This window comes from Aethalodelphis obliquidens, unplaced genomic scaffold, assembly GCF_003676395.1.
Source record: "Aethalodelphis obliquidens isolate GAN/ISIS:26980383/991018 unplaced genomic scaffold, ASM367639v1 scaffold43, whole genome shotgun sequence".
Classification (NCBI taxonomy): domain Eukaryota; kingdom Metazoa; phylum Chordata; class Mammalia; order Artiodactyla; family Delphinidae; genus Aethalodelphis; species Aethalodelphis obliquidens.
Genome location: NW_020837987.1, coordinates 16,775,535 through 16,847,000, shown reverse-complemented (window position 1 = coordinate 16,847,000; position 71,466 = coordinate 16,775,535). Strand labels below are relative to the sequence as shown.

The window sequence follows — 71,466 nt, the reverse complement described above, 5'->3', positions numbered from 1 at the left end:
TTACTTTTTGGCCTCGGCTTGGGGATCTTAGTCCCCCGACCAAGAATTGAACCTGTGCCTCCTGCAGTGGAAGCGTGGAGTCCTAACCACTGGACTGCCAGGGAAATCCCCTGGTAATTCTTAGTCTAATTCTTAGATACAAGGGCAGGCCTTGTATCTCGGTGTGATCAAAAAAAGTCCAGAAAATCTCCCTTCCTGCCAAGATCAGAGCTAAGGGCCATGGAGTGTTTGCTTGGGGATTTGCCTTCAGTTAGTTCCCTGTGCTGTACGGTAGGTCCTTGTTGATTATTTTATATATATTAGTGTGTATATGTTAATCCCAACCTTCTCGTTTATCCCTCCCCCAACCCCAAAATTGGGATTTTTCATATCCCCATTTAAGAGATCAGCAAAATGAGGTTTGGCATAGGGGGAAATCGTCTATGTAAAGTTATTAACATCATGTCTTACTTGTGATAAGATGTCATTAATTGGGAAACTACTATTATATCATTGTAGTGATAAGTAATACTATTGAAGTTTATTATTGTTTTTATAGTAATGTGTTACCATTATTATCACTATTTTTTGTTAGTACCTATAAGAATTACCACTATTATAAATATTGCTATTATAGTAATAAGCATTACTATTATAGTAATTAGTATTACTATAAATATTACTATAAGTATTACTATTATCACTATTAGTAGTGTTTAAAATGACTGTTTATTGGGCTTCCCTGGTGGCGCAGTGGTTGAAAGTCCGCCTGCCGGTGCAGGCGACACGGGTTCGTGCCCCGGTCCGGGAAGATCCCACATGCCGCGGAGCGGCTGGGCCCTTGCGCCATGGCCGCTGAGCCTGCACGTCCGGAGCCTGTGCTCTGCAACGTAAGAGACCACAACAGTGGGAGGTTCACGTACCCCCCCCCAAAAAAAAAAGGAGAAGATGAAGACTGACATTAAAGGCATGCTGTAGCAGGACAAGTGGTGGTGCTAGGTTTTGAACCCAGGACGCTGGAACTTAAGCGGACCCATCTGTCACGTAATACAGCCTTTAGAATTCTGGTTTCCTTTATCTTGTCCACGTACCAGGCCAGAAAAGGAAATGTTTGCAGGGACAGCGTGTCAGCTTTGGAGGAAATGGCTTTGCTCGGAGCGCCCCCTGGTGGCAGGGGCGGGAAAGCGCGCCTCTGATGACTGCCATTTATTGTGTTTGCGAGGTACACGCAGCATGTCGGAGAAAAGTCAATTTGGATTTAGGTCAAATTTGGCTTGTTGACCTGCATCCATAATCTTTTGTATACACTCCCACTCCTAGTAGACCACTCCAACTCCCCTACCACTCCAAGTCTATTTAAACTCACATTCCTGCTAAAACATCCACCCTGCAAACAAGTCCCTTCCCCCCACTGGCTCCCCCTGGGTGGTTACGTCTCACCCGGATGAGGAATCGGCGTCCTATGCGCTTGCCCTGCATCCACTCTGGCCTCTCTGGCATATGTTCTGAAGCTAGACCAGAATGTTCTTTTCGAAACGCAAATAATTATCCTGACATAAACCCAGGTCAAAAGAACTTAATGGACCCCAGTGTCCTTGTAAAGCCAAATTCTTACCAGCGCTTACAGGGACCTAAATGACCTTGTCTCTCTTAGTTCTGCATGGTAATTACTCTCTCTCCGCCTCATTAGATTTCAGCCACGCTGATTATCCCTTATTTCTTTTCTGACAGAGGGCTGTCAGCCTGATTCTCTCTGCCTGGAATGCTTTTTGCTAGCTAATCACCAGCCTGATTATCCCTTTTAAACGTAAATGCCATTTCCTCAGAAAATATGTTCCTGACAAGACCAAATTTCCCTCTTTTTTTGCAAAACAGACCACATTTTTTGGAGTCATACTCAGAAGCTTCTATTATAGCTATGCTTTTTTTTCTTTTAAAGAGAGGAAATTTAAAAACATAGGAAATCAAATGTTACAAAATGAACAAGAAGCATACTGGGTATGCCGGTCTGAACCAGTACCTGATCCTGCTGTCAACTGGCAGGAAATAAAGACATAGGATCATTGCACCAGGAAGGTGCAACCGAAAAAATCCAGACTGTGGGACATCCTTACAGGTCAAATGGCTCAGGTTCTACAACATAGATTATAACAAAGGGAATATAATATTCCGGAGAAGGGTCTGGGTGATCGGGAAGCATCAGAAGAGAAGGGAAAATTATTTCTGTGACTTTATTATGGTGTTTCATCAGTCTCTTATTTAATGATGTATTTCTGTATCTTACTGGGAACGTAAGATCCTTGAGGACAGAAGTTATTCTCGAATTCACCCATCCAAACAGCAGTACAGTGTTTGGCATGGAGCACTGCCCCCAAATATTTTTCTCAATTAGTTCACTAAAAAAATGAATGATGGGGGTTTCCCTGGTGGCTCAGTGGTTGAGAGTCCGCCTGCCGATGCAGGGGACACGGGTTCGTGCCCCGGTCTGGGAAGATCCCACATGCCATGGAGCGACTAGGCCCGTGAGCCATGGCCGCTGAGCCTGCGCGTCCAGATCCTGTGCTCCGCAACGGGAGAGGCCACAACAGTGAGAGGCCCGCGTACCGAAAAAAAAAAAAAAGAATGATGAGACTTCCATGGTGGCACAGTGGTTAAGAATCCGCCTGCCAATGCAGAGGACACAGGTTCGAGCCCTGGTCCGGGAAGATCCCACATGCTACAGAGCAGCTAAGCCTGCAAGCTACAACTACTGAAGCCCTCACACCTAGAGCCCGTGCTCCGCAACAAGAGAAGCCACCGCAATGAGAAGCCTGTGCACCGCAACGAAGAGTAGCCCCCGCTTGCCACAACTAGAGAAAAAACCTGTGTGCGGCAACGAAGACCCAACGCAGCCAAAAATAAATAAATAAATTTATATTAAAAAAAAAAAGGAGAATTTTAACACATGCTACAGCATGGATGAACCTTGTGGACATCCTACTAAGGGGAATGTTGCCAAAGTCTGGCTCCCTGTGCACCGTTGCCAAATAAAAATATGGAGACAGAGAATTGGAAGATAGGAGATAGAGAGGCTTTCTACTTTCTTTGCTAGGCAAAGGGAAGGCACAGTAGGCTAGTGCCTCAAGAACTGTGCTCCCCCCCTTCCTGGGGAATTGCAGGGATTCTTATAGGGAAGTTCGCAGTCCGAAGCGAGTGATAAGGATCAAAATGATGAAGGTCTTGCATTCTTCTTCTTCTTGCATTATTTCAAAACAGTCATCGCTGGAGTCAGGCAACCCGGTAATTGGGTCCGTTAGTCTCTGGGTTATCAGTCTGCAGACCTCCTTTCTGAAATGCAAACAGCTACAAGGGCTGATTTGCTACAAGAGTTTAGTAAAGAATAAATACCAGATGCAGGATGTTAATTACCTAAATTACACAGGATTAAGGGGGACAGGTTAGCTTTGTGAAGGAGAAATCTAACTACAGACACTACAGATTAGTAACAGTTAAAACTAGGAAAAACAAAACAAAACAAAACTAGGATTAACTCAGGCCAGTTTATGTTTCTTCTCTAGCCTGTTCACTGCTCCCTTTATTTTCCTGTTTGTCAGGAGAGGAAAAAAAACCTCATTTCTATTTTTGTTGCAACAGAAGTAAGCCTGACAGGAAAGGACAAATATTATATGATTCCACTTAAATGAAGTACCTAGAGTCATCAGATTCATAGAGACAGAAAGTAGAATGATGATGGCCAGGAACTGAGGGGAGAAAGGGGGAACTGTTGAATGGGTACAGAGTTTCAATTTTGCAAGATGAAAAAAGTTCTGGAGTTGCATTGCACAAAATGTGAATGTACTTAACGTGACTGAACTGCACCCTTAAAGATGGTTAAAATGGTACATTTTATGATATGTGTACTTTACCACAGTAAAGAGCATCTCAGAACCATCCCCTGAGGGTAACCACAGAAGAGTCCAGGGCTGATAGCAACACTGCAGGTACTCCCCACCCACCCAAACCTGTCCTGTTTTACTGAAAGCCTGCTTTCGGTTTTAAGGTTTGTTGGATTTGCTGGCAAAATAACCACTCGTCTCACACACACAAACAGCTTTAATCAATTCTTTAACGAGAGGTGATTTCACTTAATTTTAATATACAATCATTAGAAGGAAAAGAATAAGAATACTAGAAAAAACTTAACAGGGTACACATCACCGAATTGGGCCGACACCTACATCCAGATACAAACAGCAGCTGGGAACTTCTGAGTAACAGCAATCTGGAGCCCCAGGTGGGAAGGGTCCCAGGTTTGTGCGTCCATCCTACTGGTTAGATTTCCGATTGGCGTTCTCAGGGCTTCTGTTGTTTATAATTCCAGGCCTCAAACTGATATTATCAGTTTGCCGGCAAAAATGCAGCTCTGGTTCAATTATAACAATGCTGCTAATTTCACCATGCAAGTCACAAGATTTTCCAGACCCCGGGGCACTGGCCAGGTCTCCAGGGCTCAAGAAATTCTAAGACCCATTCCCTTTCTTATCATCCGTGCTGCTTGACTGGTAACAGTCGTTAGGTGTGCAGGCAAGCAGGCAGTCCAGGAAGGGTCACAGGTCGGTCAGAGGCCTGCTTCTGCCTCTGAAGCCTGGATAAGATTATTTTACTAGTTTTCCCAACACATCTTCACCCCCAGCAACCCAGGGGTTAAGGGTTGTCTTTTGTGCACAGGGACTCCCTGCTTTGTGTTTGTTTTTTGTTTTTTTTTTTTGGCGGTACGCGGGCCTCTCACTGTTTTGGCCTCTCCCATTGCGGAGCACAGGCTCCGGACGCGCAGGCTCAGCGGCCATGGCTCACGAGCCCAGCCGCTCCGGGGCTTGTGGGATCTTCCCGGACCGGGGCACGAACCTGTTCCCTGCATGGGCAGGCAGACTCTCAACCACTGCGCCACCAGGGAAGCCACCTGTTTTTTTTTTTGTTTGTTTGTTTGTTTTGCGGTACGCGGGCCTCTCACTGCTGTGGCCTCTCCCGCTGCGGAGCACAGGCTCCGGACGCGCAGGCTCAGCGGCCATGGCTCACGGGCCCAGCCGCTCCGCAGCATATGGGATCTTCCCAGACCAGGGCACGAACCCGCGTCCCCTGCATCGGCAGGCGGACTCTCAACCACTGAGCCACCAGGGAAGCCCTGGTTTTTAGAGATGTATCAGCTCCAGCCCTACGCAGCTTAAACTCAACGTCACTGACTTTGATCCAGGGCTCCAGGCTCTACTCCAACGATCCAGTAAGTCTTGGGTAACCCCCTCTTCTGTAGGAAACCGGGCATTGAGTTCAGATCTTCCTAAAGAGACCTCAGCAATCCAAGTGTGCAGTTGGGTCAGCCTGGCTTCTGACCGATTTTCTGCATGAAGACAGGAGCTGGGAGCTGTGGGTGTGTGTGAAAAGAGGTGTGTGTGAAAAGAGGTGTGTGTGCGCGCGTGTGTGTGTGTGTGTGTGTGTGATTGGATCAGTGTCCTGATGATCTACGACTATTTTTTGGCTCGTGTCCAACAATATTAATAATTACCCTTATACAGTGAACGTGACACGTGGACCACTGATTTCAGTCTTCTGTCTGCCCTCTGTGTCTGTGGGTTCCTCATCTAAAGATACAGGGGTGACTAAGGGACTTGAGCGTCCGTGGAGTTTGGAGTTTGGTATTCATGAGGGGTGACTGTACAGTGATTTACATTAAAACACTTTTGGGTTTGCTCCGCCCAGCAACTCTGAGAAGCTGGCTCTGTTATTTCTCATTGGTAGCAATTTAAAAAATGGTGGTAAAATACACATAACATAAAATTTACCATTTTAACCATGTTTACGTGTACAGTTCAGTAATGTTAGGTATATCTACATTACTGTGCAACCAACCTCCAGAGCTCTTTTCATCTTATAAAACTGAAACCGTGTCCTCACTTACCAAGAACTCCCCATTTCTCCCTCACCCCAGCCCCTGGCAAGCCACCATTCTCCTTTACGTTGCTATGAATTTGACTACTCTCAGTACTTCCTAGAAGTGGAATCATAACAATATTTGTCTTTCTGTGACTGGGTTATGTCACTTAGCATATCGTCCTCAAGTTGCGTCCGTGTTGTAGCATGCGTCAGAATTTCCTGTCTTTTCGTGGCTGAATAATATTCTGCTGTATGTATAGACCACATTGTGTTTATCCATTTCTTCGTGGATGGCCATTTGGGTTGCTTTCATCTTTCAGCTGTCGTGAACAATGCTGCTGTGAACATGGGTGTATCAATATCTCCTTGAGACCTTATTTTCAGTTCTTTTGGATGTACACCCAGAAGTGGAATTGCTGGTGAAACTGTGCACCTTATATTGGGACTTGAACCCGGCCAAAACCCTGACAGGGACTTGAACCCACGGTCTTTTAATTAGAATCACTGGTCTAATTAGAATCACAAATTAGAATCACTGGTCTCTGGACTCACTGAGGCTCAGATTCTTTGTGTCTCAGTGCACAAGGAATTCCACGAGAGGCAAAGGAGAGTGTCTGACCTTACGAGGTCTGACTAGGACTGTCATAGCACTTATTCAACTCAGTAGAAGGGTGGTAACATTTTCCTTCCACCTAATGACCTGGGGCATATCTTGTGCTTTTATTTATGGCTTCATAGTTAAACAAGGCTGCTTCACTCCACAGTGTTCTGATAGCTTTCTTGAGCTGATGATCTCAATTTAAAAATCAGCATTCGTATCCACTCAACTCATACCAATTGAGCAGCTAGTGTGTGCCCGGCACTTTGCTGGAAGCTTTTGCTTCTGTAGGGGTGGAAAACTTGGCTTTCCGTGTTCTTTGGCTGGTCTAATAATTAAATTGACATAAGGCAGATTAACAAGTTTAATTTGGTATGTATGGGAGCCCGTATAAACTCTGAAGCTCAAAGACATTCAGGCAGCTGAGGCTTAAATGCTCCCCTGACCTAAGGGGAACTGGGTAGGGATCTGGGGCTTCAAAGGGAAGGAAGACATCCCACAGGAAGATGGGAAGGGCGAAGGCTTGGTAAACAAATGTTTGCCACTCCTTGCAGGTGAGTCTTTTTTTTTTTTTGACATCTTTATTGGAATATACAGGTGAGTCTTTCTGAGATAAAAAGTCCTCTCTGGTAATAGGTCTCTTCTTGCCATAGGCCTCCTAATGTAAATTATTTTGAGCAATTAAGTGAGAGGCAAAGAGCTTTCCCTGAGTCTGCAGGGTCTTGATGGCTTTCAGCTCAACACAACCCACGTGACAGAGTGGCAAATTGGGGGGAGACAGATTCTGCTCCCCCTCACTTCTCTTCAAGCAATCCTTCCAGTGACTTGGAAACATATTAGAAGTCTGGTTTATGTTTAAGAAACCGAAGCTGGGAGATGGAGAACTTGCCCAATGTGTCCTTTTACCAACTGCTCCCCATAACTCTTTTGCTCCATGGAATTGGACTCCCAGGGCCAAGAGTGGATGGACATTAAAAAAAAAAAAAAATTAATTAACTAGGCTGTCCCAGGTCTTAGTTGCGGCATGTAGGATGTTCGTTGCTGCTTGCGGGATCTTCGTTGCAGCATTATGGGATCTAGTTCCCTGACCAGGGATCGAACACAGGGCCCCTGCATTGGGAGCATGGAGTCTTAACCACTGATCTGCCAGATAAGTCCCTCTCAGCAGCTCTTTTTAGCCTTCCCAACTGCGTCTAAGATGCTGTGTCAGAACGTCTGCCCATCTGTTCCAAAGCTGGTCTGCAGATGACTGCTGGAGCCCAGGGAGTGTTCTGAGAGTTCCACGGCTCCCTGTCTGAACACCCTCGACCTGGTGGCCTTGGGTGTGAGCAATACCTTGGGAGCTGGCGTGCACATCATGGTTGGTGAAGTGGCCAAGTACGTAGCTGGACCTGCAATGGTCATCTGCTTCTTGGTGGCCACCCTGTCTGTGTTGTCTGGGCTGTGTTGTCTGGGCTCTGCTATGCTGAGTTTTGGACCTGGGTACCAGGTCCGTGTATTGCTACAGCTATGTCACAATGGGACAACGGTATGCTTTCATCATTGGCTGGAACCTCATACTCTCTAATGTCATTGGTGAGATGGTAGGGGTGGGGGCAACAAAGGACTTATTATGGGAAACTAGGAGGGGGGTCTTCAGTCATTCCTGAGAATTTGTTATCCACCTTGTGTGATGTAATATGCAACAGTGGCAGGAAAACCACACAACTTCATTCTACTGAGCTCTATCCTGCTTTCCTTAAATGGTGGACCGAGAACCTAGAGGGAAAGGGAGCTGTAGGGAAGGGGTAAGAGGGAGGTATGTCCCACAGGCTCATCCCCTCACCATTTTGAAGTTCTGGCTCAGCTGTTGCCTTCTTGGAATTTTCCCTTACACCTCAGTTTAAAATTTCAACACTTGGGCTTCCCTGGTGGCGCAGTGGTTGAGATGCAGGGGATGCGGGTTCGTGCCCCGGTCCGGGAAGATCCCACATGCCGCGGAGCGGCTGGGCCCGTGAGCCATGGCCGCTGAGCCTGCGCGTCCGGAGCCTGTGCTCCACAGTGGGAGAGGCCACAACAGTGAGAGGCCCACGTACTGCCAAAAAAAAAAAATTTCAACCCTCATCTCCCAGACCGCCCACTCCCACTTAACCTGTTTCCTTTTCTTGAATAACATTGATCTCCTAACATATTAAATAAAATGGACCCATTTTTTTGGACCGCCTGGGTCTACTCTCACCACTCAATGAAAAGGAACTCTTTGGGATTAGGTATTTTGTCTGTTTTTGTTTTTTTGGTTTCTTTGGCCGTGCCGTGCGGCTTGTGAGATATAGGATCTTAGTTCCTCGACCAGAGGTCAGGCCCGTGCCCCCTGCAGTGGAAGGGTGGAATCCTAACCACTGGACCACCAGGGAAAGTCCCATGCAGCGACTTACTTTTAATATTAAAATGTATTCACTCAATTAAATTCATTCTCAGCTTTGCCAGACCTGGTCATGAACAGAACTCTTTTCCCAGAGTTCCTTTTTCAGAAACTTTCTATAACTTCCTTCTCTACATTCAGATTTTATCCTGTGCTTCTCCCACCCTCCTCACTTTAACCTAGCTTTGGGACAAAATTAATTTCCTTTAACAAAATGCATGTCCATTCCTTATAACTTTTTAGAAACTTCCTTGCACACAAAGATGTTTTCCTTCTTAATTACATATATTAACCAGAATCTTAACCCTTAGAAAAGTTAATTTCTAGTAGAAACTAAGAAATGAGCAATTGTGAACTATTTGTTATGCTAGCATTTTTTAAGTGGAAGTATAGTTTATTTACAATATTACATCAGTTTCAGATGTACGGCCTAGTGATGCAGTATTTTTACAGATTATATTCGATTAAAAGTTATTACAAGATAATGGTTATAATTCCTTGTGCTCTAAGAGATCTCCTTGTTGCTTATCTAGTTTATATATAGTGCTTAGTGTCTGTTAATCCCAAACCCTTAACTTGCCACTCACCCTTCCCTCTCTCCACTGGCAGCCACCTGTTTGTTTTCTGAATCTGTGAGTCTGTTTTCGTTTTGCTATATACATTCATTTGTGATTTTTTTTTTTAGATTCCACATATAAGTGATATCACCTAGTATATGTAAAAATACTGAGTCACTATGCTGTACACCTGAAACGAATGTAATATTGTAAACCAGCCAACTATATTTATAACTAAATAAATAAACAAACACATCCATTCAGGAAGAAAAGCACCTTTGTGGGTGTTGTGGGATCTCGCACCATATGCCCAAAGAACCTGGAGAAGTCCCGTCTATCTGTGGATCTGGGAAACACCAGAAAGATGTCTATGTGGGCTACGGAACCTGCAGAGCCAGGGAACCTGCGCGGACCCCTCCTCTGGTGGTGAGAAGGCGGGGGGAACCTGGAGAGTACTGACTTGGGCAGATTCCCCAGCAGGAGAGAGAATGCCAAAGTCCAGTCTTCTCCAGTGGAGATTCCAACTGCCAAAAAAACCAGTGCGGTCAAAGGAAACGCGGCAGTAAGATGAACTTTCCCCTCCCCCCTCCAGGGAGACATCTCGTGGGGCTGATCTATCCAGAGGGCACCTCTCCCACCACAGAGAAGGAAAGTGGTGAGTGAGCGCTCAGCTACCCTAGTTACCCAGGACACCGCTGGAGACCCAGAGTACTGAGGCTGGACATCCCTGACAAGGGAGAGGAAGCGTATTGGGAAAGAGGCAGATAAGCATTTCAAAGGGTACTAAAGCCATTGCTTTCAACAGGGGGTCCTCTTACGAGCCTCTGGGAGTACTACATCTGGGAATCTCCCTACTGGGTCCACCAGCACCCTCAAAAGCCCTGATTGCTAAACCCACACCTCCCGCCACTCTTCGGGGGCTCCTTGTTTGAGCTTCCACCTGCAGCACCCAAGGGAGCTCTGGTAGACAGGGCGCATGTTCAGAAAACTGGCCACCTGCCATGGGCAAGGGTGCCCACAAATTTGAGCTATAGCGCCACCTTCTGGAAAACCAAAAAGAGGCTTCCAGGAGGCTGTCTGCCGAGTTGTAAGACCAGAGAAGACGTAGAAGCTTAAGAATTCTCCACAAGAGGGAGCAAGAAGAATGGAACAGGTGTACTGATACAAAGAGAAAGCCGCAGATAACGCAGGACACCACCGTGGAACACAATACGCCAGCTGTGAAAGCACTGATGCAAAACTCCAAGGAAAGTGGAAAATAAAAATGTCATTACAAAAATAAAATAATTCTTTTCCAACAGTTGAGCTCAAAGCCACGACATTTTGTGATTTAGCAGTTAAAGAATTCAAAACTGCTGTTTTGAAGAAACTCAGTGAGCTACAAGAAAACTCAGAAAATTAAATGAAATCTAAAAAAACCCAAAAAACAAAACACACTATCAAAGTGGGATTTTTACCGATGAGATAGAAACCATAAAAAAGAACCAAACAATTTCTGGAGGTGAAGAACTCAGTGGATGAAATGAAAAATGCAGCAGAAAACATCTGTAGGAGAGTAGAGAAAGCGGAAAATAGAATAAGTGAGTTAGAGGATAGGAATTTTGAATAGAGGTTAACGAAGAAGAAAGAATGAAAAAGAGCAAAGAAAGCCTATGTGATCTATGGAGTTCCATCAAAAGTACTAATAGTAGAATAATTGGGAACCAGAAGGAGAAGGGAGGGAGAAGGGAGCAAATATTTATTTAAAGAAATATTAGCTTGGTGTGATGAATTGGGAGATTGGGATTGACATATATACACTAATATGTGTAAAATGGATAACTAATAAGAAGCTGCTGTAGAAAAAAATAAATATTAGCTGAGAACTTCTCAAACCTGAAGAGAGAATTGGATACGCAAATACATGAAGCTCATAGGTCACCCTATTATCTCAATGTAAAAGACCTTCTCAGAGAAACAGTACAATGAAACTGTCAGAAATCAAGGACAAAGAAAGAATTCTCAAGGCAGCTAGGGAAAGGAAAATTGTAACCTACAAAGAAACCCCCATTAGGATATCAGTGGATTTCTCAGAAGAAGCCCAGGAGACTGGAATGACATATTCAAAGTGTTGAAAGGAAAAGATTCCTGGCCAAGAATATTCCATCTGGCAATGTAACCCTTCAGATATGAAGGAGAGAGGCTGGGAAATTAGGGTGTCATGAGGGGTGATGGTCATGACACTCTCACCTTGAAACACAGGGTAATGGTTGAATGAAAAAGGAAAAAAGAAAAACAATGTAAGCATATCTCTTACATTTACCAAAGTCACTGTGAGATGAACTAAATATAATTGGGGCTTCCCTGGTGGTGCAGTGGTTGACGCCTGCCAAGGCAGGGGACATGGGTTCATGCCCCGGTCTGGGAAGATCCCACATGCCGCGGAGCAGCTGGGCCCGTGAGCCGTGGCCGCTGAGCCTGTGCGTCCGGAGCCTGTGCTCCGCAACGGGAGAGGCCACAGCAGTGAGAGGCCTGCGTACCGCAGAAAAAAAAAAAAAAGGTAAATTATATTGGACGTATGAGAGGGTGAGGAGAAGGAAGCAGAGGTGGAAGTGAGTTACATTCTCATGGATCATAGCAGGAAGATAATGCCTGACAATTGGGGTCTTTTAAATTCTATATAATGTGATATTGGAGATAAACATCCTCAAGGATTAAATCTCTGTCCTTATATTATTTTAAACTCTTTGCATGGTTTCTCCTATTATGTTATGGTTGTTTTGAAAAGTTAGACTCCTTTAAGTATATGAAGTTTATTTCAGTATAAGGTGTGTGGAATGGATTCCATATAAAGTGTCTCCAAATGTCCCGCTGTTGTTAAAGAGGGGGGTGCCCTTTAATTCTAAGTCCCTGATGTCTATTTTAGTGCCTGGCACACAGTGGGCCCTTTGGCAGTGTTAGATGAATGAACTCTATACTCTACTTCTTTTACTTGGCCACACATTTTTTTTTTTAATAAATTTTATTTATTTATTTACAGCTGTGTTGGGTCTTCATTGCTGCGTGTGGGCTTTCTCTAGTTGTGGTGAGTGGGGGCTACTCTTTGTTGTGGAGCACAGGCTCTAGGCACGTGGGCTTCAGTGGTTGTGGCACATGGGCTCCGTAGTTGCGGCTCACAGACTCTAGAGCGCAGGCTCAGTAGTTGTGGTGCATGGGCTTAGTTGCTCTGCGGCATGTGAGATCTTCCCAGTTCAGGGATCGAACCCATGTCCCCTGCATTGGCAGGCGGATTCTTAACCACTGAGCCACCAGGGAAGCCCTTGGCCACACATCTTATTCAGTAGCAGTGTCACACTGTTGAAGCATTTAAACTTTGCCGCTGTTGGAGCAGAAAAACTTTCCCCCTCTATCCTCTTAGAGTCTTTGACTGGAGCTTACAAAAAAGACAGACCAAAGGCAAATTACCAGGAGAAAGGATTATATACAGGACCTAACAAAAGTATAACTTGCTAAATGATTAAAGTTACAGGCTTATATACTCAACTTAGTAGGGGGAGGGGGTAGGGAGAAAAGGCTTCTATGCGAAGAACAAATGGCTTTCTTTGGGAAAGAAAAATAAATTAAGAGAAGAAACTGGAGATGAGAAAGTTTGCAATAATGTTTGTGCAGATGTGAGTGGTCTTTCCGCCTTCTTCAGGCTATAACACTGCGGGACAAGAGAATTACAGTAATAGGTTTACTCACCTTTGCCTCTTTGGGAGTAGCCTCTCCCCAAGTGGGAGTTTCCGGCAGCCTTACTTACCAGAATTTTCTGCTGTGAGTCAGACAAGGGAAGCTCTGAGAAGTCGTTCTGCATCTGTTGCATCTCAATGTCTTCCCTTTGAAATCCTCTTTCTACCAACTCTTGGGTTTTGAGCGGGTCCCCAACACAACCAACTAAAACGCTCCACAACAGCTTAAGCCAGTTCATTCCATCTTGTGTGGTTGGCCTTTCAAAAGTTAATGTAGGGGCTTCCCTGGTGGCGCAGTGGTTAAGAATCCGCCTGCCAATGCAGGGGACACGGGTTCGAGCCCTGGTCCGGAAAGTTCCCACATGCCACGAAGCAATGAAGTCCATGTGCCACAACTATTGAGCCTGCGCTCTAGAGCCCGAGAGCCACAGCTACTGAGCCCACGTGCCTACAGCCCATGCTCCGCAACCAGAGAAGCCGCTGCAATGAGAAGCCCGTGCACCTCAATGAAGGGTAGCCCCCGCTCGCCTCAACTAGAGAAAGCCTGCGTGGAGCAGTGAAGACCCAACGCAGCCAAAAATTAAAAAAAAAAAAAAGTTAATGTAACAGTCAACCATGACAGTTAAATCCCAGGTTGGTGCCCAGTGTTTTAGCATGTGTGTTATTTGATGCATGTCATAATCCTGTCAGGCCTCCACCAGCAGCCACCCAGCTGCAACACTCCCCTCTCACTCCCAGGTTTTTCCTTCCTTACCTCTTACATCCTATTTCCCTTCGCTGCCTGGGTTCTCAGCTCTCCCAGCAGAAGGGGCCCTTGAAGAAGAGGACTAAGTCGCACTCCCCTTTATCTTCTTCCATCCCTTTGTGCAACGCTGGATGCGAGCACCATGCTTACTAAATGTTTTTGCTGCTTGAGTTAACATCAGAGATTTTAAGCTCCCCTCCTCCTGGTTGGGGCCCAGGTGGGCTTGGGGGTTCCCCACATTTGAGTGTCTCAGGCCATGGGCGGAGTGTGCAAAGTCGAGTAGTGTAAGAAGACTGGAGAGAGCAGGGTTGGAAAAAACAGTCGAATATTTTTAATAGAGGGTTATTTGTTTCAACCCAGTACATTCTCAGTAAATGTCTAATGTGTGAGGCCACTCTTTCTTGTTTGGAATCTATTCTGCAGTAGGCTGATAATACCACTTCATTGGTTTTCCTTTTTTCCAGTTTACTGAAGTACGATTCACAAAACTGCATATATTTGGACTGTACAAAGTGAAGATCTCTTTAAGATGTCCAAAATGATGATTTAATACACATAGACACTGTGAATGATTACCACAATCAAGTTAACTGTCATCTCCCATAGCTTCTACTTGTGTGTGTCTGTGTGTTGAGAACACAAGCAGTTCTCTCATACTAGACAGCAAAAATACAATACAGCAGTGTTAACGATAGTCAACATGACATATATTAGGTACCTAGAACTTGTTTGTCTTTTAACTGAAAGTTTGTACCCTTTACTGATATCTCCCCACTTTCTCCACCACCTACTCCTTACAACTACAGTTCTAATTTATGGTGTTATGAGCTTGATTTACTTAGATTCCACATATAAGTGAAATCATACATTGTTTTTCATTGTCTGATGTATTTCAATAAGCATAATGTCCTCAGGTCCATTCACGTTTTCACAGACAGCAAGGTTTCCTTCTTTTAATGGCTGACTAATATTCCATTGTCTATATATACACACTACATTTCTTTTTTTGTTGTTTTGATTATAATGTAAATTTTATTTAACAGTTATTGGAAAATAGAAAATGTTATTTAAAAAAATTCCATTCACAATTCCATTCAAATTTACATGGTACCCAAGGAAAAAAATTTAGAAAATAGTATGTAATACTTTTATAGAAGAAAATGATAAAATCAAACAAAATAAAAACATTTTGTTAATGCATATACAAGCTCAATATCAGGGACATGTACTATAAATTATTACCAAAATTGACCTACAAAGTTAATATAATTCCAATAGAAAAAATCTCAATAGATTTTATCATGAAATTTGGTGAACTTATTTTAAAATTCCTGTGTATGAGAAGATGTTCAGGAATAGGCAGGGCAGCTATGAGAAGAACTAAGAGAATTTGCTCTTCTAGATATCAAGAATTATTTTAAAGCTATAGTAATTAAAACAGTATGGAATTTTGTAGGGTTAAAAATAGATTTAATCAGACAAACTCGAGAGCTTAGAAATAGACTCTGGCTTATATATGTATATTTGGTTTATGAGAAAAATGGCCTCAACAATGGAAACTTATTGGAATAATTGGCTATCTGTATGGCAAGAAAGAGAATTAGGTCATTGCCTCTATATAAAAAAAAATAAATTCCAGGTAGATTAAAGGCTTAAATTTGTTAAAAAATAGTTTTAAAATACAAGAGGACAATTTTATGATCCTGTGAAGAAAAATATGTTTAGATACATGGAAAAAAAGCACAAATTGTAAAGAAAATTGATTCATTTACATTAAAATTTAAAATGCCTGCATGACAAAAGGTAACAAAGCCAAACGACAAAGATTTTTTGCAACATACATAACAGACAAAGAATCTCTCCAAAATATATAGAGAACACTTTACCACCAGTAGGATAATGAGAGTAGCTAACATTTACTAAGCAGTTACTATATGCCAGGATCTCTTCTAAGTGGTTAGTATGTATTAACTCCCTTAACCATCAGAGTAATCCTATGAGATACTATTTTTATCTTTATCTTACAGATTAAGAAACTGAGCCACAGAGAGGTAACATCCAAGTACAAACAACGGTTAATGACACATTTGGAATCGAAACTAATGCAGTTCAGCGTGTCTGCTGCTAACCACTATGTAGAATTGTGCCTTTCCCCCTGCAAAAGAAAAGTAATTCAGCTGACCACCAAACAAAGATGTGAACAGGTTATTCATAGAAGAGTTGCTGGAATTGCCAGTAAAGATGAAAATATGCCCAACTTCATTAATCAGAGAAATGCAGTTTATTTATTTTATTCTTATAAGTTTATTTCTTTATGTATTTATTTATGGCTGTGTTGGGTCTTCCTTGCTGCACGTGGGCTTTCTCTGTGGTGAGCGGGGGCTACTCCTCGTTGTCGTGCGTGGGCTTCTCATTGCAGTGGCTTCTCTTGTTGCGGAGCACGGGCTCTAGGCACACGGGCTTCAGTAGTTATGGCACACGGGCTCAGTAGTTGTGGCTCGCGGGCTCTAGAGCACAGGCTCAGTAGTTGTGGCACACAGGCTTAGTTGCTCCGCGGCATGTGGGATCTTCCTGGACCAGGGCTCAAACCCGTGTCCCCTGCATTGGCAGGCGGATTCTTAACCACTGTGCCACCAGCGAAGCCCAGAGATGCAATTTAAAATTTTAATAATGTTTCTCACCCATCAGGTTGGCAAAATTTGTAAAAGTCTGAGAATACTAAATGGTGACCAGATTTGACAAGATAGGAATTCATATATCCTGCAGAATAGAGTGTAAACTGGCACACAAACGTTGGAGAGCAAGGTGGCAATATTTAGTAAAACAGACCTATAGGTACCTGATGACCCAGCAGTTTCACTTCCAGGTAAACGCACATGTAAAGAAAAATTATTGTTATTATGTTTAATGCGTTTTTTTTTAACATTTTTATTGGAGTATAATTGCTTCACACTGCTGTGTTAGTTTCTGCTCTACAACAAAGTGAATCAGCTGTATGTATACCTATATCCCCATATCCCCTCCCTTTTGCTTCTCCCTCCAACCCTCCCTATCCCAGCCCTCTAGGTGGTCACGAAGCACCCAGCTGATCTCCTTGTGCTATGCGGCTGCTTCCCACTAGCTATCGATTTTAAAATGAAGGGAATTCTAACACATGCTACAACGTGGATGAACCTTATGGACATTCTGCTAAGTGAAATAAGCATGACAGGAAAGGACAAATATTGCTTGATTCCACTTAAATGAAGTACCTAGAGTCATCAGATTCAGAGACAGAAAGTAGAATGGTGATGGCCAGGAACCGGTGGAGGAGAAAGAGGAAATTGTAGTTTAATGGGTACAGAGTTTCAGTGTTTTTTTTTTTTTTTATTTATTATCAGAGTTTCAGTTTTGCAAGATGAAAAACTTTGGTTGCACAAAATGTGAATGTACTTAACACTACTGAACTGTACGCTTAGAAATGGTTAAAATGGTAAATAAATTATCTGTTGTGTGTGTTTTACCACACACAGACTCCAAATCTCAGAACGGTCCCCTGAGGGTAACCACTCACGCTCAACTGGCTGATAGTATCACTGCAGGCTTGCCCCGCCCATCCCCGAGCGTCCCCACCCATCCCCACCCAGGGATTGGGTTGTCTTTTATTGTGGCAGCGTTCCCAGATTTGGTTTTTAGAGATGTATCAGCTCCAGCCCTACACAGCTTAAACTCAACCTCCCTGACTCTGATCCAGGGCTCCAGTTTCTGCTCCAAGAATTTGGTAAGTCTTGGGCAACCCCTCTTCTGTAGGAGACTGGGCGCTGAGTTCAGATCCTCCTACAGAGACCTCTGCAATCCAAGTGTGCAGCTGGGTCAGCCTGGCTCCAGCCTGAGGGTGGCAAGACTCATTTTCCAGATGAAAGCAGAAGGAGCTGGGAGCTGTGTGTGTGGTTGTGTAAGAAGAGGTGGGGGAGAGGGAGGTTGCATCAGTGTCTGGAGGCTCTAAGACTTTTTTTTTTTTTTTTGCGGTACGCGAGCCTCTCTCTGTTGTGGCCTCTCCCGTTGCGGAGCACAGGCTCCGGACGCGCAGGCTCAGCGGCCATGGCTCACTGGCTCAGCCGCTCCGCGGCATGTGGGGTCTTCCCGGACCGGGGCACGAACCCGCGTCCCCTGCATCAGCAGGCGGACTCTCAACCACTGCGCCACCAGGGAAGCCCCAAGAGTCATTTTTTTGATTGGTGTTCAAACAATATTAAAGCTTACCCTTATATAGGGTTTATGACATGTGGACCACTGATTTCAGTCTCGTGTATACTGTTGACCCTCCGGATCTGTGGATTCCTCCTCTGGGGGTACAAGTGGAGACGGTAAGAAACTTGAGCATTGCGGATAATGCGCCGAGGAGGAGGACTGTATGGTGATTTACATTAAATCGCTTTTGGGTTCGTTAACACCCAGCAACTCTGTGAAGCTGGCTCTACTATTTATCATTGGCTGAACTTTTGTTTCTTTTTTTTTTTTCTTTTTTTAAAAAAATTAATTTTATTTTTGGCTGCGCTGGGTCTTCGTTGTTGTGCGTGGGCTTTCTCTAGTTGCGGCGAGCGGGGTCTACTCTTCGTTGTGGTGCGCGGGCTTCTTATTGCTGTGGCTTCTCTTGTTGCAGAGCACGGGCTCTGGGCGCGTGGGCTTCGGTAGTTGTGGCACTCGGGCTCAGCAGTCGTGGCTCGCGGGCTCCAGAGCACAGGCTCAGTAGTTGTGGCGCACGGGGCTTAGTTGCTCTGTGGCATGTGGGATCTTCCTGGACCAGGGCTCAAACCCGTGTCTCCTGCACTGGCAGGCGGATTCCTAACCACCGCGCCACCAGGGAAGTCCTTGGCTGAACTTTAAAAAAAATGGTGGTAAAATACACATAACATAAAATTTGCCACCTTAACCAGTTTTAAGTGTACAGTTCAGAGATGTTAGGTATCTCTACATTACTGTGCAACCAGTCTCCACAGGCCTTATCATCTTGTAAAACTGAAACTGTGTCCTCATTTCACAATGACTCCCCATTTCCCCCTCACCCCAGACCCTAGAAAACCACAATTCTACTTTCTGTCTCTGATCAAATGAGTTTGACGACTCTAGGTACTTCATAGAAGTGGAGTCATACATATTTTGTCTTTTTGTGACTGGCCTATGTCACTTAGCATAATGTCCTCAAGGTTCTATCATGTTGTAGCATGCGTCGGAATTTCCTGTCGTTTTTTTTTTTTTTTTTTTTTTTGGCTGTGCCACGCGGCATGCGGGATGTTAATTCCCAGACCAGGGATCGAAATGTGCTCCCTGCAGTGATATCGTGGAGTCCTAACAACTGGACCACCAGAGAATTCCCTTTCCTGTCTTTTTGAAGCTGAATGACATTCCACTGTATGTATAGACCACATTGTATTTATCCATTCCTTTGTGGGTGGACGTTTGGGTTGCTTCCATCTTTCAGCTACTGTGAATAATGTTGCTATAAACATGGGTGTACAGATATCTCTCTGAGACCCTATTTGCAGTTCTTCTGGGTATATGCCCATAGGGGGAATTGCTGGATCATATGGTAAATCCATGTTTTAGGTTTTGGAGGAACCACCATACTTTATCTACAGCAGCTGCTCCATTTTACTTTCCTACTAACAGTGCCCAACGGTTCGTCAGCAGCGTTTGAAAAAGAAGAAAACAGAGGTCCAGAGCAGTAAATGACTTGTTCAAAGGCACAGGGGTGTTGGTAGAGCCAAGATTCTAATCATAGTTTCTTGGCTTTTTGAATGCTTGCTCTTAACCAAAATGCAAAACTTGGAGTATCAGGTACGGAAGCGCCCTGATGATAACTTTTGTTCACTGGGTCAGCCTAGCCCTATACCCTTGTAGAGTGGAGACATTTCATGCCCCAAAGAAGCAGGAAACAGAGTTCCATCATTTCTGATTCAGAATGAAGATTAGTCCTCCCTCCCTCCAGGCAGTTGGGAGCCACTCTGGTTTGATGTTTTCCCTGGGCTGGGCTACAGTCTGTCCCTCCCTGCAAATTCCATCTCATTCTGCCCCAACTCAGAGTTCCAGTTCAATTTCACTCTGCAAGCAATGAAAGAGGAAGCTTCAGGTTTCAGGATCCTTGGTGTAGAAATGCGTGGAGTGTGGGCTCGTTGTGGAATCCAAGTTCACGTGCCTGATGGCACAGTGAGGCCAGACAAATTGAAACGTTGGTGTTTGGAGCAGGGAAAGGTTTATTAATTGCGAGGGTGCCACCCTCTTGAGAAGGTGGGAGAAATAGGTTGATCTCAAATCCACCTTGCTGGCTGGCCGGGTTGCAAGGTTTCTAAAGAAAAGAAGAGGAAAGGGGAGGCGATCTTTGTGATTTTAGTTTCTGGATAAGATCTCAGTTGCAGACTTCCTGACGGCATTTTTGTGACTCAGTGGGTCATTGGTGATAGTGATTGATCTACGTGTTCCTGCAAAGCAAACTAGGACGTCAAGGTCCTGTGATCCCTTAACTTATTTCTAGAAGAGAGCAAAAACAATGGTTGAGGCATTTTGTTATTTACTTAGAGCCTACGTGACAAGTTAAGAATTTCAAGCAGGTTGGTCCCTGCTGTTTTTTCCTTTAAGGCCACTGGTACTGCTTTCCCTTTGTTTCTGCATACCCTCACTTCCCTGACTAGTAAGTGCTGGAGTCTGCTCCTCGGAACTTGGGAAGACCTGGGAGACAGAATCCTTTCTTCACAAACCAATGAGGGGACACGAAGAAACTTTTGTATGAGGAGGGTCCTGCAGGGTCCTGCCTGAGTTCAATCCCCCTTTTCTTTGGTACTCCTCAATCCTGAGGGGAACAGGGTTGAGACAAGAAAGGGAATAAAGTTTTGGATGGAGAGGTGAATCATAAACTCAGCAGGGGAACTCGGTTTTACAGGGACTTGGTTTCATCGCGCTGGTCACCGAGCCCCTTAAACTGTCACTTCACTCACATCAAGGAAGGGAGGGGATAAAGATGATAATAATAAATTTCCTTGTTTTATAGAAGAAAGGAGGACAAAGTGGTATATAGTTCATGCAAAATCAAACAAGCTACACATCACAGAGCTAGATTTGAACCAGCAGAGCTGGTTGATTTCTTTTCTTTTTTTAAATTTATTTTATTTATTTATTTTTCTTTTTTTAAAATTAATTTATTAAAAAAAATTTTTGGCTGCGTTGGGTCTAAGTTACTGTGTGCAGCCTTTCTCTAGTTGCAGTGAGCGGGGGCTACTCTTCGTTGCGGTGCGCGGGCTTCTCATTGCGGTGGCTTCTCTTGCTGCAGAGCACAGGCTCTAGGCGCGTGGGCTTCAGTAGTTGAGGCTCACCGGCTCTAGAGTGCAGGCTCAGTAGTTGTAGCCCATGGGCTTAGTTGCTCTGTGGCATGTGGGATCTTCCCGGATCAGGGCTCAAACCCATGTCCCCTGCATTGGCAGGTGGATTCTTAACCACTGCGCCAACAGGGAAGTCCAGTCTGCTGGGTCTTAATTGCCTTCAACTCAAAACAGTCCACATCCCCAAATGGCACATTTTGGGGATACATAATCTGTTCCCCCTGACTTCTCTTCGAGCAACTCTTCCAGTAACTTTGAAATACATTAAAAGTCTTCTTTATGTTTGAAGAAACCAAAGCTCAGAGACAGAGAACTTGCCCAATGTGTACTTTACCATCTGCTCCCCATAACTCCATTGTTCTGTGGAATTGAACTCCCAGGGCCAGGGCTGGATGGACATTCTTGATGGCTTTGTGTCTTGCTTTCTCAGCAGATTGTAGCCTCCTCAACTATGTCTAAGATGCTGTATCAGGATGTTTACCAATTTGGTCAGAAGCTGATCCGCAGGCGGCCTCTGGAGCCCAGGGAAGAGTCTGAGAGCCGCATGGCTCGTTGTCTGAACACCTTAGACCTGGTGGCCCTGGGCGTGGGCAGCACCTTGGGAGCTGGTGTGTACATCCTGGCTGGTGAAGTGGCCAAGGACAAAGCTGGGCCAGCGATTGTCATCTGCTTCCTGGTGGCCGCCCTGTCTTCTGTGTTGTCTGGGCTCTGCTATGCAGAGTTTGGGGCCCGGGTACCATGCTCCGGTTCTGCATATCTCTACAGCTATGTCACAGTGGGACAACTGTGTGCCTTCATTACCGGCTGGAACCTCATACTGTCCTATGTCATCGGTGAGATGATGGGAGTGGGAGGAAGGTGTGGGGCTTAATTAAGATCAGGAAATTAGGAGGTGGGATTTAGGTCTTGACTCATTCGTGAGAAATTTGTTATCCACCTTGTGGGGTGAAGTGGGTAATAGGAAACCCCCACAACTTCATTCTACTCTGCTCTATCCTATTTTCCTTAAATTACGGGGCCTAGAACAAAGAAGGAAAGCAAAGTGTAGGGAGTGGGTGAGAGGGAGGCATGTCCCGCAGGCTCATCCCTTCACCATGTTGAAGTCTCTCCTCAGTTGTTGCCTTCATGGGAGTTTCCTTTGCTACTTGATTTAAAATTTCAAACCTCATCTCCCAGACTTTTCACTCCCACTTAACCTGTTTTCTTTTTCTTTTTTGCATAACATTGATCTCCTAACATTAAACAGTTGACCTATTTAGTGGGTCATCTGGGTCTACTGTCCCCAGCCCACGAAAAGAAACTCTTAGAGATTAGGTATTTTGTGTGCGTCCCCCCACCTCTCCCAAATCCACCCCACGACGCGTGGTAGGGGTTCAGTTAATGTGTGTTAATAAATATTCCTTATGCTGCTGCTGCAGGCACTGCCAGCGTGGCCCGGGCCTGGAGCTCCGCTTTTGACAGCCTGACTGGGAACCACATCTCTCAGGTGTTACGGGGAGCTTTCTCTCTGCACGTGCCCTACTCCCTGGCCAAGTACCCAGACTTTTTTGCGCTGGGCTTGGTACTGCTGCTTACGGGTGAGACGGGGTTCAGTGATAGGATGGGAAGAGTGGGGTGTGGGGGGAGAGCTGGGGTGGGAAAGGCTTGGGATGGAAGAATGGTGGGGGGATTATGACTGGAAAGAGGGGTCTGTGGTATGAGAGACAGGAAGGCAAGACGTAGACCATTGTTTCCCACTGTTGGCACCACTGACAATTGGGGCTGGATCATTCTTTGGTGTGTGGGGCTGTCCTGTGGAGTTTTTTTTTTTGGCCGTGCTGCGTGGCATTGCGGGATCTTAGTTCCCCAACCAGGGGTCAGACTTGTGCCCCCTGCAGTGGAAGCGTAGAGTCCTAACCACTGGACCTCCAGGGAAGTCCCAGGTTTTTTTTGGTGGTTGTTTTTTTTTTTTTTTAAATCATTGTCGGATGTTGAGTAACATCCCTGGCCTTTACGTACTAAATACCAGGGTCGCCCACCCTCCAAACTGTGTCAATCACAGTGTCTCCAGACATTGCTAAAAGTCCCCTGGGGGCCAAAATCACCCCAGGGGAGAATCATTTATTTAGACCAGTGAGTTTCTTCCTTTGTACTGAGATCAAAGATTTTTTTTTTTAATTGAGAGGAAATTCGTATAGCATAAAATTCACCATTTTGTTATTTCCCCAGCTTTACTGACATATAATTGATACACATTGTATAAGTTTAAGGTGTACAGTGTGATGATTTGATAGACCTGTCTACTGTGCGATGACTGTCACAATAAGAAATTAACCATCTGAAAGTGTACGATTACGTGGCACTTAGTACGTTCACAATGTTGTGTCACCATCACCTCCCTCTAGTTCCAAACATTTCCTTCACCCCAAAAGGAAATCCCATCCCCGCTGAGCACCCGCTGCCCAATACCCCAGCCCCTGGCAACCACGAGTCTGCCTTCTGTGTCTATGAATTTGGTTATCTTGCACGTTTCCTATTCCACCTTTCCCACAGGAGTGCTGGCTCTGGGAGCTCGCGAGTCGGCCCTGGTTAACAAAGTGTTCACAGGCTTGAACCTTTCGGTTCTCAGCTTCACGGTCATCTCTGGCTTCGTCAAGGGAGATCTGCACAACTGGCAACTCACAGAACAGGACTACAAATTGAACACATCTGGATCCAATGACACCTCTAGGTTAGGAGGGTGTCCTGGACCATAGTAATGCTGGTGGGGGCACGTGTGCAGAGCTGGGAATACGGTGGGGACTAAAGAGATCTGGGCTGAAGGATCCAGGCGATGGGGTCCTCCTGGAGCCCAGAACTTGCGGTATTAACCAAAAAGTCCAGTACAGATGGCTGAACACAGCTCCCCCACATTCTTTCTTGCTCCTTCTCTCACCATAGATTGGGCCCTCTGGGTTCTGGAGGGTTTGTGCCTTTTGGCTTCGACGGGATTTTCCAAGGAGCAGCTACCTGTTTCTATGCATTTGTTGGTTTTGATGCCATTGCCACTACAGGTAACGTGGTCATTGTGTGTCCCATCAGGGGTTTGGGCACAGATAAGGCTGCCCTTGGGCATAGGGGTTTCTTTTGGAGGTTCAAGAGGAAAGTGAATTTTAAAAAAATTAATTAATTAATTAATTAATGGCTGCGTTGGGTCTTCGTTGCTGAGCGCAGGCTTTCTCTTAGCTGCGGTGAGCCGGGGCTACTCTTTGCGGCGCGCGGGCTTCTCTTATTGGGAGTACAGGCTCTAGGCGTGTGGGCTCAGTAGTTGTGGCTCGCGGGCTTAGTTGCTCCGTGGCATGTGGGATCTTCCCGGACCAGGGCTTGAACCCGTGTTCCCTGCACTGGCAGGTGGATTCTTAACCCCTGTGTCACCAGGGAAGTCCGGAAAGGGGATTTTGTATTTCATCACAGTGTGTTTTCCTGGCCCAATGCTTCCTCCCATCCTGCAGGGGAAGAAGCCCGAAATCCTCAGCGATCCATCCCCTGGGGCATTGTGATCTCCCTCTGCATCTGCTTTTTGGCATATGCTGGTGTCTCGGCGGCACTCACCCTCATGGTGCCCTACTACCAGATTCATCCTGACAGCCCCTTGCCACACGCTTTCCTCCATGTCGGCTGGGCCCCTGCCAGATATGTCGTGGCTGTTGGCACCCTCTGTGCTCTTACATCCAGGTCAGTGTCAGAGCTTTCTCCCCATCTACTGTCAGATGCTCAGGTATGCCAGCCCTTGGGATTGAGAGACAAGAGGGAAAGACACCTTACCCCACGTGGACTAGGGAGCAGACACCCCAGTCTGTCCTGCTTATCCACGTCCTCACACATGTTCCCATTTTCTCTTCTAGCCTCCTGGGTGCCATGTTCCCTATGCCTCGTGTCATCTACTCAATGGCAGATGACGGGCTCCTGTTCCGGGGACTTGCCCAGATCCATGCCCGTACACGCACCCCCATCATGGCCACCTTGGCTTCTGGAACTCTTGCAGGTAAATAAACAGTGCCCATTCCTTCTTTGATCAGTTTTCTTAACTTGGATATTTCTACTGGATTTTCACTCCCTCTCCACCTTGTTTGTGCCCTCGTTCTAGGGGTCATGGCATTACTTTTCGAGCTCAGCGATCTCGTGGACCTCATGTCAATCGGAACCCTGCTGGCTTATTCCCTGGTGTCTTTTTCTGTTCTTGTCCTCAGGTGAGACTACGCTACACCTTGGCTGGGGGTCTTTGACTCGTGGGGATTGAAGGGGAGATCATCGTCGTTTGCCTTCATGCTGCCTTCTAAACGTCCCGCTAGGCTTAAGTTGGGCGAGAGGTGGATTAGACCGCTTGACGCTGGATGAGTAGGGGCTGCTGTTCATATTGACTTAATACCTCTAATTCAGGTACCAACCAGACCAGAATTTAAGCGAGATTGAGAAAACAGAGAAAGAAACTGAGATGAAGCCTGTAGTTGAAGAAAGCCCTTTGGAATCTGTACCTGAAGCAGGAACCTCAAAGATTCTCAAGAGTCTGTGTGACCCTCTCCACACCATCCCCACCCTGAAATCTGGCCAGATTATCTATGGAAGTGCCTCACTCCTTGGTGAGCAGGGGGATTGCTCTTTGGTGGTCTTCTGAAATGGACAGGATAGGACGGGAGTGTGTATATTGGCAGTTGAGGCATCTTGGAGATAGGATGGCCCTTCGTGAGGTGGGCAGTTCTGGGAAGGGGCGTGACCCAAGGTCTTGAGCTATTTGACTTCCGGAGTTGAACCTGTTCTCCTCCACCCTGACCCTTGCAGTTCTCCTGCTGACGACCCTGAGCCTGATACTGGCCCAGTGGCCCAGCCACGTGTTCTCTGGAGACCCCGTGTATACAACAGCAGCTGTGCTGCTGTTACTGCTCACCACTGGGCTCATTGTCATCATTTGGAGGCAGCCCCAGAGCCCCACTCCCCTTCACTTCAAGGTAGGTGACCTTACGTGCCCACCTGTCCACCTGAGTGAGTGAAGTCTGTCTGCATGCTTCGAGACCTAAACATCCTTTGCTGGACCAGGGAAGGAGGGGAGTTATTAAAACTAAGGAAAAAAAAAAAAAAACAAAAAAAACAAAAAAAAACTAAGGGACCCTTCCCTGATGCACACTCAGTGCTTTCCATGCCCAACTGCAGTAGGCACTGAACACACAGCCTGAGTACGACTGAAGTCTTCTCGGCCGTGTGGGGTAGAGGCCTGCCTTTCTGACGTCTGTGGTGTGTCCAGGGAATAACTGACTTTGCCCGCAGGTCCCTGCGTTGCCTCTTCTCCCACTCATGAGCATCTTTGTGAATGTTTACTTGATGATGCAGATGACCTCTGGGACTTGGGCCCAATTTGCTGTCTGGATGGTGATTGGTAAGTGGCTTTCTGGGATTAAAAGACCTCTTGAGTGACTGAACCCAATCCTCTTTCTACTACCTCTCCCCGCAGACTGTGTCAGACACCATAATGGCAGGCCTGTTGGGCATTTGTAAGCGGGGAGAGCACCTACTTTTCCTTCTCATTGTCTTATTTCTCTACTAGGATTTGTCATATACTTTGGATATGGCATCCGACACAGCTTGGAGAAGAATAATCAACAGCCACCAGCCTCCAACTCCCAGACTTTTGACAAAAACATCCCTGGTGCTGAATCACCTTAACCACAGCAATAGACGCTGTGTGGAATCCCACCGTGCACTGGAGGTATCTTCTGGTTCAAGGGGCACTTTGAGGCTCTATGGAGTGTGAAGGTGGGATGAATTTACAGCCCTATATTTAATGCCAGTGGACAAAATGACTTCTATGTTGTATAATTTTTAAGTAACCATTTCAAAGCATTATATATATATATATATATATATATATATATACACACACACATACATACACTCAGAAAAGTGCATGCTTCATACCTGTGCAGCAAGATGAATTTTCACAAAGAAAGTACAAGGTAACCAGAAACCAGAGAAAAAATAAAATATTAACCTGCATGTAAGAAGTGCCTTCTTGTGCCTTTTTCCAGCAAAAACACATAGATTTGCCACATGGGAAGAAAACATAGGTAACTATATAGTGTGTCAAGAGTTGCACTGTATTTATTTACTTTTTTTGTGGTATGATTCTCCATTTTATTAATCTTCTTTAATGATATTCAATAACTTTTTTTTTTTTTTTTTTTTTGCGGTACGCGGGCCTCTCACTGCTGTGGCCCCTCCCGTTGCGGAGCACAGGCTCCGGACGCGCAGGCTCAGCGGCCATGGCTCACGGGCCCAGCCGCTCCGCGGCATGTGGGATCTTCCCGGACCGGGGCACGAACCCGTGTCCCCTGCATCGGCAGGCGGACTCTCAACCACTGCGCCGCCAGGGAAGCCCCAATAACTCTTTGTTATTATTTCCAAAGAGCTGAGTGGAAATTATTCCTAAATATTTTCAAATTTTGATGCCGTTGTATTATTATTTCTTCGGTTGCACCACACAGCTTGCGGGATCTCAGTTCCCAGAACAGGGATGGAACCTGGGTCACAGGTTCCCGAAATCCTAACCATTAGACCACCAGGGAACTCCCAGTGCTGTTATAAATTGTCTCCTTTTTGTTACTGGTGAAATGAAAAACAATTTTGTGTGTTTATTTAAAACTTTCTTTAAAAAACTAAATATATACAATTTTTAATTTACAGTCATACCTCAGTAAAGCTGGAATACAAATAGGGAAATTGGATGACTTTATCACATTCATCATTCATTTTTAAGATAACATCATACCGTGATTCTTAAACTTATTGGATTTTTGATACCTCCATATTTCCACTGGGATATTTTAATACACATCTGCTGTCTTCACACATTCATTTTTTAAAAAATGAGCTATAGTTGATTTACAATATTAGTTTCAGGTGTACCACACAGTGATGTAATATTTTATAGATTATATTCCATTTAAAGTAATTATATATAATGGCTTTATTTTCCTGTGCTGTACAATATATCCTGTAGCTTATTTTATACGTAGTAGTTTGTATCTCTTAATCCCTCACCCCTATTTGCCCTAACCCTTCTCTCTCCCCACTGGTAACCACTAGTTTGTTCTCGTTATCTGTGAATCTGTTTCTCTTTCGTACACATTCATTTATTTTTTAGATTCCACACGTGATATTACGCAGTATTTGTTTTTCTCTGACTTAGTTCACGAAGTATAATAACCTCCAGGTCCATCCTGTTGCAAATGGAGAGCTTCATTCTTTTTTTTATGGCTGAGTAGTATTCTATTGTATTTATACACCACACCTTTTTTATCCATTCATCTGTTGACAGACACTTGGGTTGCTTCTGTATCTTTTCTATTGTAAATAGACATGCTGCGAACATTAATGCTGTGAACATTGGGGTGAATGTATCTTTTTGAGTTAGTGTTTTTTGCTTTTTTCAGATATATAACCAGGAGTGGAATTGCTGGGTCATATGGTAGTTCTCTTTTTACTTTTTGGGAAACCTCCATGCTGTTTTCCATAGCGGCTGCACCAACTTCAGTAGACATTCGCTTCCCATCTTCGGTGCCTCATCTCTTCTGTTTACCTGCAGGCTTGAAGCACAACTGTACTCTCTTTGTCTTCCATGTCCACAAAGGTCCTGCCTGTGGGCCAGTCTGGTTAATTCCAGCTAAGACTTCTGTCAAAGTATTTAAATACTCTTAATTTTTTCCATTATTTGAAATTTCACAGTTGGCTAGGTCACTCATTACATAATAATTAAAAAAAAATTTATTTATTTGGCTGCATCGGGTTTTAGTTGTGGCATGTGGGATCTTTTGTTGTGGTGGGTGGGCTCTTTGTTGCAGTGCGAGGGCTCTCTAGTTGTGGTGCATGGGGTCCAGAGTGTGCGGGCTCAGTAGTTGCGGCATGCAGGCTCTCTAGTTGTGGCGCAAGGGCTCTGGAGTGCACAGGCTCAGTAGTTGCAGCACGCAGGCTAAGTCGCCTTGTGGCATGTGGGATCTTAGTTCCCCGACCAGGGGTTTGATCCCCAAGGCCCCTGATTGGAAGGTGGATTCTTAACCACTGGACCACCAGGAAATTCCCTACACAATAATTTAAAGAATATGAATTCTGTCTAGCAAAAGACGGCCTGTTCCTCCAGGATAACCACGTATAACCTAGATGTGGAAGTTTTCAATGCATTTGTGCATGAGTTTTGCTTCATATGGATACTGGAATAATCCCCACACCCTGCCAAAAGAAAAACGAGAAACAAAACAACACAGCAAGTCAACAATGTGATTTTCGCTAAGGAGCTCCTGAGAATAAGAGGAGGTTCTTTGGGGAAGGTGATATGTGTCTATGGAAAATTTTCTTTTAAGTGATTAAAAAAAATTTTTTTTTTTTTTTTTGGGCCGTGCTGCAGGGCTTGTGGGATCATGGTTTCCCGACTAGGGATTGAACCTGGGCCCCTGGCAGTGAAAGTGCAGAGTCCTAACCACTGGACTGCCAGGGAATTCCAATTTTTTTTTTTTTTTTAGGTAAGAAGTGGATTTATTTAGAGGGAAACACACTTCCCAGACAGACTATGGGTCATCTTGGAAGGTGAGAGAGGCGGCAGGGGTACGGGGCTGTCGGTTTTTACAGGGGTGGGTAATTTCATAGGCTGAGTGGGAGGAGTATTCCAGCTATTTTGGGGAAGGGGTGGGGATTTCCAGGAATTGGGCCACTGCCCACTTTTTGATCCTTATCAGTGTTGGAGCTGTGCCTGTGGTTACATCATTTAGCTTGCTGATGTGTTACAGTGAGGGTATACTGTATACTGAGGTTCAAGGTCTAGTGGAAGTTGACTTGTCTACTATCTTGGAGCGATTTGGTTCTAGTCAGTTTATGTCATGTCCTCAGGCTATGTCATTCTTTCAAAGGTTATGCCCTGCCCCTTTCCCTCCTATTTCATTCCCCTCTCAGATTTTACTCCCTATTCTTATGGGAAGCAGAGGGGTGATGGTCATCTGTAACTGCTTCAAGGCTGAGTAGGGACAATGACCCTTCCTGTCAGTAAAAATCTCTGGATGCCTGATCTAGGGGCCCAGGGGCAGGACAGCTCCTTGTTTTAAGTCAGTATGGGCTGGAATCCTCACATAGCCATACATCTTGATGTGGAACTGCTGTAACTGCTTCCATAGCCTTTCTATGATCTCCTTGATGATGAAGCACTTTTTCTAACAGCATTAGAGCACAAAACTATCTATCTATAAATGACGAGAGATTTTAGATGCTATCCCTTCCCGGGCAGTCTCCCAACCAGGTGTTAGAGTGCCCAAAAAGTTGTCTCAAAGAAATGGCACAGAATGTGTCCCCAGTGGTGTTGACGATGAGAGGGAGTTGGTCTAGCTTATCACTGTCCCTTCGTGGCTTGCCAGCTGAAACCGTGGAACTCAGATTTGGGACTTGAACCCACACACCGGGAATTGAACCCAGCCAAAACCCAGACTGGGACTTGAACCCAGGGTCTTTATATATTTATTTTTTTTGCGGTACGCGAGCCTCTCACTGTTGTGGCCTCTCCCGTTGCGGAGCACAGGCTCCGGACGCGCAGGCTCTGCGGCCACGGCTCACGGGCCCAGCCGCTCCGCGGCATGTGGGATCTTCCCGGACCGGGGCACGAACCCGCGTCCCCTGCATCGGCAGGCGGACTCTCAACCACTGCGCCACCAGGGGAGCCCCCAAGGTCTGTAAATTGAGATCACACACCTGGTCTCAGGACTTAATGAAGTTCAGGTTCTTGATGTCTCATCACAGAAAGAATTCAGTGAGAGACAAAGTGATAGGTAAGAAGTGGATTTATTTAGAGAGAAACACACTCCACAGACAGAGTGTGGGCCGTCTCAGAAGGCTAGAGAGGCCCTGAAAAATTTTAATTAATGCTGTAAAATAGTATATTCTTTTAAGTGGGAATGTTGAGTCAAAGACATGCACGTTTAAAATGTTGCCAAATTTCAGAAGAAACAAACACGACGTCCACACAGGTAATTAAAGTATTCCTGGTATCACATTAAACAAGAAAAAAGAAACAGACACAGTTACTTTATTCAGTTCAGAATATCCAAAATGTTATCATTTAAACGTATCATGTAAAACTCACTAATGAGATATTTGACCTTTTTTACTTCTGAACAGTCTGCAAATCTCAGTGTGTATTTTACACTTAACTTTACTACCTGGCCGCACTTCAAGTGCTCAAGACTGTACGTGGCTGTTGGTTACCAAACTGGAGAATGCTGACCTAGAATCTCTTCCCAAGCTTACCCATTGGTTTAGTGCAGCAGTCAGGTAGACTCTGGTCCATAGCTCAAATCTTTTGACTGTCGCCCTGATTCTGTTTGGTTTAGAGGCTGAGTGGTTTCTATTCTTAAAAGGTTGTAAAAAAAAAAAAATAATAAAAAAAATAAAGAGGAACATGTGGTCCAGAGCATACGTGGCCTACAAAACCTACAATATTTATTGTTTGGCCCTCAACAGAAAAACTCTGGCGAACCCTGGTCTGGTGTAACCGAATGCACACGTTTATTCCATTTATTTGCAATGTCAATGCGTTCAAGTTGCTTTGCTTTTGTGACGTTTCCCTTTAGCCACACATACCTAGAAGAGACTGGAAGCATCTCTAGTGACCTTTGACTTCTCTTTGCATAGCTTTTTCCCCCCTTGGTCAATCTAGCTAAAGCTTTGCTCATTTTGTTCATCTTCTCAAAGAACCAACTTCTGGTTCTGCTGATTCTTCGTATCATTAAAAAAATTCTCTATTTCACTTTACTCTAATCCCTATTATTTTCTCCCTTGTGTTGCTTTTGGTTTTGTTTGTTCTTTTTTTTAGCTTCTTACCATGTAGAGTTAGTTTACTGATTTGAGGTCTTTCTTCTTTTTCAATGTAGGCATTTCCTGCCATAAACTGTCTTCTGAGCGTGCCTTTCACTGCATCCTGTAAGTTGTGGTTTGTTTGGATTTTCACGCCTATATGTATTTTCTAATTTCCCTTATGATTTCTTCTTTCACCCATCTGTTGCTTAAGAGTGTGTGGTTTAATTTCCATATAGTATTCTTGTTTTCCTTCTGTTGATTTCTAGTTTCATTACATTGTGGTCAGGTTTCAATCTGTGCTTTTAATCTTTTCAATTTGTTGAGATTATTTTGTGGCCTAACATAGGGTCTATCCTGGAGAATGTTCTATATGTGTTCTGTTGTTGGTGGAATGGTCTGTATATGTCTGGCATCCCTCTCCCCAAATATGTTCCATGTTCCCTCATTCCCTCCCTGCCGAGAATCCAAATCCTTAACCTAACCCTAACACTAAGGTATACGTAACCCAAGGACAGAGTAACTTGAATTGAAATGTAACCCCAACCCTGAGATAAACCAAACATTAAGGCCTACGTCAACCTGATTCTGAACCCTCTGTCGGCCTTCATAAGGCACTCCTCTGGGCTCTAACCACACTGGCATCCCCTGTGCCACAGTTCTCCCACTGGCTGTAGCACCCACCCTAGATCTCTCAGGCCACATTCATGGATAGCATTCAAGTTCTCCAGCTCTCAGAGGCTCCCCTCCTGGACTCTCTCCTTTTCTCCAGCCTCCCAGGACCTGTCTGAGATCAAGCCCCTCCCTCCTAATGCACCAGGCCCTCCCATGGCCATCAGCCCCACCCCTAGCTTTTCAAACTCACTCCCATGGGCTCTAGTCCTCTCCCACCCATACTCTTAGATTCCCCACCATGGGTTCAAGTCCCTTCTCCAAGACAACCCACTTTCTCACTCTAGGACTGACCCTCTTAAGACAGCTCAGGTCCCTCCAGAGTCTGCTCCCTGAGCTCTCCCAAGGACTTGATCCTGGGCCCTGGCCCCCTCCCCAGGGCAAATCCACCTGCCTCCCTTGAGTATCACCTTCCCATCCCTGTTGCAGAACTCCAGGATTTGGAGAGGTCCAGTGCTGATTCTGTTCCTTCTTTTTTATAAATTTATTATTTATTTATTTTTGGCTGCATTGGGTCTTCGTTGCTGCGCGCAGGCTTTCTCTAGTTGCGATGAGCGGGGGCTACTCTTGATTGTGATGCGTGGGCTTCTCATTGCGGTGGCTTCTGTTGTTGCAGAACATGGGCTCTAGGCACATGGACTTCAGTAGTTGTGGCACGCGGGCTTCAGTAGTTGTCACTCACAGGCTTAGTTGCTCCGCTGCATGTGGGATCTTCCCGGACCAGGGCTCGAACCCATGTCCCCTGCATTGGCAGGAGGATTCTTAACCACTGTGCCACCAGGGAAGCCGCTGTTCCTTCTTGAACAGGCCATGTTTGAACAAAGACACTGGCTTATAAGCAATTTTAACGTCAGCCATTCTGGTGCGTGTCTAGTGACATCACGTGATTATCTTACTTTGCATATCCTTGAGTGATGACATTCAACACGTCTGCACTTACTTATTTGCCATTTGGTGATCTTAAGTGCTTATGTAAGTCTCCCTCCACCTTTTAATTGATTTGTTGTTTTATTATTGACTTGAAGGATTCTTTTTATCCTTTCTTCGTGAATCCTTTGTCAGGTTTATGTAAACATCTTCTCCCAGTCTTCTTGCTTTTTCACCACCTTCATGGTGTCATTTGATGATCAGAACTTTGTACTTTTGATGAAGTCCAACTTAATAACTTTTTATTTTTTGTTTAATGTCTTCTGTACACTAAGAAATGCTGCCTACCCCAATGCTGTGACAATAATCTCCTAAATTTTCTATTTTTTATTTTTGGCCGCGCCACACGGCTTGTGGGATCTCAGTTCCCCAACCAGCGGTCAAACCTGTGCCCCCTGCAGTGGAGGCACGGAGTCTTAACCACTGGACCACCAGGGAATTCCCCATATTTTCTTCTAGAAGTTTGATAGTCTTTTCTCAGCTCACTGCACCCGCAGGGGGTCTTCTTGTAAAAATTCACTAATAGCAATGTTAATGGTAATGAGAACAACAAAAACAGCTAATATTTATTGAGCTCACACAACATTTCAGATACACGTTCAAGGAGCTTACATGTACCAAACTCATTTAATCACCACAACAGCAGTATTAGGTAGGTGTGATTATCGCCATTTCACAGATAATGCACAGAGAGTGATAGCTAGTTTTCTCAGTGCCTCACAGGGAGTAAAGAGGTGGGATGGTGATGGAAACAGGTAGTGGTATGTACCACGAGAAAAGCTCTCCCACATATGCTCCATTAGCAGAGTTTTACCTTAGAACAAATCTGAAATACGACAGAGATGAAATGGTATTGGAAGGTTTCTACGCATTCAGGAAACTAACCTATCCAGTAGAAAATAGTCTACAACTGAGTATGTTGTGATCGATGAGAAAAAGTGATTTCTCCAATACTCCAAATTCACCTCTCATATGACTTCTGATATTCTATAAGCAGAAGAGGGACCAGTGAAGGCTTTCTTGCGTTAAGTCTTATCATGGATTTTCCTCTTGTCGTGGAAGAAATGAATGTTGAATAGAGGCCTCTGTGTGCTCTTTGTACCCAAAAGGTTTCTCAACAGCATGAATTCTCTGATGTTCTGGAGGATGGTCTATACGTTTACATGCCTTTCCACATTCCTTACACTCAGAGGGTTTCTCACCAGTATGAATTTTCTGATGCTGTATAAGTTGATGGCCGTGACTGAAGGCCTTCCCACATTCTTTACACTCGTAGGGTTTCTCCCCTGTATGAATTCGCTCATGTTTGACAAGGCTTGACCCATAAATAAAGGCCTTTCCACATTCCTTACATTTGTAAGGCGTTTCACCAGTGTGGATTCTCTCATGCTGAGTAAGGTGATAGCCACAGTTAAAGGCCTTCCCACATTCTGTACATTTATATGGCTTCTCTCCCGTATGAATTCTCTCGTGTTTCACGAGACTCGAACCCCAGCGGAAGGCCTTCCCACATTCCTTACACTCATGAGGTTTCTCGCCAGTGTGAATTTTCTGATGCTGAGTGAGATAATTGACGCGAGTAAAGGCCTTCCCACATTCTTGGCACTCATAGGGCTTCTCACCGGTGTGAATTCTCTTATGTTGAACGAGGCTGGAACCACAAATGAAGGCCTTCCCACAGTCTTTACATTCGTAGGGTTTTTCACCACTGTGGATTCTCTTATGCTGAATTAGTTTATACACGCGGCTAAAGGTCTTCCCACAGTCTTTGCATTCATAGTCTTTCTCACCGGTGTGAAACCTCTGATGCTGAGTGAGCTCATCACCGCGTCTGAAGGCCTTCCCACAGTCTTTACATTCATAGGGCTTCTCACCCGTATGAATTCTCTTATGAATAACGAGGCTTGAACCCCACCGAAACGCCTTCCCGCAGTCCTTACATTCATAAGGTTTCTCACCAGTGTGAATTTTTTGATGTTGAGTAAGTTGATTACCCCAACGGAAGGCCTTTTTACATTCTTTACATTCGTAGGGTTTCTCACCAGTGTGAATTTTCTGATGTTGAGTAAGTTGATAGCCTCGGCTAAAGGCCTTCCCACATTCCTTACATTCATAGGAATTTTCCCTGTTATGAAGTCTCTGATGTGGTCGGACAGAGGTATTTTCTCTGCAAGTGGGCGTTTGCCCACAGTTGATTTGATTGATACATCCCTCTTGTGGGGCCTGTGGTCCTTCAAACTCACCTTCACACATCCAGTCAAGGCCAAGGGATTTACTTTTTCTATTTGAGTTCTGTTTGGAAAAATTTATCTCATAAGTGCCCTTCTGTGTAGGTAGACTCTTGGTCTCATATGGTGATTCCAAATCTGAAAAAAACAAAACGAACAAAAACCCCCCAAAACCCCAACATATTTTGTTTCTTTTTAAGAAAACAAAAACAAACCTAATCATAAACTAAAACCTTCTCTAACAGAAATAAAACTGCTCCAGTGGGAAAAATATGAATCACCTAGGGCTCTTATTAAGATCTAGATTCCACGTCTAGCATCACAATACTTAATGAGGAAACACTGGAGACATCCCCGCTAAAATCAAAAAAGGCACTTACTATCAGCGCTACTGTTTCCTACCAGCTGAAACAATTAAGCAAAAAAAAAAAGTTAGAGGGACAAATCTCAAAAATGAAGATGAAAAAGTACAATTTATAGATGTGATGACAAACCTGGAAAACCAAGAAGATCAAATCTAGAACTATTGTAGGAAAATAAAAAGATACAGTTGGATAGTTGTGTATACACACAAAAACACAAGTAATATCATTAAAAGTAATTCTGGATACAAAGATCCAACATTCAAAAGATGTGTGTAGAATTAAATTTAATAATAAAAATTATGAAACAGGAGGAAATGTTTAGAAAAACCTGAGCATTAATAAGGATGCTAGGGGCTTCCCTGGTGGCGCAGTGGTTGAGAGTCCGCCTGCCGATGCAGGGGACACGGGTTCGTGCCCCAGTCCGGGAAGATCCCACATGCCGCGGAGCGGCTGGGCCTGTGAGCCATGGCTGCTGAGTCTGCGCGTCCGGAGCCTGCGCTCCGCAACAGGAGAGGCCACAGCAGTGAGAGGCCCGCGTACCGCCAAAAAAAAAAAGGATGCTAACTCAAGGGACTGTAAAACATGTTTAAGTTCATGAGTTCGTTCAGATACTAAAACATGTTAAATGGCCAACTTTGGAGCATGCTAGGAAACCAGCCCTTTGTTATTAAAAACTGATAGTTTTTTTTCTTTAAAGAGCAAAGTTTTCATCTTTCTTATCCAATATGAGCAGTTCCACTACACAACCAATTAGCAGGTGGGTCAGTTTCTCTTCAAAGAATTATTTATAGTGAAAAAATGAAGAGGCAATGATAGAATACCACCATTTTGAACCCCCAATGAAATACTGAATCTAGGTACTGAGTGTCAGTGACTGCTAACACAGCATCAAAAGAGACATAAGCAGATATTGCTTCGTGATGGAAGAACAGAGAACCCAGGAAGCAGTATCACCAAAAAACAGATACAAAGGAAAAAAGCACATGAAGCTAGGATAACAACCAACTTTCAGAAACTGAATGGCACAGGGTCCTGTTTTCTACGCCCTTGCTACTCAGTAGGGGTGAAACATGAGAAGGAAAACAAATTGAGACGGGAATGGGGTGAAGATAAAGTTCAAGGTGGTGACTTCTTCCTCAGAGGCCTTGGGCCTGAGACCTTTGTAGGGAGCTCTGCAAACACCTCAGGGGTGCAGCTGCCCCCTGCCCAGCTGGGCCGCTTGTGGTAATGATGGCTTTCCCGAGCCGGGCTGGCTGTCGCTCTCCTCTGCACCACTTTAGTGTCTTTTCTCCTCAACTATCGAAGCTCTCTCCCTTGCTTCCATAAGACAATTGTGTCTGGTTTAGAAATGAGATGTCTTGCTTTCAAAAACAGAAATGCCACATGATGTGAACTTAGGAGAAAACTGTTGGCTTAAGGTTTTCTGATTGCACTTTAGTCAAATTTGTGTAACAACCTAAAACTGACTTCAGGAAAAGAGAAAGGCCTGGAGGACAAACAGGAAACCAGATGGGTAGGGAAAAGGGCTATTTTATTCTATTCTATTTTACATTTACTTCATTTTTTAAAACAGTTAAAAAAATTTATTTATTTTTATGTTTATTTTTTGGTCTTGTGTCGAGGCTTGCAGGATCTTAGGTCCCCGACCAGGAATTGAACCCAGGCCCACAGCAGTGACAGTGCCGAGTCCTAACCACTGGACCGCCAGGGAATTCCCGAAAAGGTCTTTATTTAAACTTCTGGAGGCAAGCAGAACCGGGCAGTTGAGAGTACGGATTCTGGGGCCAGAATTCTTAGGTTCCAGGTTTGCTTCTGCTTCCTTGATTAAGTCACTTTGTGCCCTAGTATACTCATCTACGAATTAGACGTAATAATTTCCTAGCTCATGAACTTGTGAGAACGGAATGAAACGTATTTGTACATATACATACACACCAGGCTCAGAATGTTTTCTGGTGCAGAGCAAGCACAGTATTTATTAGCCATTAATATTATGGCTGTTATTTTGCTAATAGAAAAACAAGAAATTTCCTTACATATTTATCATCCAATATTTAACTCAGAATTCATAGATTATAACTTTCGACCTCACTTCGGGTACAATGTGTAGGGAATGCAATATGCTCAGTGTGGTTTTACAGATTCTGTTCATTCATCCCACCTCTACCTCAAACACAGAGTCTGGTTTGCCAGAGAAAATCAAGTCACTGTGTAGAGCCATTTCCCCTAAAGGTGGGTCCCCAAAGTACCATCGACAGCAATTTGGGTGTAAACATAGGCTCACAGCATGAAGCCTGGTTTCTTTGAAGATGGTCATGAAATAAAATAAATACGTTTATTCTAATAAATTAAATAACTCTAATCAGTCCTTTGGCCAGTAAGGAAGAGAGGTAATTACAGGAGGGGCCAGACAGAGATGGGAAGATCACTGATGGATGAGGAGGTGAAGGTGCATGCGTAACGCCCATTTCCAACTGCACAAAGCTCAAAACATCCCTTGGGTGCAGGAAGAAAGAAATTCAACTAGTATCTTGAAAGGTGGTCCTGAAAGGAGAGAGCTGACTGTGCAGGGAGCAGAGTCCAGATTATCTGAGGCAGGCAACTTACCCAGCGAGACCAAGTTACTGTAGTTCTCCAACATCACGTCCCAGTACAGGTCTCTCTGCGTAGAGTCCAGACATGCCCACTCCTCCTGAGAGAAGTCTATGGCTACATCGGAGAATGTCACCAAACCCTGGAAACGCAAACCCACACGTCTCTGATGAAACGAAAGCACAGAGTTTCCAGATGGAGGAGGGGGGAGGAAGGGCTCCGCTCTGTGCAGGGGTGGATACAGCGAGTAGATTAAAAGCCTGTGATATGGGGAGGGGTCAGTGAGGACATGACGGTGGCTGAAGCCCCTCCTGCTGCAAGGGAAACCACCTACACCCTGGGGAATTCTTTTTTTTTTAAAAATTTTTATATATTTTATTATATTATTATTATTATTTTTTGCAGTACACCTGCCTCTCACTGTTGTGGCCTCTCCCGTTGCGGAGTACAGGCTCCGGACGCACAGGCTCAGCGGCCATGGCTCACGGGCCCAGCTGCTCCACAGCACGTGGGATCTTCCTGGACCGGGGCACGAACCCGTGTCCCCTGCATCGGCAGGCGGACTCTCAACCACTGCGCCACCAGGGAAGCCCTTTATTTATTTTATTCTTGGCTGTGTTGGGTCTTTGTTGCTGTGCGCAGGCTCTCCTCTGGTTGCGGCGAGCGGGGGCTACTCTTCGTTGCGGTGCGCAGGCTTCTCATTGCAGTGGCTTCTCGTTGCAGAGCACGGGCTCAGTAGTTGTGGCGCACGGGCTTCGTTGCTCCACAGCATGTGGGATCTTCCCGGACCAGGGCTCGAACCCGTGTCCCCTGCCTTGGCAGGCGGATTCTTAACCACTGCGCCACCAGGGAAGCCCCTGGGGAATTCTTAATCATGCCAACCTGTCAGGAAATGGACAAGCCAATTCCAGTTTTCCTCTGTTGCATAAGCACAGAGCCTGCTAACGGGCCTGTCTCGCGAATTTTCAGCAAGCATGGATTCTTACAGCATCCTTTTCTCCTTAAGGAGAAAGAAAAAAAATGTCTGGGGTTTACTTCCCAAATGTAATATAAGATCTTTTATCTTAGAAAATCAGGTTTGCATGTTTGAATGTTTTCAAGTCTCGGGTTCATCATTTTGCCAGGTTATCTTTTAAGCAGTCCACCTTTGTAATGACAAAAGCATTTTTTTATTCCATCATAGAGAAGGATTAGATTTAATTATGATAGTTACACACTTAGGTTGAGCAAAATGTCTAAAGTTTCCCCAATTCCAGGAGTATATGATCATTACTCTTGTATGAAATGACCTTCTTACCTGTTACCATCCGCTAGCCTTGCCTTTTCTTTGTTCCTGATTTAGAGGAAACTGGTATCAAATGATTCAGGAGCATACAGACAGGTCTGTGCAAAACAAAATTTATCTCCCGGGTCCCCTGGCAGGAACATGATCTCTGAGTCCACAGCTCTACGCAATTCTAAAAGCTTCGTAAAGTGCGAGCTTTCACTACACACTAAGACTGAGACCAAAGAATATGAATGTTCCCTCTTATCTGCCTGGGAAAAAGATCAGTGGAGATGAGTGAGGAATTCTAGTTTTCTCGTGTGGTCAAATGGGACCAATGTCTCCAACTCATCAAATCGTAGACTGGACTCAACTGTTTCTCCAAAGGTAGTTTCTGCTTCCACTGTTCCAATTACTCTTGACAAAAAAGTGAGTACATAAGAGATACTGAGTAACTAGCTCAAGGGTTAAGTGAGCATTAGTCACAGAGGCGGGCAATAGGCTATATGGCGTTATTATTCACTGGAACAGGGAGAGCTGGGAAGTAGGTACTTGGATGGGACTCACTTGGGCAGGAGCCTTCATGATATTTCAAAGAAGTATCCACAGGACCTAAATATCACAATTCAAGAAGGAAAGAGAAAAACATACTTACGTGGGCCATGGTTTTAGAATTCAAGACCTGATCGGTCCTCTTGGGGTCTCCTTTACTGAAGACACAAAATCCAGAGAAGCCAGATCTAGACAAGGAAAAAGAGGCATTAAAATAAGTGCACCTTGGTCTCCAAATGACTTAATACAACCTTTTCACTCCTCCATCTTTTCTTCCAAAGAATGCTCATCTTCTTCCCCCACAAGGCCCCCCACATAAACACAGCACATCTGAAGATTAAAAGGATTCTGGAAAAAAACAAAACAAGTTTTCCCTGAAACCCCAGGAAAGCCAGCTGCACAGACAGGACAGAGGAACTTTTATTTTTTGTCTTGAAGTCAGATCCAGAAATTTCAGTGGGAGGATTCCTGGCCGGCTCCCTGATGGGGGAATATAGATTAAGAATTTGGCTTTGGGGCTTCCCTGGTGGCGCAGTGGTTGAGAGTCCGCCTGCTGATGCAGGGGACGCGGGTTCGTGCCCCGGTCCGGGAAGATCCCACATGCCACAGAGTGGCTGGGCCCGTGAGCCATGGCCGCTGAGCCTGCGCGTCCGGAGCCTGTGCTCCGCAACGGGAGAGGCCACAACAGTGAGAGGCCCGTGTACCGCAAAAAAAAAAAAAAAAAAAAAAATATACCTTAAGATAGTCCCAAATTTTTTAAAAAAATTAACAAAGAAAAGGACTACAGTTATGAGGGGGCAGGTATGTTGCAGCCATTAAGTGAACTTTGAATAGACAGGTCTGTGGTAGGCAAAAGAACAGTCTCCCAAAGATGTCCACGTCCTAATCCTGGAACCTGTGAATATGTTACATTACACAGCAAAAGGGAGTTAGGTTGCAAAGGGACTTAAAGTCCTGAATCATCTGACCTTAAAATAGGGAGATTATCCTGAATTATGCCAGGTGGGCCCCGTGTAATCACGAGGGTCTTCAAAAGTGAGTAAGGGGGATGAAAGAGGAGAGAAAGATGTGAGGACAGAAGCAGAGTCAGAGTGACAAGGGTCTAGTACTTGGGGTTTTGAAATATGCAGTCGTCACTCAGGGGGACACAGTCTTTGAAAAAAAGGAATAACTTTACAGTGGAGGAAACTGACAAACACTACCTAAGCCAGATGATCAAGTTCAACCTCACCAATCACAAATCTTGTTGATAGTACGTCTTCTTGCTATGATGTGATGAAAGTGGTAATTTACTGCTGTGATCTTCCACCCCCAAACCCATAAACCCAGTCTAATCATCAGGAAAACATCGCATTCCAATAGAGGGTCATCCTACAAAATACCTGACCAGTACCACTTAAAAATGTCACAGTCGTCAGAAACAATGGAAGTCAGAAATGGGCACAGCCAAGAGGACCTTAACGAAACATGACAACGAAATGTAATGTGGTATCCTGGACGGGATCCTGGAACAGATGAAAACCATTATGTAAAAAGTAAGGAAATCTGAATACAGCAAAGACATCAATTAATGATAATGGTTCAGAACTGAGTTGTTAATAATAGAAGAAACTGGGTGCAGGGTACCTGGGAATTCTCTGTATTATCTTTGCAATTTTTCTTTAAATCTAAGACCATTCTAAAAAATAAAATCTATGAAAGAAGAACAATATGCAACCATACGTAGCCCACAAAGCATGAAATATTTAATATGTGACCCTTTAGAGAAAAAGTTTGCCAAACCCTGCTCTGGATCCAAAACTTGTAATCAGCATCAAACCGTACTGCTTCTCACAGTTCATACAAAGATATAACCGAAACATATGGACACTGTCAAACCTCAAATAAGACCTGGCTAATACAACAAATTTCTATTTATTGATTACTGGAAAAAAAAAATCCTTGCCTTTGATGACAAAGACCTTTGCTCAAACCCCACCCTTAAAAGCCTCGCAGGGGGCTTCCCTGGTGGTGCAGTGGTTAGGAGTCTGCCTGCCGATGCAGGGGACGTGGGTTCGTGCCCCGGTCCGGGAGGATCCTGCGTGCCGCGGAGTGGCCGCTGGGCCTGCGCGTCCGGAGCCTGTGCTCCGCAACGGGAGAGGCAACAACAGGGAGGGGCCCGCATACTGAAAAAAAAAAAAAAAAAAAGCGCCTCACAAAACTGGTAACTTTGTCATTAACTGACTAAAACAATCAAACCTTCTCTTTTCTTACTGTGCTCTGAAAGTCAGCCCTGTGGAAAAGACCAAGATATCTAGCCTTTGATTCCACCTAAAAATTTAATATCCTCCTTAGCAAATCACACACTAAAAGTGCTAACAGTAACCTCCCAGTAGTATTCCTCGATCCTAGCGGAGTCTTGGAAGACCACACAGGAGGATGTGAACAATTTGCTTATTGAATATGTGAGTACTCACTGAGACGGTTGGTCAATGGGGAATACACATTCACGACTCTTGTCACACCTCTTGGGAAGAAATTACTGGGTCAAGTCACTATTAAAAAGGACATTTCGGGGCAAGGAAAGCAAATATTCTTAAGCGCTATAAACACAAATCATTTACTGAACAAGAAGATAACTCATCTGAACCTTGATTTCAAGATCTGTGATGATGATGATTCTTTCTCCTTGGGATGCTTTTTCTGGAGGACAGCTGGCCTAGAGGAAAGAGAGGTCAGAATGAGACATTAGGACTTTTCTGGAGCACAGACTACATCCGAAAATGCCCTGAGGCCACACCTGCTCCCATGTCTTATCTAAAACCAATCAGAAATAAGAGGGCACCCACATCTGAGTATTTCAGAGATTCGTGGAAACTAGACTCTAGGAATTGGGGTACCCCCACCTCCTAGGTCAGGGACCTCTCCTTTCCAAAAAAGAATCTTATTCCAGAGGCCCTTCCATTCTGTCATTCAGGTAGCCTGAATTTTAGATGGAGAGCACCTCTAGCTCCAAAGCTGCCATCTCATAACCATGTCTGTGCCATTCTTGTCATTTTCACTACAGCATTCAGGCTCTGACTTTCCCTTGGGGCCACTGTGCCCAAACAAGTACCCGCATCGTTGGAACGTGAACGGAGAGGAAGCAGCAGAGACATCAGAGCTACACACTCAATCCGGGGCCACACACCCAAGAACAGTCCTGCACCTGTCACAGCTGAACAATCACATACACCTAGGCTCTGTCACACTGGCTGACGCCCACGCCAGAGACATGGTACACGGCTGCGCCAACCCCACAGAAATGCAACGGCACATCTCATAGCCTCGGGGACACATCTGGGCCCCGCCACCCCCGCAGAGCCCACACGCATGTAACTCACACAGAGCACAGTGGAGGAGTCACAGCCCGGCCGCGTCACCGCTACAGATGCTCACACGCACAGGACGCACACAAACCGGGAGGGGCCACGTCTCGTCCCCCCGCTACACACACTCGCCCAAGTGCGTCACAAACACAAGGACCGGGCCTGTCTCCCTCACCGACGCCCACGCGCACATCTCAGTCTGCAGACATGGCCGAGCCCCTGATCACACACACACACAGACATACACACACGCACACGCTCGCACTTCCTCCGCAGCGCTCCCGAAGCCAGAGGCCGAGGCTCCGTTTCGGGCCTCTTCTTCTCCCTCATCGCCATCGCTCGCCGTATTCCGCTCTGTTTTCCTCATGGGATGCTAATTACTCACCGCTTGGGGCCCAACAACCGACGGCGTCGGGAGGGAGCGCCGGCGTTGAGGTTACCTCCGGACAGGGTCACCGGCAAACCAAAGCTTCAATAAAAATCCTTCTGGCAGAAAGCGCATCTCCCAGCATGCAACTCCCCGAGTTGCTAATGGGGCTGTGCCCCAGAGCCCTCTGGGAAACGTAGTCCATAAACCCGGGAATCCGCGGAGCTGAAAACGCACGGCCTCTCTTTCCCAGCATGCAACTCCACAATGGCACTAATAGAGCTGTGCCTCAGAGACTTCTGGGAAATGTAGTTCGCACCTTGGGTAATACACAGGCCTTCGGAAGGCTTCTCGCCCTGCCTCTAGAGGAGCCGTGACTTGGGAGGGAGCGTATTTCAGAGTCGCAGAATTTGTAAATGCTGGGAGACCTACCGGCCGTTCAGATTTCTTTTCTTTTTAAAATTATTATTATTATTTTAACGGGAGAAAAGCATGCAAATTTTATTAAATTTTTACATGTACATGAGAGCTTTCAGAAGAGAATGAAGCCCTGAAGAAGTAACCAGAGCAGGAAGCTTTTATACCTTTTAGACAAAGAAAGGATAAATTTGTGAAGTACTGACAGTGCAATAGGCTAGTGATAGTCCAATTAGGGCCTGGTAATCCTTATCTTCATTTAATGAGGTTTGTTTGCAGATTCCTCTGGTGCCATCTGTGGACTGGTAAGAGTCTATCTCCATTAAAAGAAGAATTTAGTTCCTGCCTTTGGACAGAGAAGGGAGATCTTTCTGTATGTTTACCGCTTCTTAATTGCCTTCAGCTCAAAATAATTTTTATGTCAAAGAGGCATATTTTAGGCTGACATACCTGGTTTCCATCAATTATGATACAGGCATTGCTTGCAATAAGGAAGGCCAAGAAATCTTTCAGTAAGTGTTCTCTTTTTGTATATCATGCTGTTTTATACTGTTTATGTATTAGTTTAATTTAGGTCTATTTGCTGTGAGTCAGTAATAGTCATATTTACTTTCTAAGGTGCCTACGAATTTTGTGCTAAGATCTCATCCCATCTTATTAACACCTCTACTATGAAAGAGCTCAGTTTCTATGCTGGGGATTTACCTGCCTCCCATAAATTGTTTTTGTTGTTTTTCAAACAGGTTTTATTGATCTTCTAATGGGACCAAGTGAAACACAGAGGCATTTAACATAAACCAATACTCTCAATTGTTTATGCATTTTTGTGTAGGGATGGCATTTCCCTAGATTATTCTAATCTTTTCTTTATTTTTTATTCTAGTTGATTTACATATTGTATTAATTTCAGATGTACAACATAGTGATATAATATTTTTATAGATTATACTCCATTTAAAGTTATTAAAATATTGGCTATATTCCCTGTGCTGTACAATATATCTTTGTATCTTATTTGTTTTAAACATGGTAGTGTGTACCTCTTAATCCACAACCCTTATCTTGCCCCTGCCGCAGTACTCCTCCCACTGATAACCGCTAGTTTGTTCTTTCTGTATGTGTCTATTTCCATTTTGTTATATTTATTCATTTGTTTTCTTATTTAGATTCCACATGTAAGTGACAGCGTACAGTGTTTGTCTTTCTCTGTTTGACTTATTTCACTAAGCGTAATCCCTCCAGGTCTATCCATGTTGTTGCAAATAGCTAAAATTTCATCTTTTTTATGGCTGAGTAATATTCCATTGAATATATAAACCACATCTTGTTTATCCATTTATCCATGGATAGACACATAGAGTTGCTTCCATATCTTGGCTGTTGTAAATCATGCTGCTATGAATATTGGGGTGCATGTATCTTTTTTAATTAGTGTTTTTATTTTCTTAGATATATACCCAGGAGTGGAATTGCTGGATCATAGGGTAGTTCTATTTTTAGTTTTCTGGGGAACCTCCATACTGTTTTCCATGATGGCTACATGCACCAGTTTACATTCACATCAGCAGTGTACTGGAGTTCCCTGTTCTCCATACCTTGGCAACATTTGTTATTTGTGGTCTTTTTGACCACAGCCATTCTGACAGGTGTAAGGTGATATCTCACTGTAGTTTTGATTTGCATTTCCCTGATGATTGGCAATGTTGAGCATCTTTTCATGTGCCTTTTGGCCATCTGTAGGTCTTCTTTGGAAAAATGTCTATTCAGGTCTTCTGCCCATTTTTTAATTGAGTTCTTGTTGTTTTTGATATTGAGTTGTATGAGCTGTTAATATATTTTGGATATTAACCCCTTTTCAGACATATCATTTGCAAATATTTTGTCCCATTCAGTAGGTTGTCTTTTCATTCTGTTGATGTTTTCCTTTGCTATGCAAAGCTTTTAAGTTTAATTAGGTCTCGTTTGTTTGTATGGTAGGGAAGTCCCTACCATACTGTTTTGATTACTGCAGCTTTGTAGTATAGTCTGAAGTCAGGTAGTGTGATACCTCCAGCTTTGTTCGATTTTCTCAGAATTGCTTTGGCTGTTCAGGGTCTTTTGTGGTTCCACATAAATTTTAGTATTATTTGTTCTAGTTCTGTGAAAAATGTAATGGGTATTTTGATAGAAATTGCCTTAAGGACTTCTCTGGTGGCGCAGTGGTTAAGAATCTGCCTGCCAATGCAGGAGACACAGGTTCAAGCCCTGGTCCGGGAAGATCCCACATGCCGTGGAGCAACTAAGCCCGTGTGCCACAACTACTGAGCCTGCGCTCTAGAGCCCACGAGCCACAACTACTGAGCCCATGTGCCACAACTCCTGAAGCCTGCAGGCCTAGAGCCTGTGCTCCAGAAGAAGAGAAGCCACCGCAATGAGAAGCATGCCCACTGCAACAAAGAGTAGCCCCTGCTCTCTGCAACTAGAGAAAGCTAGCGGGCAGCAACGAAGACGCAGCACAGCCAAAAATAAATAAAATAAGTAAATAAATTTATTTAAAAAAAAAGAAATTGCCTTAAATTTGTAGATTGCTTTAGGTTGTATGGCTATTTTAACACTATTCTTCCAATCCATGAATACTGGATATCTTTCCCTTTCTTTGTATCATTTTCAATTTCCTTCACTAGTGTTTTATAGTTTTTAGAACATAGGTCTTTCACTTCCTTGGGTAAGTTTATTCCTAGATATTTTATTCTTTTTGTTGTGATTTTTTTTTTTTTTTTTTGCCTTAGTGACTTGGGCGTCTCACTGCTGTGGCCTCTCCTGTTTCCGGGGACTGGCTTCGGATGTTGTGATTTTAAATGGGATTTTTTTTTTTTTACTTTAGCTTTCTGATAGTTCATTATTAGTGTATAGAAAAGCAATAGATTTCTGTATATTAATCTTGTATCCTGCAACTTGGCTGAATTCATTTATTAGTTCTAATAGTTGTGGGTAGAGACTTTAGGGTTTTCTATATGAAGTATCATGTCATCTGCAAATAGTGACAGTTGAACCATCCTCGTGACCCTGGAAGAAATTCAACTGGGTTATGGTGTATGATCCTTTCAATATATTGTTGGATTCCAGTTTGCTAATATTTTGTTGAGGATTTTTGCATCTATATTCATTACAGATATTGACCTATATTTTCTGTGGCTTAACATGTGATCTGTTCTGGAGAATGTTTCATATATACTTGAAAATAATGTATATTCTGCTGTTTTTGGATGTAATGTCCTGTAATGTATCTACTAAGTCCAACTGGTATATTGTGTCATTTAAGGCCATTGTTGCCTTATTGATTTTCTTTTCTTTTTTTCTAAATTTAAATGATACATTTATTGAGCTGTGCCTGTTCTACCACACTGGATTAAATAAACTTGTCAAGAAGTACGGTTTTTGTCACCTTCTGGGACATTTAGTAATTTGCTGTTCTTTCTTTTATGTACCTCTGTTAGTACATATGGCCAACTGGTCACCTGTAACAGGTAGGTCTCATGTTATTAGATACACAGGTAAGGAAAGGTACATTCATTATGTCCTTGGTTCAAAGCAACAGGGGCTCCCTAGCACATAAATCTTTGCAGAATCAAGTGTCTACTATTTATATATACATATTAAAAAAGAAGCAAAGGCACTAGACTACTTGGATTAAACATTCTGTCCAGAGGGATAATACCAGGCTTTGCTTTTCCTCATCTGTAGTAAGTTTCAGGTCCTTGACAGAAACAACGTCTGCTTACATTCTCTTATCAAGAATTTTTTACCACACTGAATTGGAAGATGTAAGCAGTGTCTCTCACTGGGGCACAGGGCAGAATAATTGCCTAACTAATATAATAAAGATAATGACTCCCTCTGATCAAATATTGGGCAGGATTGCTTGCAACTCATTTTAAGAGATTGGGGTATCTTGAACTAAGGAATCCTCAGCTGTGATCCAAACCTCTCCCATGCACAGCATCCACCTGGATCTCTTTGCATCACCCTGTGGAATTCGGGGTGGACAAGGTGAACATAGATAATCATGAAACTCTAGTTGCCTGTTATGTCATGAAAGATAAAGTATTTTGTATCATATTAAGGCATTTAAATTTTATTTATTTTTGCCCAAACCCATGAAATTATCAGGCTAACATGTTGTCTTTGCAAATATGGTAAAATCAAAGACACCTCAAATTTCTTTCCAGATTCTCCAAATTTCTTTTCTTTGGTGATAATGGGATACCCAAAGAGACATGACTTTCTTTTTTTCCATTTTCTCCAAGATGAAAAAAAAATGCAAATTAGAGGGGATAATGTTTCTTCTCTTTTTCTCTTCACTCTAATAAACCCTAATTATCACCTGCAGCAACAGGTAATATTTCCCCTTTAAATGAACCAGTGGAAGACTCCCCTTCCAATAGCCACCAGGACACTTCCTGTTTGCTCACACCTTGTTCAGTTCAACGTGAAGAATATTTATGGACACACAGACTGTGGGGGATAGAAGACACAATTATGCCCTCTGGAGGTTTATGGTGGAGGTGGGGAGCTAGAGACGTGACTTCCTTAAACACAGTGAATAAAGCCTCTTCATAGAGCTGGTTGAGGACTAGGAGAGTAGTCCCAGTAAAAAGTAGCAAATTCTCTAGTCCAAATAGTGTGTGAGGCGGCAATATGTGCCTTCTATTGTTCTATATGTTAATACAGCTGATTATAAAATGTAAGGATGAAACAGGCAGCCTAAATGTCCTTAATTTTTGTTTGTTTTCTTGCTGGTGGAAGGAGTAAAGATCAATGAGTTACCAACATTGATGTAGAGTTTTGGGTGATTCAAAAATATTGCAAGTTTATTGGCTGAGCTGCAATTAGCCAATAGAGTGCTTGAAACTAAACAAATGCATCTTGCTGGTGTTTGTGTGTAGTTACTGTCTTCTTGGTGTACTCTGATACCTCACTATACTTATATATCGACTTCAGATGTATTCATCAAAAAGCTACATCTATTCATTGGAATTATGAGGTAGGGGGAAACTGAAATATTTTAGCTTGTTTTATACAGTTATACATGTCACCATCCTATTTTATGCTATGTCATGAGTGGAGGGGATACTAGGAACAGGGGAGTCTGGAAGCACCAAGGACTGTGCGGTTAAGCATGGTTGCACTCATGGGCAGATAGAGTGAAGCCTCTTATCCTGGTCACTCTCTAGATGGTGGTAGCTACAAAGAGAAATAGGCAACAGAGATCTCAGGGTGAAGAGCCCAAGGAAAATGAAATCTCCCTGTTCCCTTAGGCAGCCCTTCATGGTAGCCTCCCATAAGTAGCCCTTTGAATCCTTTTACACACTTGGTCATTGTAATATTGCTAGAGCATCTGACATTTTCAGATGTTAAAATCCCTGGTGACCACTTCGGAAAACAAAAAGAAAACCCAAAATGTATTCAACTTATTGTTTTTGGATAGGGTTCACGCCAGGGGAGGAAGCTACCATAACAAAGCAGACAGACTTTTTAGATGAATTCAACATCCTGTTATTTTTTGCTGCTTCAGAATTTATAGCAGGCATTGATGTGTACCATGATGTATTTCCCTGATTTATGAGTTTCAGAGGGCGTATCCTCATTACGGAGAAGTGCAGGTAGAGGAGTGTTAGTGAGACCAACTCCCTCACTGTCTGCCAGCAGTGGGCGTGATAGAATAGGTTGTAGCCAGAGTACCTCCGTCCTTTCACATCCCAAGTTTTCACCATGTACGTGATCTGTTTGTTGGCCATTCAGATGGCTTGATCTCAACATCTCTATGAAAAAGTGTTATGTCTGCCAGTGAGAGTAGATCATGAAACTTAACAAAATTGGGAGTCCTGCTTACCAATCAAGGTTTATTGGGACTATTTAAGCAAACTTACAATGTTCAAGCCTTCTCAGAGAATCAGGCTGACAGACCTTGTGCTTCTAGAAGTTCCCACCCCAAATCCTCACACTACTCAGAGGTCTCAGGTGTGTTGTGTGATATCTCTAGGTCAGTGCTACTGAAAATGGGTCTTGGGGGAGGGACATCATTACCAACAGGAAACTTGTTAAAGGTGTCATTTCATGGGCACCACCTCAAACTTGCAGATTCACAACTTCTTAGAATGGGGTCCTGATCCCAAAGAGATTTGTATTCATTTTCAAGGTTCAGAAAAAAAAGTTTAACTAAGTGGTTCCCGTCTGGTTTCCCATTAGGATCAGATGACCAGTATTAAGAAATAACATCACCTGTGCCCTCCCCACAGCGTCCATCTATTAGTCCTGTGGGATCATCAGTGTTATTTTAATTAAGTGCTCCAGGTGATTCTAAGGTGAGGCCAGGGTTAAGTACGTGGGCTTCTGGGTATATTTGTGAGAGTTCAGAGCAAGCTTTAGTCCAAGGAGAGGCAGTAAGTTTTGCTCTGCGTCGGCTTTCAAGGGGCTAGTCGGTGAAGCCCACATACCCCATGTTAGCAGAATTTTGGGACATTTATATGAAGAGAGAAGAAGTGTAGACAACAAAGAAAAACTCATAGATTGGTCTCCATGTAGGAGCTGATTGTTCCTGAATCTCTCCTGAGATGAAGGACAGGAGAGGTTGGCTTTTTCAGCATTTCAAGGTCCTTCTGCCTGTGGCTGTGCTGGGAGCAGGTGAAGGAGCTGTGCTGACGCCGTTGAAGGCATATTCTCAAGATGCTGGTGTGATTCCTCAACATAATATTGAGGAGAAAAGGACCCAGTGCAGGAGGAAGAAGAGGAGGAATGGCAGCTTCTCAGGTAAGTGTCCTGTCCTGGGTCAGAGGCTGGGTTTGCTTTTCCTCCTGAAATGTCATGGATCGAGAACCTGCAAACCTTTAATTATCTACTTTTGGTGTTCTTGCCTAGCGAGGTTGTTTTCAACTACTTTTTTATTTTTTTGCGGTATGCGGGCCTCTCACTGTTGTGGCTTCTCCCGTTGCGGAGCACAGGCTCCAGACGCGCAGGCTCAGCGGCCATGGTTCACGGGCCCAGCCGCTCCGCAGCAAGTGGGATCTTCCCGGACCGGGGCACGAACCCGTGTCCACCGCATCGGCAGGCGGACTCTCAACCACTGCGCCACCAGGGAAGCCCCTCAACTACTTATTTTTAAACATTTATTCTTATGATAGTCAAGATCACGTCTTTAGACTACTTCTCCCTTATGTCCCAGAGCCTTCTCTCTATTGTTTGCATCCAAGCTCCTTGCAGAGCCTGAGGAAGTCTCAATATGATTTAATGAATTTCAAGTATTGAAAATATTTCCTTTGTGAGAGATGAACATGGGAAGGCATTAGTACCCAAGATTCCCATTGGGATGGGTTGGGTGTTGGTATCTTACTGAATTTGGGGAAAGTGGAGTGGTTGCCTTGCATCTGGATGCAACATCATCTCTTTAGAACAGGATTAAGAAAATGCACGTATAAACAGGATGATCTTAGTGGTCCAAAATTCCTTAGAAAGTTCTGAAAAAAATTATAGACTGTTCTCTACATTGGTAACAAAGACTTACTATTTAAATGCACTATTATGAATACAGAACAAGGGAGGTATTTATGGATTGAAATTTGCATAAAACTGACATTTTTTTCAAGATAGTTTCAGATTTCCTTAGTTTTGCCAAAAATACCCAAGCAGTGACAATGTGTCCTCCTGAGTGTTTCAGTCACCTGAAACCAATTTATCCCAATTATACCTGATCACTGATTCAGGTGTTTTCTGCCAGGTCCCTGCACTATGAAGTTCCTATTTTCCCCCTTTTTTCTTTCTTTTTTTTTTCTTTTTTTTTTTTTTGCTGTACGCGGGCCTCTCACTGTTGTGGCCTCTCCCGTTGCGGAGCACAGGCTCTGGACGCGCAGGCTCAGCGGCCATGGCTCACGGGCCTAGCCGCTCCGCGGCATGTGGGATCTTCCCAGACCGGGGTACGAACCCGTGTCCCCTGCATCGGCAGGCGGACTCTCAACCACTGCGCCACCAGGGAAGCACCCCCCTTTTTTCTTTAATAAAGGTCTTGGAAAGATTTAGTGAGGGATGTCCCAGTTAATGTGGCAACTCCATTTCTTCTTAGTTTCTCTTTGCTTCTAGTTTGCTTTGAAATATGAGCACTCAACTGTGTTTAGTAGAGATAATTGAGTTTTGTAAGTGGAGGTTTTCATCAGTCAAGACTGGGTTTGGATAGTTTCCATTATACTCCATGCTCACGTTACAGACATACTCTTCTTTATCATTTCTTTGTGTTCTCCAAAAAGTTTCCGAGGATAGTATTACTAATATATGTTCAACTGTGTCAATATTCATAAATATAGCTCAGCACAAATTATAAAGATCTGTAAAGAAAAGATTCAGAACCAATAGCTCTAATTTATTTTATATCATTGTACACGTTTGCATCATAGTGTATTTTAAAAATACAAAGGATATCTTCCACAAATAGATTTATAAGATTTACTCAGTAAAAAATAACACTAATTTCATTGCTATGAATATTTTCTTCTATATAACTTTTGATATGTACAAAGTCGCCATTTTTATGTATATCTGTGTACATTGTGTTAACATTATCTGATCCATTTTTTCTTATTTCTATTCTTCCTAATTACAGACACTGATATAAACATTCATTAGGATTGTCTCTGTGTACTTGTGTTCTTTGTAGATAACTTCTAGTTCAGGTAAACTGGAGTAAAACCCAGGCTCTAACATTTACTGAATGGTTGACAAATATGCTCAAGAAAAGAGGAACAGTAATGTCATGTTTCTTAAACTATTTATGTGGTGCATTCAATGCTATGTAAAAAAACAAACAAACTAGAAAGTATATAGTAAATATTCAAAAAGGATTGTTGTTGGTGTGCTTACTATCCTATTAGACCTGTAAAATCCATAAAACACTTTCAGTTCAAGATTAACTATAAATTCTTACCTTGCCGTTCTACCTTTTTTTTTTTTTTTTTTGCGGTACGCGGGCCTCTCACTGTTGTGGCCTCTCCCGTTGCGGGGCACAGGCTCCGGACGCGCAGGATCAGCGGCCATGGCTCACGGGCCCAGCCGCTCTGCGGCATGTGGGATCTTCCCGGACCGGGGCACGAACCCGTGTCCCCTGCATCAGCAGGCGGACTCTCAACCACTGCGCCACCAGGGAAGCCCCGTTCTACCTTTATGTTATCAAAATGTGTGGTACATGGACCAGAGACACTGGCATCACTAGTGAAAAATGAACTTGTTAAAAAATGTGGAACTCAGGCCCCACCCCAGAATTCCTGGATCAGATTCTGCATTTTAACAGTATCTCCAGTTTGCTTGTTTACACATTAAAATTGGAAAGTTTTACTTCTGACTCATCATGTATATTTACTGAGAAATATACACAATTTATTCTGTATAATAAAAGTACAACACTCAGAAATGCAATGCCTGTGTTGATGCCATCATTTTATAATTTCTCTTCCAGATAATTATAGTCCCTATAGTGGTGTTGTGGATCGTATGTCATCTTTTCTTGGAGTTAGAAATACAATAGAGAATATTACTGTGTAAAAATTATTTTATTGGATAATTCAAGACACTCTCCTAAATCAAACCACTTCTTTTAATACTCTCTTGGGCCAAATTATGAACTCCTCCTGTTGTGACTCACCAAATGCACGTTTTATTTTAGGGCCTGTTGACATTCAGAGATGTGACCATAGAATTTTCTCAGGATGAGTGAGAATGCCTGTACTCCCTCCAGCGGAATTGTACAGGGATGTGATGTTAGAGAACTATAGGAACCTGGTCTCCCTGGGTGAGGATAGCTTCCTTCCAGAATTCTTTATTCACCCACAGGGTTTTGGTTCCTTCATTTGTAGAATGTCTCCTGGAATCTTCTGCTTCCTACAGTAGAGTTTCAGATCCCTGCTTTCAAGGAAAAAATGGGAGTTTGTGGATATAGACAGAAAGGTTTCATGATCATTCATCATGATTCTAACCTTCCTCTTTCTTGTGGTAATCAGCATCTTTTGCTCTAGATTAATGGTAATTCTATAAATTTTCAGTGGTATAAAATAGTGCTGCCCGGGACTTCCCTGGCAGTCCAGTGGTTAAGACTCCACACTTCCACTGCAGGGGGCACGGGTTCAATCCCTGCTCGGGGAACTAAGATCACACATGCATCACGGTGCAGCAAATAAATAGATAGATAAATATTGCTGTCTGCATTTTTAAAAAAAATTATTTATTTTTGGCTGCATTGGGTCTTCGTTGCTGCGCAGGGGCTTTAGTTGCGGTGAGTGGGGGCTACTCTTCATTGTGGTGTGCGGGCTTCTCATTGCAGTGGCTTCTCTTGTTGCGGACCACAGGCTCTAGGCATGCAGGCTTCAGTAGTTGTGGCGTACAGGCTCAGTAGTTGTGGCTCGCAGGCTCCAGAGCACAGACTCAGTAGTTGTGGCACACGGGCTTAGTTGCTTCGCGGCATGTGGGATCTTCCTGGACCAGGGCTCAAACCCGTGTGTCCTGCATTGGCAGGTGGATTCTTAACCACTGCGCCACCAGGGAAGTCCTGTCTGCATCTTAAAAATAGATTTTCATCCCTTATTTTTGATTTATTTGTACTTGGACAGAATCTCAGAATATGATTTTTAACTGTTGCTTGGTATAGTAAAGGTGCTTTCAAAAAACAGTATTTGGGGAATCAATCTCTAGAATATGTTAACATTTTACAATGCCTTCTCTTCTCACCTGGGCACAATACTGGATTGGAATATAGAGGATCTCTAGCAAAACTTATGTCTTTTTCTTTTAATTGAGGTACAGTTGATTTACAATGTTGTGTTTGTTTCAGGTATACACCAAAGTGATTCAATTTTACATACATATATATTTTTTTCAGATTGTTTTCCCTTATAGGTTATTACAAATATTGAGTATAGTTCCCAGCCCTATGCAGTAGGTCCTTGTTGGTTATCTATTTTATCTTTTTTTAAAAAAAATTTATTTGATTTATTTTATTTTATTGGCTGCATTGGGTCTTCGTTTCTGCACACAGGCTTTTCTCTAGTTGCAGCGAGCGAGGGCTACTCTTCATTGCAGTGCACGGGCTTCTCTTTGCAGTGGCTTCTCTTGTTGCAGAGCATGGGCTCTAGGCATGTGGGCTTCAGTAGCTGTGGCATGCGCGCTCTGTAATTGTGGCTCACAGGCTGCAGAGCGCAGGTTCAGTAGTTGTGGTGCACAGGCTTAGTTGCTCCGTGGCATGTGAGATCTTCCTGGAGCAGGGCTCGAACCCAAGTCCCTTGCATTGGCAGGTGGATTCTTAACCACTGCACCACTGGAGAAGCCCCGTTATCTATTTTGTATATAAGTAGTGTGTATATGTTAAGCCCAAACTCCTAATTATGTTTATTTTTCTAATGAACATATGGCCCTAATGGCCCCCTTTTTGGAGTAAAAGGAGAATCGCTGGGCTAGGTGTGACTGAATGAAGTAGATGATGCAGGTGAGAGGTCCAAAGATCACAGAAGAAGCCAGACTTAAAAATATGGTTTGGAAAGATCTGCTTCACTAGAATTATTTTTGAGAAGCCTAGGCTTATTTCTTTTTTTTCATTTTTCTTTTCTTCTTGTTTATTTTATTTATTTATTTTTTTAGAGATTTCAATTATGCAATGTTTCCAGTTTTTCTTTTTCTTTTTTTTTTCTTTTTGGCTGTGTTGGATCTTCGTTTCCATGCAAGGGCTTTCTCTAGTTGTGGCGAGCAGGGGCCACTCTTCATTGCGGTGCGCGGGCCTCTCACTGTAGCGGCCTCTCTTGTTGTGGAGCACAAGCTCCAGACGCAGGCTCAGTAGGTGTGGCTCACGGGCCTAGTTGCTCCGAGGCATGTGGGATCTTCCCAGACCAGGGCTCGAACCCGTGTCCCCTGCCTTGGCAGGCACTTTCTCAACCACTGCGCCACCAGGGAAGCCCTCCAGTTTTTCAATGAGGGATAGAGGAGTAAAAGCCAGGGCCTCTTCCCGCAGAGTTTATAATCTGGGGAGAGAACAAGAGAGATACCACATAAAAGAGACAAATAATTCTAGGAGATAAATGTCCACCAATGCGTTTTTCAAAATACAAGTTCTTTCACAAACGTGTAACTAAATACTGACTCCATGGTGCTTCAGTTATATCTGAAAGGGCTTTGAGAAAATAAGAAATCCTGTTACTGGGTAAAACTAGTGGTCCATCTCGCCTTTCCAGTGGCACCAAAGGAAGTTGTAGGGAGAGCAGAGGTTAACTGCCAAGACAGTTTTGTGTGTGTGTGTGTGTGTGTGTGTGGTACGCGGGACTTTCACTGTTGTGGCCTCTCCCGTTGTGGAGCACAGGCTCCGGATGCGCAGGCTCCGGACGCGCAGGCTCAGCGGCCATGGCTCACGGGCCCAGCCGCTCCGCGGCAGGTGGGATCTTCCTGGACCAGGGATCGAACCCGTGTCCCCTGCATTGGCAGGCAGATTTTTAACCGCTGTGCCACCAGGGAAGTCCCAGTCCACTTCATTTCTTGTTCTTTAACAGATTCTGTGGTGCCGCCATTGTCCTGTTCAGGTTCAGGAAGCTCATTCAGTGGTATTGCAACATCCTCATAAGGCAGCTTGTTTTCTCGCCTAGCATCGTCAATCAAATCCAAGATCCTTCCATCTCTCTGTACCTCATTGTCCGTTCTCCTGCAGCTTTGATCTTGCCAGATATTGTCCATCACAGGGTCTTCCCAGACAGGCGGTGCGTACGTTCCCCGGGGCAGGGCAGTTTTATCCATCTCTGTTTTGGAGCTCTGTAAACGTGTAGTTACAGTAGCAAAGCTGGAACGCCTTTTTCCGCCCCTAGGTTTATTTCTGTTTCTGTAAAAGAGGGACATGTCCTGCCCCATTCTTTTTTTTTTTTTTTTAACATCTTTATTGGAGTATAATTGCTTTACAATGGTGTGTTAGTTTCTGCTGTATAAAAAAGTGAATCAGTTATACAATCTTCCATGTATTCTTCAGCTCCAGTGATTTTTCCCTCACATTCACAATGAGAGCCAAAATCTTCCTCGTGGCCTGTGAGGACTTGCATGATCTGGCTCTTCCCAATTTTCTTTTACTTTGAACGAACATTAGACATTTTAAGTGTATTTGCCCCAATTCTTTAATTTAGTATACCTATTAACTTATAGAATTCTTAAATATATTAATGCCATAGGGGCACTTGTAACATTGCCCACCATATTTTAAAGTCTCAATTGTTATAATGTCATAGTTATTAAGAAATTAAATAAGTTTCTCTGATTTAGTATGAAGCTTATGGGTACTGTATCCTAGTTTTTCACTTTCTGATTAGTTCTATGTCAAAATCATATATGATTTTACATTCAAAAGATCTAATATAACAAGCTCAAATAAAAACATGTTTGGAAAGAAGTGAGTTAGATAATTAGTAGGTATCCATATTAATGAAAATGTTTGGTTCACTTCAAGCAAAAAGGAGTCAGATTTTTCATTTACTTTTCTCAATGTGTGAGAAGCATGGTATAATTTAATCACAACAGTTTATTTTATGTATCAGTGACTCTTTGCATATTTTACAACTTTCATATTCTTTTATTTATAAATAAGGTTTTATTTTTTTCTAAAGAATGGTTTACAGACTTGATATTGTGTATGTATAGCAATAATATATATTAATAATATGATAAATTTCTCTACTGTCATTTAAATAATAATTCATTCAAATTTTTCATTAGAGACTTTTAATAAATGATTGTAATGCATTTTCCATGAAATTCTCCTGCCTTGCAACACATACCAGTGACTCAAAATGGTTGCTTTAATGGGTGCTCATTCACAGTTGAAAATATACTTATTTAGAAGGATTGTTTTTTAATAGTACATGTATATTATATTCAGAACTGGGGGGATAAAATTTGTCTTATTCTTGTTTAGCAATTTCATAACAATTTTCTTTTTTTTCTATGATAGTTTCCCTGAAGTTAGTTAATTGCATTTTTGTTTTTACCTATATTTCATGAATGTAAATGATAATTTTTAATTCAGTATTCTTAAGGTAGTGTGGTGTTGAATTCAAATTTGAATCTCCCATGTGTCTCCTGCCAATAAAATTATGTCTGTGTCTTTTAATTATTACCTCTATTGCATTCATGACTTAATTTATTTCTCTTCTTGGTTAACGAGCAATATTTGTTTTATTCTGCCTTGGTGAGCAGTTATAGAAATAGTCTTAATTTAACATCTATTTATTGATGAATTTATATTATTATCATTTTTTGTTTTAATTTTTAAATTGAAGTATAATTTACAATGTTGTGTTAGTTTCAGGTGTACAGCAAAGTAATTCAGAGATAGATATATATGTTCTTTTTCAGATTATTTTCCCATATAGGTAATTATAAAATATTGAGTATAGTTCCCTGTGCTATACAATAAGTCCTTGTTGTTTATCTATTTTATATATAATAGTGTGTATATGTTACTCCCAAATTCCTAATTTATCCTTCCCCCTGCCTTTCCCCTTTGGTAACCATAAGTTTGTTTTCTATATCTGTGAGTCTGTTTCTGTTTTGTAAATAAGATTTCATTCCTTTTCATTCCATTCCATTTTTTTGCCACGCCATGCATCATGCAGGATCTTCCCCCACCGGGGATCGAACCCGTGCCCCCTGCATTGGGAGTGAGGAGTCTTAAGCACTGGACTGCCAGGGAAATCTGTTTGTATCATTTTTTTAGATTACACATATAAGTGATATCATATGATATTTGTCTTTCTCTGTCTGACCTACTTCACATAGTGTGTTAATTTCTAGGTCCAACAGTGTTGCTGTAAATGGCATTATTTCATTCACTTCTTTATCCATTCATCTGTTGATGGACATTTAGGCTGCTTGCATATCTTGGCTATTGTAAATAGTGGCTGCAATGAGCATTGGGGTGCATGTATCTTTTCGAATTATGATTTTCTCTGGATATATGCCCAGGAATGGGATTGCTGGATCATATGGTAGTTCTATATTTGGTTTTTCAAGGAGTCGCCATACTATTTTCCACAGTGGCTGCACCAATTTACATTCCCACCAAACAGTGTAGGAGGGTTCTGTTTTTTCCACACCGTCTCCAATATTTATTATTTGTAGACTTTTTGATGATGACCATTCTGATTTTTTTTTTTTTTCGGTACGTGGGCCTCTCACTGCTGTGGCCTCTCCCGTTGCGGAGCACAGGCTCCAGACGCGCAGGCTCAGCGGCCATGGCTCACGGGCCCAGCCGCTCCGTGGCATGTGGGATCTTCCCGGACTGGGGCACGAATCTGTGTCCCCTGCATTGGCAGGGGGACTCTCAACCACTGCGCCACCAGGGAAGCCCAACCATTCTGATTGGTGTGAGGTGATACCTCATTATAGTTTTGATTTGCATTTCTCTAATAATTAGCAATGTTGAGCATCTTTTCATGTGCTTTTTGGCTATCTGTATGTCTTCTTTGGAGAAATGTCTATTTAGATCTTTTGCCCATTTTTTGATTGGATTGTTTGTTTTGATAGTTGTATGAACTACTTGTATATTTCAGAGATTAATTTCTTGTCAGTTGCTTCATTTGCAAATATTTTCTCCCATTCCACAGGTTGTCTTTTTGTTTATGGTTTTCTTTGCTGTGCAAAAACTTTTAAGTTTCATTAGGTCCCATTTGTTTATTTTTGCTTTTATTTTCATTAGTCCAGGAGATGGATCCAGAAAGATATTGCTGCAATTTATGTCAAAGAGTGTCCTCTCTATATTTTCCTCTAGGAGTTTTATAATATTAAGTCTTACATTTAGTTCTTTAATCCATTTTGAGTTTATTTTTGTGTATGGTGTTAGAATGTTCTAATTTCATATTTTTACATATAGCTGTCCAGTTTTCCCAGCACCACTTTTTTTTAAACATTTTTATTGGAGTAAAATTGCTTTACAATGGTGTGTTAGTTTCTGCTTTATAACAAAGTGAATCAGTATACATATATCCTCATATCTTTTCCCTCTTGCATCTCCCTCCCTCCCCCCCTCCCTATCCCACCCCTCTAGGTGGTCACAAGGCACTGAGCTGATCTCCCTGTGCTATGCGGCTGCTTCCCACTAGCTATCTATTTTACATTTGGTAGTGTATATATGTCCATGCCACTCTCTCACTTTGTCCCAGTTTACCATTCCCCCTCCCCATATCTTCAAGTCCATTCTCTAGTAGGTCTGTGTCTTTATTTCTGTCTTGCCCCTACGTTCTTCATGACCTTTTTTTTTTTTTAGATTCCATATATATGTGTTAGCATACAGTATTTGTTTTTCTCTTTCTGGCTTACTTCACTCTGTATGACAGCACCACTTTTTGAAGACTGTCTTTTTTTCCACTGTATATTCTTCCCTCCTTTTTTGTAGATTAATTGGCCATAGGTGGGTGGGTTTATTTTTGGTCTATCTGTACTGTTCCATTGATCTATGTTCCTTTTTTGGGGGCAGGGGGTGGCTGGTACCATACTGCTTTGATGACTGTAGCTTTGTAGTATAGTCTGAAGTCAAGGAGCCTGATTCCTCCAGCTCAGTTTTTCTTTCTCAAGATTGCTTTGTTTATTCAGGGTCTTTCGTGTTTCCATAAAAATTTTACAATTTTTCGTTCTAGTTTTGTGAAAAATGCCATTGGCAATTTGATAGGGATTGTACTGAATCTGTAGATTGCCTTGGGCAGTATAGTCACTTTGACAATATCAATTCTTCCAGTCCAAGAACATGGTATATCTTTTCATCTCTTTGTGTCATCTTTGATTTCTTTCATCAGTGTCTTACAGGTTTTGGAGTACAGGTCTTTTGCCTCCTTAGGTAGGTTTATTCCTAGGTATTTTATTCTTTTTGATGTGATGGTAAATGGGATTGTTTCTTTAATATCTCTTTCTGATCTTTTGTTGTTAGTGTATAGGAATGCAAGATATTTCTGCATATTAATTTTGTATCCTGCCACTTCACCATATTCATTGATGAGCTCTAGTAGTTTTCTGGTAGCTTCTTTAGAATTTTCTATGTATAATATCATGTAATCTACAAACAGTGACAGTTTTACTCTTTTTTTCCAACTTGGATCCTTTTTATTTCTTTTCTTTCTCTGATTGCTGTGGCCAGGTCTTCCAAAACTATGTTGAATAAGAGTGGCAAGAGTGGACATCCTTGTCTTGTTCCTTATCTTAGCAGTAATGCTTTCAGCTTTTCATCATTGAGTATGATGTTAGTTGTGCGTTTGTCATATATGACCTTTATTATATTGAGGTAGGTTCCTTCTATGCCCACTTTCTGGAGAGTTTTTTAAAAAATCATAAATAGGTATTGCATTTTTGTCAAAAGTTTTTTCTGCATCTACTGAGATGATCGTATGGCTTGTATTCTTCAATTTGTTAATGTGGTGTATCACGCTGATTGATTTGCAGATATTGAAGAATCCTTGCATCCCTGGGATAAATCTCACTTGATCATGGTGTATGATCCTTTTAATGTATTGTTGGAATCAGTTTGCTAGTATTTTGTTGAGGATTTTGCATCTATTTTCATCAGTGATATTGCCCTTAATTTTCTTTCTTTTTTTTTGTGGTATTTTTGTCTGGTTTTGTTACTAGGGTGATGGTGGCCTCATAAAATGAATTTGGCAGTGTTTCTTCCTCTGCAATGTTTTGGAATAGTTTCAGAAGGATAGGTGTTAACTCTTTTCTAAATATTTAGTAGAATTCACCTGTGAAACCATTAGGTCCTGGACTTTTTTTAGAGATCAATGTGGTTTTTATTTTTATTTAAATTATTTATTTATTTATTTAACATCTTTATTGGAGTATAATTGCTTTACAATGGTGTGTTAGTTTCTGCTTTATAACAAAGTGAATCAGCTATACATATACATATATCCCCATATCTCCTCCCTCTTGTGTCTCCCTCCCACCCTCCCTATCCCACCTGTCTAGGCAGTCACAGAGCACCAAGCTGATCTCCCTGTGCTATGCGGCTGCTTCCCACTAGCTATCTATTTTATGTTTGGTAGTGTATATATGTCCATGCCACTCTCTCACTTTGTCCCAGCTTACCCTTCCCCCTCTGCGTGTCCTCAGGTCCATTCTCTACATCTGCATCTTTATTCCTGTACTGACTCTAAGTTCTTCAGAACCTTTTTTTTTTTTTTTCTGGCTTACCTCACTCTGTATGACAGACTCTAGGTCAATCCACCTCACTACAAATAACTCAATTTCGTTTCTTTTTATGGCTGAGTAATATTCCATTGTATATATGTGCCACATCTTCTTTATCTATTCATCTGTTGATGGACACTTAGGTTGCTTCCATGTCCTGGCTATTGTAAATAGAGCTGCAATGAACATTGTGGTACATGACCATGATCAAGTGGGGTTTATCCCAGGAATGCAAGGATTCTTCAATATACACAAATCAATCAATCTGATAAACCCTATTAAAACATTGTAGGAGAAAAACCATGTGATCATCTCAATAGATGCAGAAAAAGCTTTTGGCAAAATTCAACACCCATTTTTGATAAAAACCCTCCAGAAAGTAGGCATAGAGGGAACTTACCTCAACATAATAAAGGCCATATATGACAAACCCACAGCCAACATCATTCTGAATGGTGAAAAACTGAAACCATTTCCTCTAAGATCAGGAACAAGACAAGGTTGTCCACTGTCACCACTATTATTCAACATAGTTTTGGAAGTTTTAGCCACAGCAATCAGAGAAGAATAATAAATAAAAGGAATTCAAATCAGAAAAGAAGTAAAGCTATCACTGTTTGCAGATGACCTGATACTATACATAGAGAATCCTAAAGATACTACCAGAAACTACTACAGCTAATCAATGAATTTGGTAAAGTAGCAGGATACAAAATTAATGCACAGAAATCTCTTGCATTCCTATACACTAATGATGAAAAATTGGGTCCTGGACTGTAGTTTGTTGGGAATTTTAAAATCAGAGTTTCAATTTTGGTACTTGTAATTCATCTGTTCATATTTTCTTTTTCTTCCTGGTTCAGTATTGGGAGATTGTACCTTTCTAAGAATTTGTCCATTTTTCTAGGTTGTCAAATTTAGTGGCATATAGTTGCCTCCAGTAGTCTCTTATGGTCGTTTGTATTCCTGTGGTGTCATTGTAACTTCTTTTTCATTTCTAATTTTGTTTGGGCATCTCCCTTTTTTTCCTAATGAGTCTCATTAAAGGTTTATCAATTTTGCTTATCTTTTCAAAGAATGAGCTTTTAGTTTCATTGATCTTTTCTATTGTGTTCTATTGTGTTCTTTTCTATTGTTTTCTTCATGTATATTTCATTTATTTCTGCTTTGATCTTTATGATTTCTTTCCTTCTACTAAATTTGGGTTTTGTTTGTTCTTCTTCCTTTAGTTGCTTTATGTGTAAGGTTAGGTTGTTTATTTGAGATTTTTCTTGTTTCCTGAGGTAAGATTGTATTGCTATAAACTTCCTTCTTAGAATTGCTTTTGCTGCATCACATAGGTTTTAGATCATCGTGTTTTTGTTGTCATTTGTCTCTAGGTATTTTTAGAATTCCTCTTTGATTTCTTCAGTGATCCATTGGTTGCTTAGTAGCATATTGTTTAGCCTCCATGTGTTTGTATTTTCTTTTTTTGCAGTTTCTTTTCTTGTAGTTGATTTCTAGTCTTATAGTGCTGTGGTTAGAAAAGATGCTTGATGTGATTTAAATTTTCTTAAATTTACTGAGGTTTGCTCTGTGGCCCAAGATGTGATCTATCCTAGAGAATGTTCCATGTGCACTTGAGAAGAATATGTATTCTGCTGCTTTTGAATAGAATGTTCTATAAATATCAATTAAATCCTTCTGGTCTAATGTGTCATTTAAGGCCTGTGTTTCCTTGCTGATTTTCTGTCTGGACGATCTGTCCATTGATGTAAGTGGGGTGTTAAAGTCCCCCATTATTATTGTGTTACTTTCAATTTCTCCTTTAATATCTGTTAACATTTGCCATATATTGATGTGCTGTTCTGTTGGATGCATACATATTTACAATTGTTATATCTTCTTGGATTGATCCTTTGATCATTACAGTGTACTTCTTTTTCTATTTTTTTAATTTAATTTATTTTTAAAATTTATTTATTTATTTTTGCGGTACGCAGGCCTCTCACTGTTGTGGCCTCTCCTGTTGTGGAGCACAGGCTCCGGATGTGCACGCTCAGCGGCCATGGCTCACGGGCCCACCCCCTCCGCTGCATGTGGGATCTTCCTGGACCAGGGCACGAACCCATGTCCCCTGCATCAGCAGGTGGACTCTCAACCACTGCACCACCAGGGAAGCCCTGTTTCCCCCAGTTTTGTCGAAGGCCTGCAATCAAATCCCAGTAGGCTTCAAAGTCTGATTCTCTAGGAATTCTTCTTCCCATTGCCAGACCCCCAGGTTGGGAAGCCTGATGTGGGGCTCAGAACCTTCACTCCAGTGTGTGGACTTCTGTGGTATAAGTGTTCTGCAGTCTGTGAGTCACTCACCCAGCAGTTATGGGATTTGATTTTACTGTGATTGTGCCCCTCTTACTGTCTCATTGTGGCTTATCCTTTGTCTTTGGATGTGTGGTATCTTTTTTGGTGAGTTCCAGTGTCTTCCTGTCAATGATTGTCTAGCAGCTAGTTGTGATTCTGGTATTCTCGCAAGAGGGAGAGAACCATCTCTGCCATCTTGGTTCCAATCTTCCCTAGCCACTTTGTAAATGTACTTTTTATTTCACAGAGAGTTGATATTCCAGGATGTGGCCATAAAATTTTCTCAGGATGAATGGGAATTTCTGAATGTCACTGAGTGGAAATTGTACAGGGATGTGATGTTAGGGAACTATAGGAATGTGGTCTCCTCGGGTGAAGATAACTTCCAGAATTCCTTACTTGGCAGAGTTTGGGTTCCTTCATTTGTAGAATATCTCCTGGAATCTTCTGCTTCCTCCAGTAGAGTTTCAGATCACTACTTTCAAGGGAAAAATGGGAGTTTGTGGGTATAGAAAGAAAGCCTTCATGATGATTCAACATGATTCTAACCTTCCTCTTTTTTGAGGTAATCTCCATCCTTCACTCTAGATTAGTGGTAATTCTATAAGTTCAGTGATATAAAGTCATGCTTCCCTCCTCTTAAAATCAGACTTCCACCCCTTATTTTTTTATTATTATTATTTTTTGCGGTACGCGGGCCTCTCACTGTTGTGGCCTCTCCCATTGTGGAGCACAGGCTCTGGACGCGCAGGCTCAGCGGCCACGGCTCACAGGCCCAGCCGCTCCATGGCATGTGGGATCTTCCCAGACCAGGGCACGAACCCGTGTCCCCTGCCTCGGCAGGCGGACTCTCAACCACTGCGCCACCAGGGAAGCCCCCACCCCTTATTTTTGACTCAGTAGTAATTAGATGTGGATCTCAGGAACTCATTTTTACCTGTTGCCTAGGGATATTAAATGTGCTTTGAAAAACAGTATTTTTTGAAATCATTTTCTAGAACATTTTAACATTCTACAGTGTCTTCTCTTCTCACAAGGGCACAATACTGTATCGGAAATTGTAGAATGTCCAGCAAAACTTATGTTGCTTTTTCCAATGAACAGGTCTTATTGTCTCTAAGCCAGACCTAGTCACATTTTTGGAGCAAAAGAAGGATCCCGGGGATGTGAAGGGAAAGGAGACAACAGCCGTACACCCAGGTTATTGTGAATAGATGAAGCAGATGACACAGGTGAGACCTCCAAAGATCATGGAGGAAGTCAAATCTTATAATAAAGTTTGGGGAGATCTTTTTCACTAGAAATTATTTTTGATAAGCCTAGTTTATTTCTGTTGTCTTAGAGGCATACCTCCTACCTTAATCTTGTGGTCTTAAATCCTCCATGTATTCTTTCCAGCTCCAGTGATTATCCCTCTGATTCACTGAGAGCCAAAATCCTCCTCTTGGTCTGTGAGGTACTACATGATCTGCCTGTTCTTCCACTGCTAAACGGAATCTATGAAAAACTGTGCACATTTCTGAGTAACTCTATGCTAAGCCATTTATTTTTTTAAGCTCTACTTCAAGTCAGAAGAGTATGAGAGGAGTCCTGGAGATACTGGGGTTTGGTACCAAAATTCCAGGAATACTGGGGACAGATGTTATATGTTTTCTGCTTTATAGTATCCAACCTTATGGACACTTCAAACATCACCCTACAAATTTCATTCTTGGTAATTCCTTCAGACTGTCAAGCACCTTCCTAAAATGTAACCATGTAATCCTCAATTTAACTTCAAAATTTCCCTTTCCTTGTACAAACTAACATTAGATATTCTAGGTGTATTTTGCACCAATTCATCAACGCTAAAATAATTTATCTAGTTAAGTCATAGAATTTTAAGTTTAATAACCTAGGGGAGCTTAGAACCTTGCACAATTTATTTTAAAGTCTCAAATCTAATTTGATTTTTTAATAACTATCATTTCATAAGTTTGTCATATTTAAGATGAAGCTTGCAGGGACTGTTTCCTATATGTTTTCACTTTCTGATTAGTTCTATGTCAGAATCATCTATGATTTTAGATTCAAAAGATCTAATAGGGGCTTCCCTGGTAGCGCAGTGGTTGAGAGTCCACCTGCCAATGCAGGGGACATGGGTTCGTGCCCTGGTCCGGGAGGATCCCACATGCCACGGAGCGGTTGGGCCCGTGAGCCATGGCTGCTGAGCCTGCGCGTCTGGAGCCTGTGCTCCGCAACGGGAGAGGCCACAACAGTGAGAGGCCCACATACCGCAAAACAAACAAACAAACAAAACAATAAAACCCCCAAAGATCTAATAAAACATGCTCAAATGAACAGATGTTTGGTAAGAATTGAATTAATTAGTAGGCATCACATATCTGTAAATTGTTTGGTTTATAAATATAAGATTATTTCAGTTAAAAAGTAATCATTAGGTTTTTCATCCAGTTTTCACGTTTATCTGAATCATAATAATTTACACAAAAATATTGTATTTTATTTTTTATAAATTTATTTATTTTTGACTGCGTTGGGTCTTTGTTGCTGCACATTAGTTTGCTTCCTTTTTTATGATAGGTTCCAAAAAATTACTTGTTTGCATTTTTGTTTTTATTTATATCATGGATATAAATGACAATTTGCAACCCAGTACGTAAGAAAGTTCGTTGTTTAATTCAAATTTAAATCTCCAATGTGTCTACAGCCAACAGAATTATGTGCTTGTCTGTTTAATTATCTCCCCATACTGTGTTCATGACTTATCTACTTTATTTCTCTTCTTAGTTAATAAACAATGTTTGTTTTATACTGTCTTGGTCAGTAGATATAGAAATTGTCTTAATTTCATATCCAATTATTAATGAATTTTTTGTGTGAGACAGACATTTTTAAGTTGAAAGTAATCTTTGAAAAAGTTTATAATTCTATTTTAGGTATTATTTTCATTTTTAATTCTGAGAAAAAAACACAGGTAGTTAACCATTTTAAACATTTTTAACTGTATACTCCAGTGTTTTAAGTATATTCACGTTGTTTTGCCATTGACATCTGAAATTTTCATCTTGAAAACTGACTCCATAATTCATTTATTTATTTATTTAAAATTTATTTTTGGCTGTGTTGGGTCTTCGTTGCTGCACACGGGCCTTCTCTAGTTGTGGTGAGCGGGGGCTACTCTTCGTTGTGGTGTGCAATCTTCTCATTGCAGTGGCTTCTCTTGTTGCAGAGCATGGGCTCTAGGCATGCGGGCTTCAGTAGTTGTGGCACGTTGGCTCAGGAGTTGTGGCTCGAGGGCTCTAGAGCACAGGCTCGGTAGTTGTGGTGCACGGGCTTAGTTCGTCCACGGCATGTGGGATCTTCCCAGATCAGGGCTCAAACCTGTGTCCTCTGCATTGGCAGGCGGATGCTTAACCACTGAGCCACCAGGGAAGTCCCGTGACTCCATAATTCTTAAATAACTACGTTATTTCCTTCTACTACAAGCCCGTGTCAAGTACCATTCCAGTTTTTTTTCTATGAAGTTGAGTACATTATATTACTCACATAAATGAAATCATATCGTGTCTTTTTCTTTGTGACTCTCGTATCTCACAACATGGTATCTTCAAGGTCTATTCATGTTGTACCATGTGACAAGACCCATGCCTTTTTCAAAGCTAAATAATAATCTCTTGTATGTATATGACATTTAAAATCACTTCATGTATCCATGAACGTTAGGTTGCTTCCATCTATTAATGGTTTTGTGAATAATGTTGCAATGTATCTGAATGTGCACATAGCTCTTGCAGATCCTCCTTTTTTTTTCTTTTTTTGCGGTACACGGGCCTCTCACTGTTGTGGCTTCTCCCATTGCGGAGCACAGGCTCCAGATGCACAGGCTCAGCGGCCATGGCTCACGGGCCCAGCCGCTCCACGGCATGTGGGATCTTCCCAGACCAGGGCACGAACCCGTGTCCCCTGCATCGGCAGGCGGACTCTCAACCACTGCACCACCAGGGAAGCCCGCAGATCCTCCTTTGAAGTCTTTTGTGTATATACCCAGATGCAGGGTGACTGGATCATAATTTCATTCTATTTTTAATTTTTGAGAAACCTCCATAGTGGTTACACCATTTTATATTTCCTTTAACAGTGTGTAATAATTCTGATTTCTCCACATCTTTGCCAAATTTCATGTATATGAAATATACATGATATATTTATATATATATATAAATATATATATAAAGTTATATATATATAAAGTTATATATAAAGTTATATATATATATAAAGTATATAAAGTATATATAAAGTAAAAAATATATATATAAAGTTATTATATATACAAAATTTGATAGTGGTTATCCTAATGGGTGCTAGGTGATATCTCATTGTGGTTTTGTTTTTTATTTCTCTAATGATTACTGACTTTGAGAATCATTTACATTTTTGTTGTCCATTTGTATGTCTTACTTGGATTGATGTCTATTAAATCCTTTGCCCATACATTATGTTATTTGTTTTATGATGTTGTTGTGTTGTACGAGTTCTTTATATATTCTGGGCCTTAACTCCTTATCAGATATATGCCTTGCAGTAATTTTTTCTTATTCCAAAGGTTGACTTTTTACCCCGCTGATTGTTTCTTGTAATGTGCACAAGTTTTTACATTTGACATAATCCCAGTTGCTTTTGTTGACTGAGCTTTTGGTTTCATATCCAAGAAATTATTGCCAAATCAAATGTCTTAAAACTTTCCCCCTATGTTTTCTTCCAGGAGATTTTGATTTATAGGTTTATATATAAATCTTCAGTCCCTTTAAGTTAATATTTGTTTGTGGTGTTAAGTAAGGATCCAACTTCATCCTTTCACATGTGAACAGCCAACTTTCCCAGCATCGTTTGTTTTAGAGATTATCCTTGTCCCATTGTGTGGTATAGAACTGTTGGTGAAGATTCTTTGACCAGAAACGTGAGAGCTTATGTCTGTGTTCTGTATGCTGATCCACTGTTGTCTTTCTGTATGTTTCTACTATTCTTTTCTGATAACTACAGCTTTGTAATATGTTTTAAAATATAGAAGTGTCTTGCCTGTAACTTTCCACTTTCTTTACCAAATTATTTTGGATATTCACTGTTTTGTGATATTTTACATATATTTTAGAAGCAACTTTTCTATTTTGCCAAAGTTTTCATTGGGATTATGAAAGTGCTTGCTTCAAATCTGTGGATCACCTTGGGTAGTATTGACAATTAATGATATTAAGCATTTGAGTCTGGGAACATGGAATGTGTGTTTATTTATTTATATCTTCTTTAGGTTCTACCAATGATATTTTATAATATCCATCAGAAAACACTTTTACCTCCATCTGTAAATTAACTTCTAAGAATTTTTTTGTCTTTGATCCTAGCATAAATGTGAATTTATCCTTAATATCTTTCTTTAATTATTTTCTGTTAGTGTATAACACACAACTAATTTTTATGTTTGATTTTGAATTTTGCTAAATATATGAGTTCTGTATTTTAATGTGGATGTTTTACGGTTTTTTACATAAGATTTTGTCATTTGTGAAGAGAGATCTTTACTCCTTCCTTTCTGGCTTAGATGTGGATGCCTTTTTGTATTCTTTGCTTGAGTGTTTTGACTAGTAAATTTAATACTATGTTGAATCAAAGTTCTTAAGTTTTCTTGAATATAGAAAAAAGCCTTCAGTCTTCCACTGTTGAGTGTAATGAAATCCTGGGCTTAGCATTTATGATCTTTATTACAGTCCGGTAGATTCCATCAATTCCAATTTTGAGGGTTTTTTTTTATCATGAAATATTATTAAATATTATCAGTTTATCTGCATCATTATGTAATTATGTGGTATGGATTTCGCTCTGTGGATGTGACCTTTTTAATTTACATTTTAACAGGTTTTAACTGTACTAATACTTCCTAATTTTTTGTGGTGCATAATTCTTCTAGTGTGCATATATATATATATAATATATATATATATATATATATATATTTATTTATTTATTTTAGGAGTCCCAAGTGCTTTATTTTATTTATTTATTTATTTTAACATCTTTATTGGAGTATAATTGC

General features: G+C 42.4%; 2 protein-coding genes across 6 annotated transcripts; one reads left to right on the top strand and one right to left on the bottom strand.

Annotated features, from left to right (window-relative positions):
* The first annotated feature begins 17,578 nt into the window (after positions 1-17,578).
* On the top strand, positions 17,579-27,238 carry LOC113606212 (cationic amino acid transporter 3-like). 4 transcript variants are annotated; one of them, XM_027080321.1, is made up of 12 exons: positions 17,579-17,657; positions 21,683-22,082; positions 22,668-22,826; positions 23,782-23,959; positions 24,169-24,281; positions 24,720-24,942; positions 25,113-25,252; positions 25,355-25,457; positions 25,648-25,847; positions 26,047-26,213; positions 26,530-26,638; positions 26,807-27,238. In XM_027080321.1, the coding sequence occupies exons 2-12, from the start codon at positions 21,701-21,703 to the stop codon at positions 26,923-26,925; spliced, it is 1,893 nt and encodes a 630-aa protein (XP_026936122.1). In that variant the 5' UTR covers positions 17,579-17,657; positions 21,683-21,700; the 3' UTR covers positions 26,926-27,238. The 4 variants fall into 4 exon arrangements, with proteins under 4 accessions (XP_026936122.1, XP_026936121.1, XP_026936120.1 ...); XM_027080320.1 differs by having other exon boundaries at positions 17,586-17,657; positions 21,680-22,082; XM_027080319.1 differs by lacking the exon at positions 17,579-17,657 and adding an exon at positions 18,020-18,243.
* Positions 27,239-34,218: 6,980 nt separating this feature from the next.
* Positions 34,219-44,552, bottom strand: ZNF331 (zinc finger protein 331). 2 transcript variants are annotated; one of them, XM_027079229.1, is made up of 5 exons: positions 44,476-44,552; positions 43,318-43,386; positions 40,792-40,876; positions 38,888-39,014; positions 34,219-36,053 (listed from the first exon to the last, which is right to left on the bottom strand). In XM_027079229.1, the coding sequence occupies exons 1-5, from the start codon at positions 44,535-44,537 to the stop codon at positions 34,723-34,725; spliced, it is 1,674 nt and encodes a 557-aa protein (XP_026935030.1). In that variant the 5' UTR covers positions 44,538-44,552; the 3' UTR covers positions 34,219-34,722. The 2 variants fall into 2 exon arrangements, with proteins under 2 accessions (XP_026935030.1, XP_026935031.1); XM_027079230.1 differs by lacking the exon at positions 38,888-39,014 and having other exon boundaries at positions 44,421-44,538.
* Positions 44,553-71,466: the final 26,914 nt, after the last annotated feature.

Excerpts from the sequence above, each read along its gene's own strand:
- LOC113606212 (XM_027080318.1), top strand. The coding sequence starts at position 18,160 with ATGTGGACCACTGATTTCAGTCTCGTGTATACTGTTGACCCTCCGGAT. Across the intron at positions 18,244-21,679 it reads TGGGGGTACAAGTGGAGACG|CAGATTGTAGCCTCCTCAAC; the intron begins GTAAGAAACTTG and ends TTGCTTTCTCAG. Across the intron at positions 26,639-26,806 it reads TGCTGTCTGGATGGTGATTG|GATTTGTCATATACTTTGGA; the intron begins GTAAGTGGCTTT and ends TTTCTCTACTAG.
- ZNF331 (XM_027079229.1), bottom strand. The coding sequence starts at position 44,537 with ATGCGCTTTCTGCCAGAAGGATTTTTATTGAAGCTTTGGTTTGCCGGT. Across the intron at positions 39,015-40,791 it reads ATTCTAAAACCATGGCCCAC|GGTTTGGTGACATTCTCCGA; the intron begins GTAAGTATGTTT and ends TTGCGTTTCCAG. Across the intron at positions 36,054-38,887 it reads CAGTAACTTGGTCTCGCTGG|ATTTGGAATCACCATATGAG; the intron begins GTAAGTTGCCTG and ends TGTTTTTTTCAG.